The 72,089-nt window shown below is 47.0% G+C and overlaps 1 pseudogene; it reads left to right on the forward strand.

The window, feature by feature from the left end:
* Positions 1-4,895: 4,895 nt before the first annotated feature.
* On the forward strand, positions 4,896-24,074 carry LOC140605388 (ubiquitin carboxyl-terminal hydrolase 17-like protein 6; annotated as a pseudogene).
* The last annotated feature ends 48,015 nt before the right edge of the window (positions 24,075-72,089 follow it).

Below are 72,089 nucleotides of genomic sequence, written 5' to 3' on the forward strand. Positions count from 1 at the left end.
CCCCCGGGAGATCAGCTCCCAAGATGCCATGAACACCATGTGTATGGACATCAAAGGGCTGCGTATTCCAGGTGTGGGACAACACAGTATAGAGAATTTGACTGTTCATCTAATGATTCCTATATCTGCAGTTTAAAATTCCGTGATGCTTTTTTGTCTTTTTCCCCTTTTCCACTGGTTTCGTGTTTTCTCAACTCTTTGATTTTAAGACATTTGGTAACTTCAATTTTTTACACTCATATTTTATAGATACATTCTTTATGTTTGGTTCTTGTCACTGGAATGAATTTTATTGTTCTCCATATATAAGTTTTGCTTCTTGACAATTTGAGATTTAGTGTCTCAGGCTCATGGTATATCCATAACCTATGCCAGCTTGTCCAGATAACTCTGTCTTCCTCCATATCTGGATGAGAGTGGATTTTCCATTGGGAAGATAGATTTGGTCTGGTTTGCTTTGGTTTGGTGTTTTGATGGCAGGGAAGAAAAGACACGTGAGGTGACTAGAGGGGAGAGCACAGGCCTGCTCAGACCTTCTTCCGCTAGCCTTTCTCCCTGGTCTCCCTGGGCACATGGACCAAATCCCCTTCAAGCACATGAAGTGCCAGTTCTGCTGGAGAGCCCAGCCTGAAGGCCCTTTGCTCAAGCCTGCCTGCATCCTCACCCCTGTGCCCTATACACCTGCAGGTCCAAGGATCCTTAGGCTACTTCACTAGCTCCAATCCCGACATCCCCTGTGAGGATAGGCCTTCCTACCCTTGGACCCCTGGGATCCTCATAGGCTTCCAGAAAGTAGGGAATATTTCTGTTGTGGCATGCATCCCTTGAGTGCCCAGGAAGCTGCATTTTCCTCTGAAGCCATGAGGCAGCAATAGGGCAGCTTTCATGGAATGAGACAGGGGCCTGAGGCTCCAGGGACCAGAATCTGACCCGGGTCACATAATGATTGCATGAATGGGAGTTACTTAGGGCTTGAGGGTGGGAGAAGGATCCCACACCGTGGCTTCTCTACTGCCCTCTGACTTTTAAAAGCCTAGTGTGCACATCGAGGAGCTCCTCTACCCTCCATATGCACAGAGAGAGGGAACACCCTTGAACAGGAGCTCTGGAGTGAGGTAAGAGCAGTCAATGTTTTTCCTAAAAAAGAAATCCTCACGACACAACTATGGATGTGCTTTGGTTTGGTTTCGTTTGGGTTGGTTTGGTTTTGCTGAGTTTCATTTGGTTTGGTATCACATAGTGTTGTATTGTTTCCATTGGCCCACTTCAGAGATATGCCTGAGAACGAGGGACAGAGAGAGAAAGACAGACAGTCAGAGGGAACTACCCAGTCCTGGGTCCTGTGCTATTTGGACCATTACATGCCCACTAGTCAAACTTTGCCTTCTTAGGAAATCATCTGGAGAGAGATAAATCTCCATGCTCAGGCCTCTGAAAGGAAGCATCATTACCCAACATTGAAGTGGGTTTCAGGATATATAAAGAATGAAACTGTCAACTCATCCCATTACAGACCATGTGCGACCGCGGCCCCATGTGGAGCACATGGCACCCATACTGGATGCTCAGGGATCCACATTGCCTGGCTAGTACTTCACGCAGAACACTGGGTGTGCAGGAGACCCTCAATGTCTACGTATCCCCTGAACCTATCAAGGAGCATGAGAGGCAGCAGGCTGTGGACCCAGGATTCCCATGCAAAGGAGCTGAGCAAGTGCTGATTCCCCATATCAGTCCAGGAGGGGCCACGTCCTCAGGTCCGCAGTCACCCCCTCAGGGTGCTTGGGGTGGAGGATAATGTCCGAGGCCAGGAGCTGGCTCATTCGCTCTCAGTGTCTACTGAGGATGAGGACACCTGTAGGTCACCGTGGAGGACACTCCAGGGGCCACAGACACAGGCTCCATCCGACAGGTGGGGGGCAGGAGGGCCCTGAGCAGGGCCTGGCTTCTCGGGAGGAAGGAATGAGGGAGCTGCGAGGAACCGGGAGCTCCAGCAGCTTCTGTTCAATCTGGTGAAGACCATTCTCAGGGGCTGAGTGGGGGCCGGCGCAGAGGGCGGCCGTGGGGGCTCGGTGCACGGCTGCAGCGTTCCCAGGTGAGGTGTGGCAGGTGTGGGCTGGGGGCCCTTGCTTGGATGGAGGGCAGGTGTCTTCCTGGTCTGCGGGGGCCGGGCTGTGCATCCATGGGCACGTCTGCTTCCTGGAGGACACAGACTCCCCAATATCCCTAGAGGGGCTTCCTCAATGATCCTGCAGGTGTGCTGGGAGGGCCTCCATCCCGGTTTTTTTCGGGAGTTCTAGGACCTGTCCAGGGGCATCTGGGCACATTTCTTGCCTGGAGTCTGGAGGGGCATTTGGGAATTGTCTGCCAATGCGTTGCTGACAGCGGGACGGGTGTTCTCCTCAGGATACTTGGGTGGTGCCTGGGTGTGTCCCAGCCCATGGCCCTTGGAGCCAGCCTGGGGACCCTCAAGGGAGACTCTGCAGGGCCTCTTGGCTCTCTGCTGCACAACCAGGCTGTCAGCCCTGACACAGGGTTGGCGAGCCGGCAGAGGGGTGTCAGTGATCGGCACTTGCTGGGCACCTCGAGGTCCACCAGGTGGGCTGAGGCTAACTTTAGGGCTTCTGAGATGAGAGGTGGAATGGGACGGGAGTCTTATGTCAGGGGGCTGAGTACGTGGTTCCATCAGCAGGGCAGGCTCAGGGATAGAAGGCCTCCTGGTGGTGTAGACAGGCATCGGCATGTGTGGACACTGTGGGAAAAGAGAACACACAGGACTCCATGAGTTTGGCCCCGGCACCAAGGCAAAATGAACATTCAGGAAAGAAAGAAAGAAACCAACAAATGGCCAGGACCCTAGTAACCACCCCCTCCCCCGGAACAGGGAAAGAAAGAGTTGGGATCTGTTGACCTAGGAGTAGGAATCTGGCTGCAGGGCTCGTCCAGAACAAAGGCCTGACAGGATGCTGTTGATGCCCTTGAGACATGGGGGGGACACGCAAAGTCCTGCCTCACAGCGATGCTTCCTCCATTGGACCAGCGCTTCCATCCTCTCTGCTCATGAGGAGATAGGAGTCCTGCTGCTGGAGAGTCATGGTGGGAGCTCCTGAGTGGGGATGGGCAGTGTGGGATGATGTGTCACAAAGGACAGCGGCCTGTTCTTCTCTGAGGTTGGTATGTGCTCCAGGAGTGCCCGCCAATGACCTTCACACGTCAAACAGCCAGTGTTCGCCCAAATACCAGGCATAAGGCAACATCATGGGCACCAAGGGAAAACTGGGTGCAAATCCACCCTACTCAACTGCCACTGGTCAGAGAGGAAGTGGAGCCCCGCTTCCACCAGGAGGCCCATGGAGCCCAGGGAGTCCCCAAGGGCACAGCCCGGGAAGCAGCGCACACTCACCCTCACATAGTCACAAGATTCCGTGTCTTCCTTCCAGGTGCGCTTCTGCCCCTCCTGGGGTCTCCTGGGGAACCTGTGGAGCAGGGCCTTCCTCTGCTCGGCTTCTTGCCTGCACGAGAAATCAAAGCAGGGAAAGGAGTAGGAACTCCCTTCCCTGGCTTCCAGCCGGACACCTGCTTGGGGCTTGGGCCAACCTGGTCCTTTCCGTCCTCAGCCAATCTACGCCCACCTCTGCCCCTCGTCCTAACTACAGGGAGCTGAACAGGTCGTCCAGGCAGTTTCTTACATACAGAGTCTGAAAGGGTCTGCCTTGGCATGTGCCAAGCTCCATACATTCACTGGTGCAGGGACACTGCTCCAGCCACAAACCCCACACCAAATCAGCAGGGACAGCTCCATCACCCAAATGTGGACCCTCTTAGCCTGGGAGCTCCTCTGGCTGCCTCGCCCTGCCTGGCTCTGCCCGCAGCCGCCCTGCACACTGTGCATGCACACGGACTCGGGGTCTGTCGTATCAGCCCTGGCGTTTGGGTCACAAGCCCCATTCCTCACCTTCGTCTCCCTGCCTTCTCCCTCTCAGCCTGGTTCAGCAGCCCAGCCTGGTGCCGCTGGTCCCGCTGACTCCCCGGCTCCACATTCTCCTTCAGCCTCCTGGAGCCCAAGGCAAGGGGAAGGAAGGTTGCACCCCAGTGTGTTACCGGGCATCTGGTGCTTGGTGCCTTGTGTTCAAGGTCCCGCGGTCTTGTACAGGTAAAATGAGGCATATAAACACTGGATTTAGGATATAGACTCTTGTAGGAAAGGAAGTTTCAAAGGAATGTTTCCCAAAAACATTAAACCAGTGAGAGAATTCCTGTTGTGGTGGACCCGGGCCACACCAAGGCAGAAACTGGTATTCATCAAAACATTCACAATCTATGTAGATTGGAATCATAGTCCCGAGAGAGAGAAGTGGAGAAGCCAAGCAATGGATGCCATATTCCCAAATAATTGGTTTCAGCTACAAACATTCTGCTGGTGAGGAGAACGAGTTCCTATGTGATACCTGAGCTCCTTTGGGAGAGTGATCTTCCCTGTCCTAGAGCACTAACGTCTAACACTCCTTGGCTCCCTTGGGGTTACTCAAAGGAAAGGACATTCAAAAAGGTTTCCTCTGAACATAGAAACTCTGAACAAATTCTGTTGAGAAAGGTGCAGGGACAGTTGAGGTGGTTGAGAATAATCTGAAAGTTGCCTGTTGTGGGAGGCAAGAATAGGAGCTGGGCTGACCTGAATGGTCTCCGTCAGGGAGGGACCACACCCAAATCCCGTAATCCAATCAAGCAATTAGAGTGGATTAGAGGACTTTGTGCCTTATCCCAGGGCCCAAAAGCCATAAAGGTGGAGGTGAGGTTCACTATCTGCCATTTGAAAACGGCTCAGTGAGAGGAGCATCCCTTTGCGACCTGAAGCTCCTGGTTGAATGTATCTTGTGGACACTGTTTCTGCAGACATGGAGGCTGCCCACCTCCACCCCTCAGAGGAGCCTCAGTTCAGCGCCTCTCCCAAACCCCAGTCATACTGGTCAAGGAGAGGCGGTGCTGAAGTCCACGGAGGACCCACTGTGCCCGAGAGGACATCTCCTGCATCAAAGACGCTCTCCTCCCCGACTGACCCGTTGGCTCCCGCATCAGCAGGGCTGCCTCCCACCAAGACGCCTCTGAGTTGGAAGAGCCTTTCCCAGGTGGGAGCCGGGCTTCAGAACATGGGCAACACTTGCTATGTGAATGCGACCCTACAGTGTCTGACCTACACAGAGCCCCTCGCCAGCTACATGCTGTCCCAGCAGCACGGGACCACCTGTAGGAGGCAGACATCCTGCATGCTGTGTACCCTGCAGGCTCACCTGACGCGGGTTCTCTGCCATCCTGGACGTGTGCTCCGGCCCCTGCCACTCCTGCTCGCCGCCTTCCACAGACACAAGCAGGAAGATGCCCATGAGTATCTCATGTTCATTCTGGATGCAATGCAGCAAGCGTGCTTGCCTGAGGACAAGCTCTCAGACCCTGAGTGTCCTCAGGACAGCACCCTCATCCAGCAACTCTTTGGGGGGTACTGGAGGTCTCAAATCCAGTGTCTCCACTGCCAAGGCATTTCGAGCACTCTGGAACCTTACCTGGACATCAGCCTGGACATCGGGGATGCTCACAGTGTCAGCCAAGCTTTGGAGCAGTTGGTGAAGCCCGAACTGCTGGAAGGTGAAAATGCCTACCATTGTAGTAAGTGTCTGGAGAAGGTGCCTGCGTCCAAGGTGTTGACTTTGCACACTTCCCCGAAGGTCCTCATCCTGGTCTTGAGACGATTCTCAGACTTGACAGGCAACAAAATGACTAAGGAGGTGCAATATCCTCAGCGCCTTGACATGCAACACTACCTGTCTGAGCAGAGGGCAGGACCCTTGGTTTATGTGCTCTATGCCGTGCTGGTGCACGCTGGGAGGAGTTGCCACAGCGGACATTACTTCTGTTTCGTAAAGGCATGAAATGGCCAGTGGTATAAAATGGATGATGCTAAGGTCAGCGCCTGTGATGTGACTTGCGCGCTGCACCAACCTGCCTATGTCCTCTTTTATATGCAGAAGACTGATCTGGAGAGAGACCTTGGGAGGGAGTCAGTCAAAGAGGGAGGACTCGCATCTCCCGAGGCAGACCCCACAGTGGTGGGTGAGGCCTCAGGAGAGCCGGCAACGGATCCCTCCGTGAACCTTCCTGAGTTGGAGGAGCGTGGGGAAGAGACCTCAAGGCAACAAATGACATTAGACCAGTGGAGATGCCTCCAAGAATGCAACCGCCCTAAGCCTGAACTTAATGTCAGGAGAAGAGAAATTGCTCTTCCTGCGAACGCAGTCATCCTTCACCACTCCAAATACAGACCTGAGATGCCGAAGAATCATCCTCAGCAGACCGTCGACCTGCTCACCACTGCGGCTGGGATGCTCCCACCTCAGGTGGCTGGGGACGTGGCCAAAGTCCCGCGTGTGCCAGGGAGAGCCCGACCTACCAAGAGGACGAGCAAGAAGGGACAGAGTTCTGGGGAAGCAGTCCAGGGATGTGTCTCCTAACTTTGGTGCACCTGGGCGCACACACCCACACACACAGCGTCACTCACACACTCCAAACCCGAACACAGACCCATACTGGAAATATTTTGTGTTGTGTGAAGTGTGTGTTCTGTATGTATGGAAGAACCATCTATCTGGTGTGTTCATGGGATATGGCCTTCAACTGAAACTAGGAGACACTGATATTTAAACCTGGGTCTTTGTCATGATCTTATATTGGGATAGTGTGGATTTCATATGGGGTCAATCCAGGAACCTGCCTCTCCTTCAGCCTTGTGGAGAGTGGGGGCCACTTGCAGGTGAGAGGCAGTGAGCAGTCAGGGTTGAGAGTGGATATGATGCTGAGGACCTGGGGTTGAAGTCAGTATGTTTGACCCTCTCATCATGCTCCCCACTTCCCAATGCTTTTCTTCTATTTATATTGAAAGAATTTTGTCTGAACACATAAGTATGTATTGGGTCTTGCTAGCGATGTGTCTTGGTCAATGCTTGGAAATTGTAGGAAGGAAATTAAGTGCTTACTTTTGGGGCAATAACTGCATCCAGACCTGATTGAACCACAGTGATTTTATTATGTTCCCTTCACTCTCTCCCACATTAAGACTGAAGAGAAGCAAACTAACAAGGGCTCTTATTCCAAAGGGAAATGCCCAGCCTCCCACTGAACATAACTTTTTATGACTATTTTGCTACCATCTGCTCTGTGGCACCTCCTGACCCAGAAGCAGTGGACTCTGGATTTCAGACCAGTTCAAATTCAAATTTGGACCTGGGTTGATACCTCTGAAAAACAGTGCCAAGTTCATGAATCTAGCAAAAGCTTTTTGAGGTCAGGTTATAGGTGTTCTGTGTTATCATTTCATTTCTTACAGAGGAGTTTGACAAGTTCTTTGTAGAATGGAAATTATTGCATGACCAGCAAACGCCTCTGAGTGTGACCGTAGATGTGCAGTTGTAACATCACATCATAATGTTATTTTCACTCTGTATTCAAACTTGGACATGCACCCTTACTGGAGAGTAAGGGACAATAGGATCTGTGCAGAAGAAATCACGCTTTTTTTTAGATTTTCATGTAACAAAAACAGATTAGAGATATAAAGTGTCAGGGTTTCTTTCATGTCTGGAAATTGTGTTTCTTTTGACCAATACAGTTTACTGTGTCATAAAAAGTGAGGGAACCTGTGTGCATGTCTTGCCAAGAGTTCCGTAAGAGGACCTGCAGGTATCCCCGTCCTCTGAAGACTGTCATAGGGAATGAGACAGCTCATGGACTCGGGGACTTGTCCTCCACAGCAGAGGACCCTGAGGAGGTGTCTGTGGGAATGAGGATATGTCTCCACCTGGACTGTTGTGGTGAACCAGCAATTCCTCCGCTGAACTGGATGGAAACGGTCAAGTCCACAACGTGCTGGGTGTCCTGCTTTTGTGCGCCTACACATACACTCCCCCCACTACACAGATGCTACAGTTTTTCGTTAGGTAAATCTATAGGACTGTCAAAGCGTGCTTCCCAATCCGGAATGTCAAGTTTGTCTTAGTGAAATCCATTTTCTAACAAATGTAGGGAAATCATCCTGGCAATTTGTAACTTGGTTGTAAACAGAAATTAACAAGTTAATCTGAAATTGTTTTATAAATGTCTGAATTTCTGATTTAGAAACAGATCCCATCCAGAGTTCTGCAAATTACACCATGTTTTCTCCTAGAAGACATTTTCTGTACTTGTTGATATTATTTCTCTGAAATTGTTATGCAGAATATTGCATCTGCTTTGTTTGTTTTTGCTCTAAAATGTTATTACGAAGTTGTGTGGTTTTTTATTCTTAATAAAAAATTCCCACATATGATTTGGTGTGCAGGCTTTTGCTCCCCAGTAGTTCAGAACCTTGAAACAGTTGTTTTATTTCCAGGCTGGCTCCTCACAGAGGCTTCTTTGCCTGCTTCCCCTGAGTGGAATTCCACAGCCACCTCTAGGTCACCTGCAGCTCAAATTCATATCCTCCCCCCATGGGAATTTCTCACTCCTACTCACTGGCTCAATATAGGGGAAGCGCCAGCAGCCATTTAAGAAGAAATGCAATGGGACATAGGGACATTATTCTTCAGGATCTCTTCAATTATGAGAGCTCTGACCAGGAAGATGCTTGTATGAGAAATTAAGGGGGAGGAGTAGATTGAACCAGAAGCACACCATCTCTGCCCAAGGCTAGCAGAGACCCCTAGGAGGGATGACGGGAGATGGTTGGATAGCACACTGTGGGGACGGTGGAGGCTGGGCAGTCAGCAGATGGATTCTCTGGTTAGGTGTCTGGACGTCAATGCTCATCCTGTCCAGGTATCCATTAGTCAATCGAGGGGTGTCTCTCTATATCAAGATCTATTAGTCATGAGGACAGACCAAAGAATCTGCAGAGCGACCGACAGAACAGATTCACGAGTTCTTTTTTTTTAAAGATTTATTTATTCATTCATTCATTCATTCATTTATTTATGATAGACAGAGAGGGGGGCAGAGACACTGGAGGAGGGAGAAGCAGGCTCCGTGCCCGGAGCCTGACGTGGGACTCGATCCCGGGTTTCCAGGATCATGCCCTGGGCCAAAGGCAGGCGCCAAACCGCTGAGCCACCCAGAGATCCCCAGATTCATGAGTTCTTTCCTGGGAAACTGGAATTGCCAATCCTGGATGGAGTTCTAGGTGGACCTCATACCTGTTTCCAGGCTACAATGTGTTGAGTCCTGGCTCCATCAACCTGCGGCAAGATTTCAGGCTGGAATTGTTTTCACAATAGAAATCTGGGCTGAAACTGGGTTTTGGGGACAGCCCCAAGGCTAGATTCCATGGCAGTATATGGAGGTTTAATCTGGGAGGCCACATCCAATTAATGATCTGTGAGCTTGACAAGGAGGGTAGGTTCCTGGCCATGGTGGGTGAATGTAAGCAGAAGGATTACCTGACTCCCCTTCCTGAGCTTTTCTGTTGTCCAGCAGGAGAAAACAAAGTCAGGACTTTTCACAGGAGATATCCTAGGGCATGTGTCTCGTGGCAGGTTTGAGCTCAGGCAGGAGACAGGAAACAGCTTCTAGGGAGATTGTCTCCTCCTGTGAGGTGTGCATCATCCCATTACCAGCTGCTCCAATAGAAGACACCACAGATGGACCACATCTTAGCTCTGCCTCTCCACTTCATAGAAATCAAGCACAGTAAAGGCATGGAGATGAGAACAATCCATTCCACGGTGATATTATTAAAAGTGCTCATTTTAATGGGAAAAGAACCCCACCCCTGTGGTGATAAGGGGACATAAAATACATTAGCCTCCTGTTACCAGAGGGTCAGATGAGAAGGTTTCAATACAGTGTTTTAGTTTCATTAGAAGAAGCCATTGCATTCACTCTTCTGGCAGTGGACCGAGCTAATCCTGTCTTCAGAGTGTAGGGATAGAGGAACATTCCTCAGCATCTTAAAAGCCATCTACGGAAACAGCTCAGCAAACATCATTCTCAATGGGGAAACACTGGGAGCCTTTCCCCTAAGATCAGGAACAAGGCAGGGATGGCCACTCTCACCCCTGCTATTCAACATAAGATACCTAGGAATCAACCTACCCAAAGAGGTAAAGGATCTATACCCTAAAAAGTACAGAACACTTTTAAGGAAATGGAGGGAGACACAAAGAGATGGAAAAATATTCCAAGCTCAAGGATTGGAAGAAGTAATATTATGAAAATGTCAAGGGTACCCAGGGCGATTCACACATTTAATGCAATCCCTATCAAAACACTGAGGACTTTCTTTAGAGATTTGGAACAAATCATCTTAAGATTTGTGTGGAAATAGAAAAGACCCTGAATAGCCAGGGGAATATTAAAAAGAAAACCATAGCTGTCTTTAAAATTTTTAGTGATACTGTGTGTGATACACGATTTGGAATATATATGGAATCAATACATTTTGTTGCATTAGGGATTTTTCCATTTGGAGACATCTCAGTAAATCAGTTCCACGTGGTGGCTCTAGCATGTTGGGGCTCACATGTCAGCGATCACACAGAAGCAAAGAATTGAAGGACACATGGAACCTGAAGACTCCATAAGCAAGGGAGGGAACTCGGGGAGAGAATGGAATTTTAAGAAATCCCTCACGGAGGAAGAGCATGGAGTGAAGACACTCTGGGTGCACAGACGGGAGACGGTGGTGGATAAGGAAGAGCCCCGCCGTCAGGAGGGAATCCGATGCTGCCAATTCCTTCCAATGTGGCTGCTTTTGCCCTTGGAGTGTCCTAGATAATGTCTGCTTGAGGGCCTTGCTGTCTCATGCTTCTTACCTGGAAATGAAAAATAACGCCAGACATGTGGGTCTCAGGAATGTGGGAGGGAGCCCCGAATCCAGCAGCACGGCCACTGGGGAGTCTCCTTGAGAATCTCTCTCCCTCTCTTTGTCGGGCCCCCTCTCTCCCGCTACTCTGTGGTCTCTCTCTGGTCTCTCCCTGTCTCAAACAAATAAACAAATAAATCTTAAACAGAAACAAACAATGAAACGTGTTCATGTCTTGGCATCTATGTCCCCACATCCAAGTCGATTAGATCCAGGGAGCCCGGTGTTACTCAGTATTTCAGGGTGTGGGAAGCACTGAGTCCTTTGCACTTTGCTACACTGACCTCCTCTCTCGTGTCCGATCCACCTCCCAACTCAGAGACATTTTCAAGATTTTTCCAACAATGTGGTTTGGTTTTGGGGTCTGCCGTGCACAGTCTGGATCCCTGCTCAGTGAGAGGCTCCATCTCACTCTCCAACTGGCACAGATCTATCCGCTTAGCTCTCTATCTCAATCTGTCTGATGAATAAATAAAAATTTTAAAAACCCTGATATTTTCTCTACAAAATTCAAACTGTCACATTATTTTTCTAATAACTGTGATTCGTGAATGTTATAATTCATTCTTAAAGGAAATAATGGAAACATTAAATGCATGTATATGTCACCAAAGTTTAAAACAGCATGAGAATGGCCTCCCAAATCATAAGAATCTGTATAATCACGCATTAATTACCTTTCAACAATGCATTAGTCAATCTTGCCCCTAAGAAATATAATTGTTACATAGCACCCATTAGTTAACCTCAAAACCCACATTCATTCAGTGGAGAATGTCTTTCTGAGGTGTCACCCAAGGACCAAAATTGGAGTGGAAGTGATCTGAAATCCTGTGCCCACCTCTTCCTTGTCAGGAGATTGTTACACAGACGGATGACTGTCAAGTGTTCTGGACAGGTTAGAGTTGCTGGGATATGGAGCAATTCCCTGTGGGAGATGGGTCCTTGCCAGGCACCTTCTCTTCAGTCAAAGGTGGGGGTGGATTGTGAAGGGGCTGTGATTCAATCAACATGATCTAATCAGGCAGGATGCATTTAACTCCTGAAATATAAGCATTTCATTGCCTCTTTGCATTTCCAAATATTATCAAACGCCGGGTTTATAGGTTAACTTCTCAATATATATTTTGTGCCCATAATTTCCTGAAAAGAAGTCTGTCGCCATACAAGGCTGTAGGTCATTGACTTACACGGTAGTTTGTCATTTCTTTGTGTAGGTGCTCTGGGTTTTCAAATCGGTGCTGGTTGTATATGACCAAAAACATTGCTGCCAACACTCCACCCACCCTGGTTTGGACAAATGGTCTTTCAATATAAAGAGAAGATAAGCAATGGGATGAGGGATGCATGAGGACACGGTCAGACATGCTCACACTGACCCTAGGTCCTCAGCATCATTTCCACACTCAAAGCTGGCTGCTCACTGCTTCTAATCCTGCCACCTTCAAGTGGCCCCATTTTTCCCCAAGGCTGAAGGAGGGGAGGATTCACCCAATGTGCTTCCAACTGTGCTAAATCCATCTATTACTAATATCCATAACCTATACCAGCTTGCTCAGATAACTCTGTCGTCTTCCATATCTGGATGAGAGTGGATTTTGCTTTGGGAAGATAGGTTTGGCTCTGTTTGGTTGGGTTTGCTTTGGTTTGGTTTGGTGTTTTGATGGCAGGGAAGCAAAAGACATGTAAGGTGACTAGAGGGGGAGAACAGGCCTGCTCAGACCTTCTTCCGCTAGCCTTTCTCTCTGGACTCCCTGTGCACATGGAGGGAATCCTCTCAATTGCACATGAAGTCCCAATTCTGCTGGAGAGCCCAGCATTAAAGCCCTATGCTCAAGCCTGCCTGCATCCTCACCCTTGCGCCCTATATTCCTGCAAGTCCAAGAATTCTTAGGCTACTTTGCTAGTTCCAATCCCAGCATCCCCTCATGATGATAGGCCTTCGCACCCTTGGACCTCTGGGATCTTCTGAGGCTTCCAGAAAGTAGGGAACATTTCTATTACTGCACACATCCCATGAGTGCCCAGGAAGCTGCATTTTCCTCAGAAGCCATGAGATAGCAATAGGGCGGCATCCATGGGATGAGACATGGGCTTGAGGCTCAAGGGGCCAGACTCTGACCTGGGTCACATAATGATTGCCTGAATGGGAGTTACTTAGGGGTTGGGGGTGGGAGAAGGATCACACACTGTGGCTTTTCTACTGCATTCTGACTTTTTAAACCCTAGTGTGCTCATAGAGGAGCTCTTCTACCTCCACCTACAGGCATCTGCACAGACAGAGGGAACACCCTTAAACAGATGCTTTGGAGTGAGAAAAGAGCAGTCAGTTGTTTTTCCAAAAAAAAGAAATTCTCTAAATACAAGTATGGAGGTGCTTGGTGTGGTTTGGTTTCATTTGGCATGGTGTTGTATTGTTTTTTCCCATGGGCCCATATCAGAGATAACCCTGAGAAAGAGAGACAGAGAGAGAATGAGATAGATGATAGATAGATAGATAGATAGATAGATAGATAGATAGATAGAGACTGTGGCCTTGGTCTCGTGCTATTTGGACGACTTGTCAACCATTGCCTCCTTAGGAAATCATCAGGAGGGTAAAAAATCTCCTTGCCCAGGTCTCAGAAAGGAGGCATCATGATCCAACATTAAAGATGGATCCAGAATATGTATAGAGGGAAACCACCCACTCATCCCATTAAAGACCAACCTGTGACCCAGGGCCCATACAGTACACAGGGCTCCCTCACAGGGTGCACAGGGTCAATGTTCCCTATGCAGTACTTCACCAAGGAGACTGGGTGTGCAGGAGACCCTCAAAGTCTACATATCCCCCAAAACTATCACGCTGTTGTCTCCTCTCAGTTAATTAAGGCTGGAGGAATTAAATTAACTATAGAGAGTTTCAGAATTGCTGAGATTAAAAAAACCCAGAAACCAAATCAAATGAAACACATGCACGCTATTCATCAGTGGTAACATTTTATTAAGGGAAATAAAACACTACACACGATTCTAAATTATGGCTGAGAATAATCGAAATGCGCAGATGAAATATTGCCCATCACAGTGCCCACAAAGCTACCACCACAGTCTAGAAAACTCATCTCAGGAGAAAACACAGTGTCCATTTGCAGAGCCCACAGGGGCTGTTCACAGCTGAAAACCCAAATGCAGACATGTGTATGCCAATGAGAGCTTAAAGTCTGAGTTTCTATTTCCATTGGAGTGACAAGTGCTCATTCGAAATTCCCTCCACTTCTTGGAGAATCTATTTGCTGAAGAGAAAATTGACATTCCAGAGGGAAGAGTAGCCTTCTCCACAGCACACGGATTTCCCTAAAAAAAGGGCATTGTGTGCCTTTGGGGTTCAGTGTCTGTGCACGGCCCCAGGAGCATGAGAGGAAGCAGGCTGTGGACCCGGAAATTCCCATGCAAAGCAGCTGAGCAAGTGTTGATTCCCCACATGAGTCCAGGAGGGGCCACGTCCTCAGGTCTGCAGTCACCCCGTCAGGGTGCAGTGGGGTGGAGGACAATGTCCGAGGCTAGGAGCTGGCTCATTCGCTCTCAGTGTCTTCTGAGGATGAGGACACCTGTAGGTCACCGTGGAGGACACTCCAGGGGCCACAGACACAGGCTCCGTCCGACATGTGGGGGGCAGGGGGGCCCTGAGCAGGGCCTGGCTTCTCGGGAGGAAGGAATGAGGGAGCTGCGAGGAACCGGGAGCTCCAGCAACTTCTGTCCATCTGGTGAAGACCATTCTCAGGGGCTGAGTGGGGGCCCACGCAGAGGGCGGCCGTGGGGGCTCGGTGCACGGCTGCAGCATCTCCAGGTGAGGTGTGGCAGGTGTGGGCTGGGGGCCCTTGCTTGGATGGAGGGCAGGTGTCTTCCTGGGCTGCCGGGGCGCGGCTGTGCATCCACGGGCTCGTCTGCTTCCTGGAGGACACAGACTCCCGGAAATCCCCAAAGGGACTTCCTTTATGATCCCGGAGGTGTGCTGGCTGGGGCTCCATCACGGTTTCTTTCAGGGGTTCTGGGACCTGTCTAGGGGCATCTGGGCACATTTCTTGCCTGGAGTCTGGAGGGGCATTTGGGAATTGTCTGCCAATGCGTTGCTGACAGCGGGACGGGTGTTCTCCTCAGGATACTTGGGTGGTGCCTGGGTGTGTCCCAGCCCATGGCCCTGGGAGCCAGCCTGGGGACCCTCAAGGGAGACTCTGCAGGGCCTCTTGGTTCTCTGCTGCACAACCAGGCTGTCAGCCCTGACACAGGGTTGGCGACCCGGCAGAGGGGTGTCAGCGATCGGCACTTCCTGGGCACTAGGACGTCCACCAGGTGGGCTGAGGCTAACTTGAGGGCTTCTGAGACGAGAGGTGGAATGGGACCGGAGTCTTATGTCAGGGGGCTGAGTACGTGGTTCCATCGGCAGGGCAGGCTCAGGGATAGAAGGCCTCCTCTTGGTGTAGACGAGCATCGGCATGTGTGGACACTGTGGGAAAAGAAAACACACGGGACTCCATGAGTTTGGCCCCGACACCAAGGCAAAATGAACATTCAGGAAAGAAACCAACAAACGCCCACGACCTTAGTAACCACCCCCTCCCCCGGAACAGGGAAAGAAAGAGTTGGGATCTGTTGACCTAGGAGTAGGGAATCTGGCTGCAGGGCTCGTCCAAACAAAGGCCTGACAGGATGCTGTTGATGCCCTTGAGACATGGGGGGGACACGCAAAGTCCTGCCTCACAGCGATGCTTCCTCCATTGGACCAGCGCTTCCATCCTCTCTGCTCATGAGGAGATAGGAGTCCTGCTGCTGGAGAGTCATGGTGGGAGCTCCTGAGTGGGGATGGGCAGTGTGGGATGATGTGTCACAAAGGACAGCGGCCTGTTCTTCTCTGAGGTTGGTATGTGCTCCAGGAGTGCCCGCCAATGACCTTCACACGTCAAACAGCCAGTGTTCGCCCAAATACCAAGCATAAGGCAACATCATGGGCACCAAGGGAAAAAAGTGTGCAAATCCACGCTGCTCAACTGCCATTGGTCAGAGAGGAAGTGGAGCCCCACCTCCCCCAGGAGGCCCATGGAGCCCAGCGAGTCCAGAAGGGCACAGCCCGGGACGCAGTGCACACTCACCCTCACATAGTCACAAGATTCCGTGTCTTCCTTCCAGGTGCGCTTCTGCCCCTCCCGGGGTCTCCTGGGGAACCTGTGGAGCAGGGCCTTCCTCTGCTTGGCTTCCTGCCTGCACCAGAAATGAAGGCATAGAAAGGAGAAGGAACTCCCTTCCCTGGATTCCGGCCGGACACCTGCTCGGGGCTTGGGCCAACCTGGTCCTTTCCCTCCGCAGCCACTCTACGCCCACCTCTGCCCCTCATCCTAACTATCGGGAGCTGAACAGGTCGTCCAGGCAGTTTCTTACATTCAGAGTCTGAAAGGGTCTGCCTTGGCATGTGCCAAGCTCCATACATTCACTTGTGCAGGGACATTTGTCCAGCCGCAAACCCCACACCAAATCAGCAGGGACAGCTCCATCACCCAAATGTGGACCCTGTTAGTCTGGGAGCTCCTCTGCCTGCCTCGCCCAGCCTGGCTCTGCCCGCAGCCGCCCTGCACACTGTGCATGCACACGGACTCGGGGTCTGTCGTATCAGCCCTGGCATCGGGTCACAAGCCCCATTCCTCACCTTCGTCTCCCTGCCTTCTCCCTCTCAGCCTGGTTCAACAGCCCAGCCTGGTGTCTTGGGTCCCGATGACTCCCCGGCTCCACATTCTCCTTCAGCCTCCTGGAGCCCAAGGCCACGGGAACGAGGGTCGTGCTCAGTGTTTTATGGGGCATCTGGTGCTTGATGCCTTGTGTCCAATGGCGCCACAGTCCCTGCACTTCACCTGTGGGAGGAAGGGGCAACGGTCAGTGCATCCACTCAAATGCCAGTGAATCTGTCAAGCACACGAATGGGAGGCCATCCTCATGGAGTGGCACATGGGATGAGGACAGGGGACATCGTATCTGCTAGTGAGGTGTCAGTACAGTGAAGACCCCTGGATGCTTACTCCCCATCCCGTGGAAGGAAGGAAAGGGGAAGAGGGATTGGAGGTGTCAGGTTGAGGACAGGTGGAAACATCATTAAGACTCGGGACAAACACAAGGCTCGATCTGATCTTATGGTGCCCTGGGGCTGATGCTCAGAGCCTCTGAGTGTCCCAGTGTGTAGCCTGGGGGATTTCCTGCCCATGTCACGATGGACAACTGAGTCTGGGCCACGATCTTCTGGGAGCCTAGCCTGTCTCAAGACTCCTGGCAGAGCTCCTGCTTCAAAACCCATGCCAGCCTCCCCACTCACCCTGCGATCCTCCTCCTCTGGACTGGGAACTCTGAGGGCCAGTCCTGCTATCTGTGGCCTCTTGCCTTTCTGGGGTCTCAAGGGACTGTCGGGCCCAAGGTGGGCATGACCAGCCGCCATCAGTCCCACCTTCTGGAGGGACAAGTCAGTCTGCTTCAGGGATGGGTTTCGGGTAGCCTGAGGGAAAAGAAACAAGAGAGTCCTATTCACCTGACCTAGGCGTCCTCACTGTACCATCTTCCCAAGAGGCCTTAGTGAGCTTCAGGACAGTGGTGCCAAACACATTTCCCCCTGTCACTTCTCTTTCCTCCTTCCTGCCTACGCTCTCCTGGCCAAGCCACATCCCCGCTCTGAGGAAGGCCGCCCTTAAGGAAGGACTCTTGTTGACACTATCATTAAGTCTCTCCAAATCCCCTGTGGGAACAAAACCAGGGACGGGACCTCTCCCGATTGAGGTCCAGTGGGATGCACCATGGAACACGCAAAGGGCAAAAGCGTCAGGAAAGTGGGCTTCTCTCTCATATCTGAATGCCCCTTGTGACTCCAGAGGAAGCCATAGTTAAGTCCAAATTCATTGGGAAAACACATTCTTCTCTACTCGATGGGAAGCTGCCCATCTGAACACTTCCATTCCATGTGTTCGTGGCAGTGCCCCCAATTAACTGCCATTGAAGGTTTGGGAGGTGAATTTCTTTTCACCTTGGGAACCAGGTAATTCTTCTATTGAAAAAAAGGTCAATTATTTATGGGACAGTGAGTGTGTGTGTGTGTGTGTGTGTATGAGGGAGAGTGATCACCTGAGCTGTAGGAAGGACAGAGGGAGAAGCAGACACTCAGTTATCAGAAACCCAGTGAGGGCCTGGATCCATCTCCAGAGCCTGAGATCACAACCCGACCCAAGTCAGTCCCTGAAAAAACGGAGCTGCCCAGGCGCCCTGATCCTGTGTCTTCTCTAGGTCTGCAGGGCCCAGTGAGACATTTACAGGCCTTCTGTCCCTGCTCGTCCACCACCCCACACCAATGTGACACCTGAGGCCCCATTCCACTGGCATTGGAACCTCCGGGTGTCCAGGGCATTCACAGCCATGCCTTGGTTCAGTCTCTGTCCTCAGAACATGTTAGACCAGAAAGAGTCCTTAACCTGTGGAGGAAGGGCCAATCCCTCCATCATTTCCTCACTGTCCCATTGCTCGGTCAGGGAAGGTAGGACCAGTGGCCCGAAAACTCACCTGAAGTGCACTTGTGGTCCTCACGCCCATCAGGAGAGGCTGAGAAAGGTCCTGGACAGACTCCGCTGCAGGAGACTGGGTGTCCCGTGGGAGAGAGGGATGGTCAGGAATGGCCACTTCCGTTGCTCCCGGACTTTTATACTGCCCCAAGGTCACGTGACATTTCAGCCACTTGAAAGACATCCACCTAATCCTCTTAGCTGCTGCAGGGATTGAGCCAATCAGCAGCTTCAACAGGCTAATGATGTCCTCATGAGAGCGATTTCTATGACTCCGTGTGTGTGCCTGTGTGTGTGTCTCTGTGAATGGAGGTGTGAGTCCATGTGGATTTGGTGGAGATTGGAATTTCTGCAAGTGAAATTATATTGGTACATTTTAGCATGGGAATTAGCCTCAGGACTCATGTTTCCTGAACTATTGGTATTTTACCAACACTTCTGCTGAATTTAGACCTAATGGTATTAAAAATGGGGTCAGGGTTTGAGGTTATTCAAGATGTTATATCCATTTTGTCAACTAACTTTCAGTTAAAAACTGAAATATCATAAAGAGCAAGATCTTCCAATCGGGTATAATTGCTTGATTGGATTAAGGGATTTGGGTGTGGTCCCTTTCTCATAGAGACCTTTCAGGCCAGCCCAGGTCCTAATCTTGACTCTCTCATCAGACAGCACCTTCAGGTCTTTCTCAACCTCCCTAACTGCCCCTGCTCATTTCTGAACCGAATTTGATCAGTTTCTATGTTCAATGGATATCTCTATGAATGTCCTTTTTCTTCCTCAGTAACCTCAAGCGAGCCAAGGAGTGTTAGTCGTCAGTGCTCTAGGACAGGGAAGATCACTCTCCCAAAGGAGCGCAGGTATCACATAGGAACTCGTTCTCCTCAGCAGCCAGAATGTTTGTAGCTGTAACCAATCATTTGGGAATATGGCATCCATTGATTGGCTTCTACACTTCCATCTCTCTGGACTATGATCCCAATCTACAAAGATTGTGAAGGTTTTGATGAATACCAGTTTCTGTCTAGGTGTGGCCCGGGTCCACCACAAGAAAAATTCTCTGGCTGGTTTTATGCTTTTGGGAAACATTCCTTTGAAACTCCCTTTCCTACAAGAGTCTCTATCCTTAATCCAGTGTTTATATGCCTCATTTTAACTGTTCCTCAGGGAATTCCACCCCAATATCCTTTATATTCTCTTGATTCAGTTGGAATATGTTGTAGGCTTGTGCCTTTTTCCACATTGTGGGCTTGGCAGGTGTAGATGCAGGTAGGAGGGCACCTTGTTAGCTTGTGGTTTGAAAGTGTCATTATGGCTTCTTCCGCCCACAGAATTGGTAGTGTCTGCTGAAACATTTTTGAGTCGTCACGACAATTCATTCCTACTTGTGACCATGATCCTTTGCATTGGGAAAGGAGGCATCTTTGTGCAGGATAGAATAGTGAAGAATAATGAAGTATAGGAAATTGTATAAGTCTAGGAAAGGTTGAAACCTAAGTCTATTTGTCTTCTTTACTGACCAGAGGCCAAGAGAAACAGGAACATTTTGACAGGCCTTGGTCAGTGACTGGGCTTCACAAGCCCTGGGGCCCTGGTGAATTCTTGATGTTCACTTGTCATCCCTGGACACTAAGAGAATAAAAGTGTCATCTCTGAAGCCACCATGTTTTAGGATATTGATTCTGTACCCATGGAGTTCAATAAAAGCTTGTGTAGGATGTTCTATATGATATCTCCATTTTTACCTGAAAGTTTTAATCCCTGAGCCTAACCTGCCAATGAAGACACATACTGAGACCCCTGATGAGACTGTCCAGTCCCATTCCACATCTCCTCTGAGTAGCCCTAAAGTTAGCCTCAGCCCACCTGGTGGACCTCCTGGTGCCCAGGAAGTGCCGATCGCTGACACCCCACAGCCAGCTCGCCAACCCTGTGTCAGGGCTGACAGCCTGGGTGTGCAGCAGAGTCTCCCTCGAGGGGCTCCAGGCTGGCTCCCAGGGCCATGGGTTAGGACACACCCAGGCACCACCCAAGTATCCTGAGGAGAACACCCGTCCCGCTGTCAGGAACGAATTGGCAGACAATTCCCAAATGCCCCTCCATACTCCAGGCAAGAAATGTGCCCAGATGCCCCTAGACAGGACCCAGAACCCCCAAAAGAAAGCGCGGTGGAGCCCCAGCTAGCACACCTGCAGGAGCATCCAGGGAGCCCCTGTGGGGAATTCAGGGAATCTGTGTCCTCCAGGAAGCAGTCATGCCTGTGGATGCACAGCCGGGCCCCCGCAGCCCAGGAAGACACCTGCCCTCTGGCCAAGCAAGAGCCCCCAGCCCACACCTGCCACACGTCACCTGGAGATGCTGCAGCCATGCACCGAGCCCCCTCGGCCGCCCTCTGCGCGGGCCCCCACTCAGCCCCTGAGAATGGTCTTCACCAGATTGGACAGAAGCTGCTGGAGCTCCCGGTTCCTCGCAGCTCCCTCATCCTTCCTCCTGAGAAGCCAGGACCTGCTCAGGGCCCTCCTGCCACCCACCTGTTGGACAGAGCCTGTGTCTGTGGCCCCTGGAGTGTCCTCCACAGTGACCTACAGGTGTCCTCATCCTCAGAAGACACTGAGAGTGAATGAGGCAGCTCCTGGCCTCAGACATTGTCCTCCACCCCACTGCCACCTGACGGGGTGACTGAAGACCTCAGGACGTGGCCCCTCCTGGACTCATGTGGGGAATCAGCCATTGCTCAGCTGCATTGTGTGGAAATTCCCGGGTCTACAGTGTGCTGCCTCTCATGCTCCTGGAGCCATGCACCCACCCCCAAAACACACCTTGTACTTTCCTTAGGGAAATCCATGCACTATGACAAAGGCTACTCTTCCATTTAGAATGTCAATTTTATCTTCTGCAAATAGATTCTCAGGCCTCGCGGCGGCTCCCTGCAGGATGCATGTCCCCTCGTCCCACCTCAGGGTGCAGGGGCCTTGGCCGGGAATGGGCATCTGATCGCCCTGATGAAGTCCAACCGGACGGAGTTGCTGGAGCACAAAGTCCGACAACTGCTGCTCGCCTTGCAGCGCAGAGATGTCATCTCCATTTGCAGCTTCTTAGATGACTATCGTGGATTCGCCACCACGGACGAGGTGCTGGACCTGCTGTCCACTGAGTGAGCACCTGCCCCTCCGCAGCCCAGGGCTGGGCCACCTGCTGGTGGGGAGGCTGGGGATGGTGTGAGCTTCCCGGCCTCGGGCTGCTCCCCCACCTGGAGCAGGGTAACCCAGGGCCTAGCAGGTCCTGGAGGGCAGCCCTGGGGCCTGGCCTGTGGCGGGTCGGCCAGAGGGGCTGTGCCTGTGCTCAGCAGCCATCCTCCTCACTTGTGAGGAGACTTGTGCCTCCTCCACCCATCACCAGGGGCCTGAGCTGGCCTGTTTCCCCATTGAAAGGGAGGTTTGAGAGTCCATCGGGGGTCTGTGTCCTGGGGCAACCAGACCGGGGGACCCCGGGGTGCCTCAGGCCCACTAGGATATGGGCCATGGGCCTGGCTGGAGCCCTTTCATGCTCAAGCCTTCAGGAGTCCCCAGCAGGTGCGGGCGATTCTCTGGGAGCTGCCCGTGGCCCCACGCACAGAGGTGACGGCTCCCGGGGCTCCAGCCTAGTCGGGGTCAGAGGGTGACAGCCCCCATGATGAGAAGTCACGTCCCCAGCACAATTCATGGGATGCCCCCGCCCTCCTCTAGGTATGGGTGCATCGTAGATGCGTGGGGTAACAATGACATGGTCCTGCAGCGCTGGAAAATGTGAGTGACTCCGGCTCCTGCAGGAGGGCCTTCCCTCTCCAGGAGGGCAGCGAGGGGGCTGTGGGGTGGGGAGGCTGCACCCTCACCCCACACATCTGCAATTCCCGTGACAGGGTAAAGGTCTAAGGCCCCTTCTGGAAAAGAGCACAGGAGAGTGGTGGATGGGATGCGGGCTTGGTGGGAGGCATTGGGACCCCTAAGGAGTCCTTCTCCATGCCCCCCAACCCTCTCTCTGCCCCACACCTGGGGCCAGAGCAGAGGGGGTGGGAAGCATTGCACTCCCCAATCTGGTAGCACCTGGACCCGGGGGCACAGCAGGTGCTCAGGAGGGCTGGTGGGGGCTCCCGGACCAGGCGGCCCCCGCCCCGTGGGAGATGGGAGATTAGAGTCAGTGGAAGGACACCCCCAGGGCCCCCTCGGGAGTGAGGCAGCCCAGAGCCACAGGAGGGAAGGTGGCGGTCCTGGGCAGTTCCTGGCAAGCCCTGGCAGGACACAGAGCCCGAGCCCTCCTGGCTTGGACCTACCCAGAAGACAGTGTGTGCACTGAGGGCAATGACAGGCCAGATGCCCCCCGTCCCCGTACGCCTGCCGGTGGACTCAAGGGGCAGTTGGGCAGGGACCAGGCTGAGGAGGGACCCCCGCTTCCCCAGGAGAGATGGTGATGGTCACTCCACTGGCCGTGGGCTCCCCAGCACAGAGGCTGCGTGCCAGCCCCTCCTCGGGGAGCAGGCCTGTGGCAGGCAGGTCCGCCAGGTGGCAAGGGGACGAGGATCAGGACTTGCCTCCAACATCCTGCAAGGGATGCCGGGTCCCTGGGTCCTGCAGGGCTTCCTCAGGACACCTGTGAGTGATGGTGCCCTGTCTTCTGACACCTGTGCCCTCCTGTCCCTCCCCAGGACCATCTCCTGCATGCTGGAAATATGGCTGGATTATTTTCGGGATGAATTTTGTCAGCTCCCAGAATTTCCCTCCCTGAGGATGATTCTGGAATTCATGAGGCAGCGCATGCCAGGCTCGGACGTGGAACTCCATGCCCGGCGTTACCGCCAGCAATTCAGACGCCTCCAGCAGCGGAGCCAGAGGGGGTGGCCGAGCGGGGACAGGGGGTGCCCGGCGGATCCAGCCTCTATGCAGCTGGGCCGGGAGCAGGGGGTGGGCTCACACCCCACCCCACGGGCTGTGGGCTGGGAACACCTCCCAGGGCTCTTGCCCCCACACATGTGGAGCAGTGGGAAGAGTGGCCTTGATTTGGGAGGAACGTGGACAGTCTGCCCTGATGGTGATACTTTGTCTTCTTGGAGCTACAGCTTTGGACCGAGCAAAACACCCTGAACCCGCTCTGGAGTGTGCCCCAGCTCTGACCGTGGGGCCTACTGCCCCGTCGGGGCCTGAAGGGATCGAGGCCATCCTGGCTGCTGGGGCTGAGGGCTTGGCCTGCGCTGAGGCACCCACTGGGGAGGCAAAGTCGTCACTGGTCTAGTTCACTGCTCCGCCCTGCAGGAGCCCCCTGCACCCCTGCGAGCCTGGAGGAGGAGCAGGTGCCACCCCTGCTCTCGAGGTCATGGATGTGCCCGAGCAGCCTCCTAACTCGATGGAGCAACCAGCCATAGGACCGAAGCAACCCTGTGAACCACCTCGGGAGCCCGCCCCAGCTCCGACTGTGGGGCCTGCTGAAGCTTCAGGGTGATGGAGCTGGTCCTGGCTGCTGGAGCTGAGGACTTGGTCAAAGCCGAGATGCTGGCTCCTGAGTTTAAGGTAGTGCAGATGCTGGTCGAACCTATGGTTCCCTGCCCCGATGAGGAAGAGCCACCTGCACCCGTGGCCACCCCAGAGGAGTAGGCCCAGGAGCCTGCAATTGGGGTCCCCAGAGTGTCAGAGCCACCACCAGCCTCCGAAACAACCTGCTTCGACCCCTGAGCAGCCCCCTGGTCACCTCGGGAGCCCGCCCCAGCTCCTGCCGCGGGGCTCGTGGTGGCTATAGCCCAATGGAGCCTTCCCCTCCCTGTCATTGCATTGTTACTCTATTTTATGATTTTCGTAAACCTTTTGTAAGGGCTTATATATTTTATTTGTAATAAGGGATAAGTTAACCTGGTACAAAATTTACTCTGATGCTTCTGAATTTCACATCGTGGTACTTTAGGTCCATTCACAGTGTTGCAAGCCCCCTGGCCCAGGGCGCCGAGGGACACAGCCGAGGATCCGTTGCTCCCCCGGGACAGGCAGAGGCCGGGAGGACCCAGGACAGCCAGGTCACTCCTGCTGTCAGGCCCAGAGCTGTGCAGGTCAGCAGCCCCGCCCTGGAGCACCCAGGCCCTGCACACTGGGGGCTGTTGTAGTTACTGCGGGAGCTGACTCCAGGGCTGCACAGCTGGCTGCCTGCACTGTTGTTGTCCCTCCTGGTGTCACCCTGTACCTGGGACTGAGCAGGGGGCTCACAGGATAAACTCCCACTGAGCCGTACACCTGGCAGAAGGCGGGGCAGCTCCCCAGGTACACACACCTGAGAATCAGCACAGCAGGACCCTCCCCCAGAAGAATTGCTAGAAGGTAAGGGGAAAAGCCAGTTATTGACCAATCAGCACTGGAAAGTTCCAGGGGAAGTGGAGGGATTTACAGTATATAGAATCAAGATTTGTGGTTTCCTGCCTTGTTAATTTTCCCCATTCTCACTGGTGTGAGGTGGGATCTCATGGTGGTTTTGATTTGTATTTCCCTGATGGCAAGTGATGCGGAGCATTGTCTCATGTGCGTGTTGGCCATGTCTATGTCTTCCTCTGTGAGATTTCTCTTCATGTCTTTTGCCCATTTCATGATTGGATTGTTTGTTTCTTTGCTGTTGAGTTTAATAAGTTCTTTATAGATCTTGGAAACTAGCCCTTTATCTGATACGTCATTTGCAAATATCTTCTCCCATTCTGTAGGTTGTCTTTTAGTTTTGTCGACTGTTTCCTTTGCTGTGCAGAAGCTTCTTATCTCCATGAAGTCCCAATAGTTCATTTTTGCTTTTGTTTCTCTTGCCTTCATGGATGTATCTTGCAAGAATTTGCTTTGGCCAAGTTCAAAAAGGGTGTTGCCTGTGTTCTCCTCTAGGATTTTTGATGGAATCTTGTCTCACATTTAGATCTTTCATCCATTTTGAGTTTATCCTTGTGTATGGTGCAAGAGAGTGGTCTAGTTTCATTCTTCTGCATGTGGATGTCCAATTTTCCCAGCACCATTTATTGAAGAGACTGCCTTTTTTCCAGTGGATAGTCTTCCCTGCTTTGTCGAATATTAGTTTACCATAAAGTTGAGGGTCCACTTCTGGATTCTCTATTCTGTTCAGACTTTTTGGTAAAACTAGAATCTGCATTCACAGCTTTCATATTTGTATCTTTACCTAAATTCACTAGAGATGGGTTCCTTCTGCAAACACTTGCTTCTCCTATTATAAAAAGAAAGGGAAGTGTAGCAGCCTCGAGGGAAATGCTACTGTTAACCCATCACCAAAGAAGAGGATCTTTATCACATAAGCAAAATAGTAGCCCCAGAATGGCCTAGAACAAATCTATGCACAGAGGAAAATAAATTCTCAAATGGTAAGTCAGGAACGTTTGGGGGAACACTCATGGATGGGTCTTTTCTCCCCTCTTTTTTATAACCTTTGTCTAATGCATGCCTCAAGGATAGTCACTCTCGAAGATCAAATATTCCATTCACTTTCCAGGTGAAAGCCTTCATTCATTCAAATCTTTCAAAATAAATTGATTGCATATTTATTATGTACCAGGCACCGTTTAAGCAAACAAAACAGATAAGGGTCACAGCCTCATGGATCTCACATACTAGTCAGAGAGTCAGATAATAAGCAAATAAAATAAAGTTCAATTTTTACACCATCAAAAATGCCCTGAAGGGTCTCTCATTTTCCAATACACACAATCATTATAATTGACAAGCTGACTGCACGATATGTTGAATCTAACTGGGTAAGATAAGGAAATCATTATTCTCAGTATGAAACTAAAAAGATCTACTTTTTTTTTTATTACCATGGTGTGAATTAGTGACCCAATTAAACATCTAACTCCCAAAGCACACCTGTCATCACCAGTGCATTAAATAACAAGGACAAGAATCCATTTTAAGTGCAATTTCTTCCATGTCTGGAGCACTTTTTAGAATGCTTTCATAAAGCAGTGTCTTATTCTTCTGAAATAATTACATTCTCTCAGGCATTGGATTCATAATCTACTCGTAGCCTAAAAATCCACATTTGAATTTGATCATGGTTTTTTGAAGAAATTAAAAGACTTAGGCACTGCAAAGAATTTTACTTTAAGCAAACCAGGGGTTGGGTACCCTGACGTTGGCCACAGAACCTGACACAGGAAGAATACAAATGTATTTTTGTGCCCATCTCCCCACATGCGCCCAGCACTGTGCAATTTACAGGCATGATTGCATGAAATCTTGCAACAACGCTGTAAAGCAAGTGGTGATATCTCAATTTAATAGTTGAAGAGAAAGAGTCTACATGGCTTTCTCAAGACTGTGTTGCTAGTAAGTGATGTGGCTCGGGGCGCTTGAGGCAGAAATTCATGCTCCCTCTCTATATCCTTTTTTTTTCTTGGGCATATCACATCTGGGATTGGTATCTGTATCCCATGTGAGCACGAATTATCAACTTTAGTGTGTTCTTTTAAAAATATGGTAGTGTGTTTCATGAGTTGGTATTTGTTGAACCCAGGGAATGTTGTGCAGAACTACATGATCTACTGACAAAAAAAAATATATATATATATATATATATATATATATATATATATATATATATATATATATATATATTCCTTGACTTCTTCATATATAGCACTTTTCTGTGAATGCATTTCTCAAGGTTTAAATCTGGAAAATACAATTCCGAACAATTGGGCGTGTGTATCAGTGCTAAAGACTTGGCTGCTTGACAGTCCCCGTCGCATGACCATCAGCACCGGCGGGCTTCTGGACCTTGGCCCCTTCCCAGGCCCTGGGAACGCATGTTCCCACATGGCCCACCTGTATTCTTTCTGGGATTGTGTAATATTTACGTAACACTGTATGAAGATTTATAGAAGCAAGTAGACATGTGCCCACTTTTCACTCCCCTCCACTGAATGAAGGCAAGTTTCCAGGTCTTTTATTGTCCCTTGAGCAGCATCAAATATTTCTTGCCATGTTTCTTACCCGGTCATTAATACTCTTATTGCAAACATGCCTGGAGGCGATGTCGAATCCCCTTGCAATTGCATCTCTCTCTGTGAGAATTCTTTTGCTTGCACCTGCTTTGTTTTGACATGTACATTTTCCTTTGGGAGCCATATTCAAGAAAAACTAGAAAATCCTAGGTTTAAAAATATTGCCTCAAGTCCCCTGTACAATGCTGCCTGCCTTTCACTCTATATCCAAAGGTAGATCTATAATGTTCTTAATGCTTGTCACTGGCTCAGGGGCCTTTTTTTTTATTTTTTATTTTTTTTTATTTATTTATTTATGATAGTCACAGAGAGAGAAAGAGAGGCAGAGACACAGGCAGAGAGAAGCAGGCTCCATGCACCGGGAGCCCGACGTGGGAATCGATCCTGGGTCTCCAGGATCGCGCCCTAGGCCAAAGGCAGGCGCCAAACCGCTGCGCCACCCAGGGATCCCTCAGGGGTTCTTGTAAGAAAGCCCCGAGGCACACATCTAAAACTCTACGCTCTGTGTTTTTCTGTTTGTAAGTCACACATCACACTAAGGAGCTGGATGACCCAACCATTCCTCATCTGTTTCCAGTGAAATACTTGGGGGTGCCTGGCAAAATGGCAGGTGTCATTTCCCAGAAAACCTTACATTTCACAACATACATAACACTATTTTAATATTAATTCTTGATGATTTACCTCCTAAATTTTGAACAAAAGGAGTATTATTTTGGATGCTTTTATGTAAGCCATTTTTCCTAAATATCACGGAATTGTGACTTCATTTCTTAAAGTAGTTTTGTTTCTGGATCTATCCGAGGGAGAAAAAGAGCAGGAAGTGCTTTCTAGAGTAAATGCCAGTGCTCCCTGGAATCTGACGTTAAATAAGGCACTTTGGAAGGACAGCACACTTACGGCGGGTTGTGAGGTTTTGTGTTAAAACTCGTAAATTCTCTACCCACAAACGTAGGAGACAAAGGTTTTCAAGCTTTACAAGCTCATTTTGATTTTTGTAATGTAGTTTGAAGGAATCTTTTCTGGAACAGCATTCTACGCTCCCATCTTCCCAACACACACACAGTGCCTATCCAATAGGAATATATTTTACATCTCTGTTCTTTTCTTTGTTAGGGGACATAACTGCTAGTTTCTGGGGAAAAAATGATACACAAATGTTTGTGAACAGACCCCCTGTCATCTATCACAATGCTTGCTCTTCATCCCAGAGAAATTACCTGGAGAACTTGATGCCAATGAATTGCATATCTGAGGTATTATTCGTCCCATATCTTTGGGAAATTCAGAGAACTGAGACTTCACTTTTTTTTCTATCAAGAACAGATCTTGTCTTACATGAATGCTGTGATCTTAAATACTTCAACATTCCATGATGATGTGAAGCATCCATTTTATATATTTTCAGGGATATCGGTGTCTTTTGGGGGATCACCCAGTTAAATGCAACTCATAACAACTTAATTCTTGGGATATCACACTTTATCACATGCATTCTCTGCGATTTATATTAATCTAGCTACAAGAAAGGAGACAATAATCATCGGATTGCTTAGGGTTAGATTCATAAGAAATCTGCCCATTTTCTTGCTCTAATATTTTCTTTTACTTAATGATGAGACTGGGGCTTGGGTATACTGCAAATTTTCATAATTCGCTCACAGTACAAACACAGTCTAGAATTTGTATAGACAAAGTCACTGACACTAGGGAGGGGGTGTCCAATATTTGGTGTCTGGTTAGGGCAGTACATTGGTCTGTGCCAGCATCCATGTTCAGAGACTCGAAGCATCTTCATGCTCCCTGACTAACTTGGGAGCACACGGGGACCAGGTGACAAATGAATTTCTGACTAAATCTGTCTGTAACGGGCCCACTCAGTCCACAGACCCACCCCATGGCTATGTCTTCAGTTCTTTTTTTTTTAAACAAACACCCTTGTCTTATTCTTTTTTTTTTAATTTTTTATTTATTTATGATAGTCACAGAGAGAGAGGCGCAGAGACACAGGCAGAGGGAGAAGCAGGCTCCATGCACCGGGAGCCCGATGTGGGACTCGATCCCGGGTCTCCAGGATCACGCCCTGGGCCAAAGGCAGGCGCCAAACCACTGCGCCACCCAGGGATCCCCTGTCTTCAGTTCTTAAATGAGTAAGTAGAGTGGGCATGTCTGAATGTGTCACCGGTCCCATACCGGGGCCTCACCTAGTGGCTGAGAAGCTGTCGTATACACATGGTCACATGGAAGCCTCTGAAACTGCCCCCGTCCCCATGTGGCCAAGACCTCACATCAGCGGCAATACCCCATCTCTTGGGGATTAGGAGCCACCCTTACAAACATAAAGGGTCTGGAGGTGGTGCCCGTCATCTCAACATTTCAGTTGCCAGTCAGTGTCCTGCGAAGCCCATGTTGGCCATGGAGGGTGAAAAGAGGCTTCTCACCACTTCATCAGACATCAGTGTCCATGCCTGAGGCTGTGGCCTTAGCAGAGTGGGTAAACACTGGTTAGCTGGTGACAATCAGAAAAGGGATCAGAACAAGTTCATATCCACATGGATTAAACCCCCCCCACACACACACACAGAAAAAACAGGGTACATTTAGAGCTTGGCCCCAAGGCTGGGTTAAATATCCTACCCTCTGCCATAATATCCTCCAGAGAGGCCTGAATTATCTGAACATCCTGCTGATACCACGTTAATCCACTAAATCGGTGGCATCGTGCTAATGTATCATGTACCCGCGCAGAGACAGATGTGTTCCGTGTGATGGGGATGTCCTCCGTGCACGTTCAGAGTCCCACCATGTTATGTGAAATATTTAGATGCAGCTCGGGGGGTGCTGAAACACATTATCAAAATTAAGGGAGAAATCACTGATCACACAGCTCCCATCACAAAGAAGGCTCAACACTGTCTGGGACGGTCAATCCCATGTGCCAACCTGGGTAGGCTAGAGTGACCAGCTGACCGGTCAAACCCCAGGCCAGATGCTCTGACGAGGGTATATTTCAGATAAGATTAATGTTCAGAAACATTTGAACTCAAATGTTCAGTCAACTTTGAGGACCTTTCATACTATGGGTGAGCTCCGCCCAATCAGTCTAAGGTCTTACGAGTAAGATCTTTTTGGATTTCCCAAAGTAGCGGGAATTCTGTCCCAATTTCCATCCTTCTAAAGAATCCTGACTCATCCGGTGCCTCGTAGGCCAGGCTGTGGCCACAGTGTGCTCTACACCTGAGAATACCGCTTCAGTTCAGACAGCAGTTGACTCCCAAGGTGGTTGCTCTAAGGGGGCTCCAAACAGGAAGGATCCTGCTGTGGTCCCAGGTGAAGGTTTGAGCTACAGTGACACGTGGGCCATAGGACCCGGCACGTTCTAGTTCTGGAGATATCAGTGATGAATTAGTGTGAGCCCCATTGAGGAGCCCACAACGTGGATGCTTCGAGCTGTGGATCAAGCGCATGCTGTCCTCTATGAGCATGTACGTCTTTTGTAGAACAACTCCCGATGTGCTACTGAGTCTTGATAGGGACAGAGCACCTGTCCCACAGGCAAAAAGTAACCATATGGCCACTGTTACTCTCTGTGAACTAGGCTATCATGTACCCATTCAACCATCAGTGTGGGTGGTCCAGAAACAATCTATTGCAAGATGGAAGGTGAGCATTAAGCAAATCATAGGTTAAGTCTCACACATAGGTAACGAGTGGCCCCATGTCACCCATCACTAACTGCACTCGGCCTGCCAGTCAGCATACACACATATGGGTGATCCTTTGTGACGAGCTGACATGGGAGGAAAAAGCTTGAGCTTGGCTCATGATGGGCCAGCTCAGTATTTGGGTGTGAGTTAGAAATGAATGTCAGTTCACAAATGAATGACAGCCCAGCCCAGAGAAGGTACTACCAGAGAGTGGTAAGGCTACCTTGCTTCAAGCAGGGCGCCTGGTGGGCCACACATGTGGAAATAGAAGTAGCCTCAGGTTGGACTGTATAGAGAGATGTGATCTGCGTTGAAGGGCTTGGCTAACATATCCTGGGATGAGAAGGAGAACGGTCAGGAGGGTGGGAACAGGAAATCTTGGTGTAGACATGGTGGCGGTCATATGAGATAAACCTAGAAGGTAGAGATCTTTGCATTGCACGGCATGCCCCCCAGAAAACATCCACCCCAGCAGAAGCACTAGGCAACAAGGTGGACAAAATTACTTATGACAACATCTGGCCTTTATCACTGGCCACACAAGTGCTGGCATGAGGGTCACATGAGGTGAGCCTGCTGGCAAGAAAGGACACTGTGTGTGAGACTCACCTAGCAAAGGGCACGTAGCTGCTGAAACTATGGAATTCCCAGCTTGCCAGTGACAGAGTCGATCCTAAGAAGCATTTCTTTAGGAGACCACCCACCCGCTGGTGGTAAACTGATTAAATCAATCCCCTTTTACATCAGAAGGGAAAAGCAGTCCATCCTGATTAGAAATGATATGTATTGTGCATGTGAATTTACCTTTCTCACCTTCAGGGGCTTAGCCATCTCCACTCTGTGAGGGGCTTTGGAATATTTGTTCCTCCATTACAAGAATGGACTAACATTAATTCAATTAACTCAGTAACATTAACTCAGGGAGGACCCATTTTACAACAAGAGAGGGGAATGGGTCCTGCCCAGTACATCCACTGTTCTGATCACAAGCCATACCATCCCAGAAACAGCTGGCTTGTGGAAGCATCAGGAGGAGCTGGTAATGTGACAGGTGATACCATCCACCAGGAGCCTAAACTGTACAAAGAAGGGACACCAGGCTCCAGGACGAAGTGCACATTTTGGTGCCATGTCTCCAACAAGAACATGATAAGAGTCTTGGCCAAGGTGCAAATGGAGGGGTTCCTCGCTGTCACCCCCAGGGACCCACTTAGGGAGTCTGACCTCCTGTCCCTGAAACTCTGGGCTTTGTAGGTTTGGAGGTCTTCATTAAGAGAGAACACTTCACGCAGGGGCTCATGAGAAGAAAGTTCACCTTAGATTCTGTGCCAATGGAGCTGCGGACAAGCAGAATCTCTCTTCTAGCAGGTATAATAATGGCCTGAGACCAAGGGGAAGATAGGAGGATGTTGTCACCGAGTGGCATGCAGGTGACACACTTGGATGTGTCTAGGTGCCCATTGCCAACACTGGATGGTGAATGAACACGCACAGCAGCCTCGGCCTCAGCAGCACATACCCTCAGGGATGAGAGTCTGGCTCATGCTAACGAGCCAACAGGTGCCAGTTGAAGATGAGGAGCCTACAGTGGATGGTGGGAGTGGGAGATACCCAGAGTGGCTGCCAAATCAGCTTCTCTCTGGAGTTGGGGGGCTGCTCCTGTACCCTAGAACGCCCCCCGCCATGTTCCTCTTAGACAGGGCCTTTCACTGGGATCTTAGTGGGGCTTCTCTCAGGACAGGAAGGACTTTCTTCCAGGGGAACAAACCTTGTCATATGTGCCACTCATACCCTTGAGGATAAAGATGTATCTCCCCTTACTGGCAGTGCTTTCTAGCAGATGGCCCTGCAGGTATCACCTCACCCGAAACCACCACCTGTCCCAGACCGTGCCCCCACCTGAAGCAGCTATGTCCAGGAATGACCAGCAGGGATCTGAAGAAACTGGCTGAGATGACCCAGCCTGGGCCGCCACTGAAGGGGTGCTGTCCAGACCCCTAGGGCATTGTCAGCCCTCCACAGCCCCGACCTCTGCTGGCCCAGTTCTTGCACCGTCTCTGCCTCCAGATGTACTGACCTGAATGCACAGTAGGAAATGTTTGTACAGTAGTCCCTACATCAGAGGCTACGACTTCAAACTCCCATTTTCTTTTTTTTAATGTATGGGTTTTGTTTGTTTGTTTGTTGTTTGGTTTGCTCTTTAATACCTAGAGTAAATGATAAGTACCAAAATAAAGTAGAAAGAGTCTAGTAGAAAAAGAAAAAAAATAGTTTAATATCTTTTTCTTAATTCCACATTTTGGCCTATTCCAATCCATTCTTGCTCCAAGTAGGTTCGTGCAAGATCTTTACCAAGGTAGATCCTGAGTTTATCGATATTAAAAGTGATAATCTATTATTTTAAATTGTCACATCCTTCTTAAAATAAAAGCATCATCATTCATTCGTGTTCCGAATCACTTGTATGAGAACGAGGTAATTTTCGCTCTTCTATGCTAAGTCATTCCATGAAAAATCATGACAAAATCACTTGTCCAAGGAGTAACATATTCAGCAGTTTTAAATGATGATAAACTATGAAAAGGTAAAAACCAGATGCTCTATAATATGCATGTTTATAGGGATCCCTGGGTGGCGCAGCGGTTTGGCGCCTGCCTTTGGCCCAGGGCGCGATCCTGGAGACCCGGGATCGAATCCCACGTCGGGCTCCCGGTGCATGGAGCCTGCTTCTCCCTCTGCCTGTGTCTCTGCCTCTCTCTCTCTCTCTCTGTGACTATCATAAATAAATAAAATTAAAAAAAATTTAAAAAAAAATATGCATGTTTATACCCACAAATAAATCTAAATGCATGAGTAGACTCTCAGCCGCTTTCTGAAGAGCTGTCCTTAAAAGGCTGTTTTCTCATTAGATCTAAGATTTCTCTTGTGTTGAGTTAAGAGACATGGCTACTCATGACCAAATGTGCATGCCTAGGGTCCCTTTGCACTTTAATAAAATTGGCCATTTAAATGGAAATATATCAAAGGAGAACATTATAAAGGATTTCACTCACACTTTTTTTTTCAAATAATATCCCATTTACACCACCACATATCCAAAACCTTCTGTTAAAATTAGAAGTGTAATAGTTGAGTCCATTAATGAAGAGCTTTGTCTTCTGAGGGCTGTCAGGATAAGTAAAATAACAGTAGGCATAGAAGACATACAGGCTTGATGAAGTCTCCTTTATAATCCGTGAGCTACGGTCTTGCAACCTTTTGACAAAAAGTAATTACTTCCTTTATTTTGCCCAAGGGCTAAATTTCTAACAACAACAAAAACAGGAAATAAAAATTACGGAATGCATGTTGAGTTAAATGCATAAATGGAAAGGAAGGCATTACTACTAAACAGTCATATAAACTCAAACCGAGATTAATTGCTTACTTATATGCTAAAACGCAGAATAGGGATCCCTGGGTGGCGCAGCGGTTTGGCGCCTGCCTTTGGCCCAGGGCGCGATCCTGGAGACCCGGGATCGAATCCCACATCAGGCTCCCAGTGCATGGAGCCTGCTTCTCCCTCTGTCTGTGTCTCTGCCTCTCTCTCTCTCTCTGTGTGTGACTATCATAAATAAATAAAAATTATTTAAAAAAATGACCATAGAGTCCTGATCAGAATCTAAATATTCCATGAGTCAAAGAGGAAGTCTCACGGTCAGTTCAAAAATACATTGACTATGGGGCACCTGGGTGGCTCAGGCGGGTAAGCATCTGGTTCTTGATCTCAGCTCAGGTCTTGACCTGTAAGAGACAAAGAGACAACATCAATTCACTACACTTCATCAAAAGTAAACACTTTTATGCTTCAAGTGACTGTTGATAGGATAGAAAAACAGCTACAGAGTAAAGGAAATCCTTGTGAACCATATACCTGGCAAAGGATTAGTATCTAAAGCATGTGAAGAATCTCAAAGCTCAACAGTAAAACAAATTCCAAGTAGAAAATGGGTAAGAGGTATTTCACCCAAAGGGTACATGGAAGGCAAATGACACGAAAAAATGTTGGGCAGCCCTGGTGGCGCAGTGGTTTAGCGCCGCCTGCAGCCTGGGGCGTGATCTGGAGACCCTGGATCGAGTCCCGCATCGGGCTCTCTGCATGGGGCCTGCTTCTCCCTCTGCCTGTGTCTCTGCCTCTCTCTCTCTCTCTCTGCATCTCTATGAATAAATAAATAAAATCTTAAAAAAAAAAAGAAAAAATGTTCGACACCATCAGCCTTCAGGGAAATGCAGATTAAAGTAATCAGGAGCCAAAAAAAAAAAATAAATAAAAAAATAAAAAAAAAATAAAGTAATCAGGAGCCACCCCAGTGCACCAATGAGAATGGCTAACGTGACAAATAGTGATGGTTCCAAATGCCGGTGGGTATGCAGAGAAATGGGATCCCAGAAACGCTGTTTATCAGAAGTGGTACAGCCGCTCTGCAAAACAGCCAGGCAATTTAAAGCACAAGGCATGCCCCTACCCTAGGACCCAGTCCATCCAACCAGGGCTCTTGTTCCTCAAGAAACCAAGACATAGACCAGCAGAACTCTATGCAAGTATTTACGACAGCTTTGTTCACAGCAGCCCTAACTGGGAACAGCCCAGCTGCCTTTCAATGATGAGCAGGTAAACAGAAGGTCGTACATCAGCTCCGAGGGGCACTGCTTAGCAGCACGTAGGACTAAGCCAGTAATGCACGCCATGACGTGGATGGACCTTTAGAGACTTGCTCTGAGGGAAGGAAGGAAGGAAAGAAGGAAGGAAGGAAGGAAGGAAGGAAGGAAGGAAGGAAGGAAGGAAGGAAGGAGGGAGGGAGGGAGGGAGGGAGGGAGGGAGGGAGGGAGGGAAGGAAGGAAGGAAGGAAGGAAGGAAGGAAGGAAGGAAGGAAGGAAGAGGGAGGAAGGGAGGGAAGAAGGAAGGAAGGAGGGAAGGAAGGAGGGAAGGAAGGAAGGAAAGGGGAAAAATCCAACCCCAAAATGCCGCAGGTCTTCCCATCCCATTAAGGCTCCTGAGTGAGGAGACCATGGGAAAGGAGCCAGGATTCCGCGGCCCCAGGGGGTCAAGGAGCAGGGAGGGGAGGAAGACAGGTGCGTGGTGATAATGTCCTGCTTCTGGACTGCGTCAGTACCTACGGCCTCGTGGAGGTGTTGTGCAGGAGAGCCGCAGGAGGTCACGGGCGGGGAGATGGGGAGTGAGCACACGGAGCCTCCACGTAGTGTTTCTTACAACCGTATGTGCTTCTGTAATGCTCTCAAAATAGAGAGCTTAATTTAAAAAAAGTGCTGTCTCTTCCCAGGAGCAATTTAAACTCCCACTAGGAATATGATGAGCGCCTTTACTCCCACTGTCATCAGCAGCGGGTATTGCCAATCACGCCTTACTTTTTGTCAACCATCAATCTCTATTATTACATATTTATATTTCTCCTTCATTTGCTTGTTCTTGCTTTTGCCTTTTATTTAAAAAAATTTGAGAGATTTTTGTTTTATTTATTTGAGAGACAGAGAGAGAGACAGAGCACAAGTAGATGGAAGGAGAGAGGGAGAGGGAGAAGCGGGCTCCTCGCTGAGCAGGTGTCGGGCTCAATCCCAGGACCCTGTGATCGTGATCTGAGCCAAAGGCAGACGCTTAGGCGACTGAGTCACTCAGGCACCCAAAAACGTTCTTAATATCCAACATACTTATGCATCTGATTTTCTTTTTATGTAATAGATTTATAAAATGCTTTTCGTGGTAAGATTTGATTTCTTTTTTAAGATTTGATTTTTCAATCAAAATATTTTTGATCAAAATTACATGTGATAAATACACGCTTAGATACGTGGTGTCTGGCTCTTAGTCATGGTTGGGAAATAATGCCCTAGAAACATTAACAATCCCAATCTAGACACATTTTAAATTGTATTGCAGTGGCACCCCGGGGTCCCTCCCAACGAAAATGTGTGTCATCGGGAAAGCAGACACAGCCCTTGCCCGATACGCTGCATGTTTTTGGAAAATCATTTTATTTAAACTCTCAGTCTTAATGTCCACAAACCAAAACTGAAAATAAGGACGGCACCTGTTCCCTACGTCTGTGGGAGGAATCAATGCGAAAAGCCTTCCAAAATGCTTCAGATCCTGCTTCACGCTTGCAAAGCCCTAGGCAAGCATGTGCTGTGCCATCAAGACCCGACGGCCGAGCGAGGACCGTCCTGACTTCAGGTCGGGACCCCACGCAGCCTCGCCTGCACCCACGCTGGCGAGGTGCCCACGCTGATGCCCGCGGACTGCCGGCCCGTCCCAGGTCGACTGCGGCTCATCGCGGGGTCTCCCCGATTCCCTCTCCAGTCCGCTGACTGCGGGTTCAACTCCCGTCCTCTGCCGCCTGGGAACCTGTGTGTCCACCACCCGCACCCCAGGCCATGTCCTCCTCCGGGCCCGGCGGCCCACACCCGCCAGCCGGCCCTTCCCAGGCGGCCGCCTCCTGCACCTGTCCCTGCCCCGCCTGCTGCACAGGTGCCCGCGCCCAGCCAGGCTGCGGCAGGGGATGCTCCGGCCTGCGACCCCACCGGCTTCCCGGCTGCACCTGCCGAGCGCGGCCCGCTCCCTGCCCTCTGGGATCTGCGTGGAAGTCAGTGTCACGGGGCTCAGATGGCTCGCAGGCCCCTTCTGGTTCAGGACTTCCTTTCTAAGTATTTGTTGAATTCCATCTTCCCATCCCTAATTAGCGCCCCCCAATACTCTTTCCGCATCTGCAGAATTGTTTCCAGAATTGTTCTGTGGTTGAAGAGTTTTCCTATTGTCCTCCCTATTCAGTATACCGTAAATTCAGTGACTTCTTATACATAACCTTTAGGCGTTTCCCTTCCAGTTGTCTTATATCTTTCCTCTTCTTTCTTTTCCACCTTTTTGGCCAATTTGCATTAGCTAACCATTTAGAATTCTGTTTTATATCATCTTCATAGTACGATCCTTAAGCTCTGGTGTCATCAGTTGATTACTCTTCAAATGATCTTTTCCTGTTCTCCACTGTCTTACTTTTTAAATGTGATTGAAATATTGCTTAAATTTCTGTTTTATTTTTTTATTTTTTATTTTTATTTTTATTTTTTTTATTTATTTATGATAGTCACAGAGAGAGAGAGAGAGACAGAGACACAGGCAGAGGGAGAAGCAAGCTCCATGCACCGGGAGCCCGATGTGGATTCGATCCCGGGTCTCCAGGATCGCGCCCTGGGCCAAAGGCAGGCGCCAAACCGCTGCGCCACCCAGGGATCCCTAAATTTCTGTTTTAAAAGTCATTTCATATTCTGCTAATAGTAGCCTCAGAATTTCATAAACAATCTCTAAAAGGATTCTGATGCCTTTATTGGAATTAAATTTGAAAAATTCAATATCTAGTAGTTTAGAAATGAATGAGTTAGTTGATATTACTAGTACGTGGACACTCTTTTCTGCATTTTCAATTCTTTTGTTAATATTAACTGTGATCAGTGACATTAGATACACAAAAATGTCCATTAAATATAATTTTGAGAAGCAAGTGAAAATCTACATATAACTAACAGCTCAAAACCCTGGGTGCTTTCAAACCATGTATTTTATATGTATTATATTGTATTTTATATTTATATTAGAAAGGTGGAAACTCTTCGTATCATTAACAAATGGGTGTTTTACTTGTAAGAAATAAATTTAAAAATGACCAAGTACAATGTATTTTCTAAACAATGGCATCCAAAGGTAATTCTAGAAGCGTGAATCTGGAAGTGAGTTTGTAAAAAAAAGATCACAGGAAGTTCAAGATAGGCTTCCAAACAGCCTTTGTGGTGATTAGTCAGAGAAAACATAGTAGTTTATTTTTACGTAAGATCTTCCTCTATATTTTCTTCTTAGAGTCAGCTCTTGCAGTTAAGTCTTTGGTACATTTTGAGGTTATAAGTTAAGGGTCCATCTTCATTGTGGATATCCAGTTTTCGTATTTCTATTGGAAAGATTATTCTTGCCCCTTTGTATGGGCCTCGCATGTTTCAAAAATCACGTGGCCGTTTACGTGAGAGTTTATTCTGGGTTCAGCATTCATTGGTCTGTATGTCAATTTCTAGGCCAGTATCACACAGTTTTAATTGCTAAAGCTTTGTAATATGTCTTGAAATCAGGAAGTGTGAGACCTCCAACTTTTCCTTTCTCAAGATACTCAGGGTCTTTTGAGGTACCATGTACATTTTAGGGTGGATTGTTCTATTCTGGGGGGGGGAGCCATTGGAATTCTGATAGGGATTGCACTGAATCTATAAATTACTTTGGGTTGAATTGACATTTTGGCATCATTAAGTCTTCCAATCTAGGAACAGATCATTTCTTCCCATCTTTTGTGTCTTCTTTAATTTATTTTAGCAATATTGTAGTAGCTTCCAGCGCACAAATCCTTTACCATCTTTGTTAAATTTATTCCTAAATTTGTATTCTTTTAGGTGCTATTGTAAATAGGATGGTTTTCTTAACTTTCCTTCTGAACCGTCTATTGTTAGTGTACAGAAGCACAAGTGATTTCTGGGCATTGAGCTTGTACTGCAACTTTGCTGAATTTGTGTATTAGTTCCAACACTTTTTTTAATTTTTTTTTTATTCATTTATGATAGTCACACAGAGAGAGAGAGAGAGGCAGAGGCACAGGCAGAGGGAGAAGCAGGCTCCATGCACCAGGAGCCCGACGTGGGATTCGATCCCGGGTCCCCAGGATCGCACCCTGGGCCAAAGGCAGGCGCCAAACCGCTGCGCCACCCAGGGATCCCAGTTCCGACACTATTTAAAATGGAATTACCCCAGTTCTTAAGCAAGCCAAAACTTTCTATGGCCTCTAAACGCGGTAAAATCAGCATTTTACTCTATAGATGCTAGAGTGGCATCTGGCAACTGCCAGTTAAAGTTAGCCAATGTTATATTTAGGTTCAAATTAGTTGTATTTTAATATTATGTTTTCTACATGGTTTAGAGGAATATGTTGTGGGGAAAAGAATTCAAAAAAATTTTTTTTTCCTATACAGCTGGATGGAAACTATTTAGGAGTGTGAAACATCCACAGCAGTGAAATTTAGAACTTTTACCTAATTTTGTATTATTATTATTCTCATAAATCTTTTCTATGCCTGAGTAAGGGCAATGTAATCCCCATAAATCAAGAGTTAATGTGATGCTGAGAAAATGCTGTTTACCTTGAATTACGTAGGCTACAAGGGATAATATTCAAAATATTTAAAGACGCTGTGGCACAAGCTTCAAACCATTACTCCAGAAGGCTGGCTCAAACCTCTCTCCCAAGCACACTGACCTTAGGCAGGGAGATTTTTTTTCTCCACGCCCCCTTCCTGTGCTCCCAGGCTTCATCTGAAAGCAACTGACACATCTTCTCTGCGCTTGACCCCACTTTTCTGGAGGCTTCTTCCTGCCCAGCAAAGTGTCCCGCAGGAACAGGTAGGTTGCAGATCCCTGTCAAGTGCTTAGAGCACCTGAGCTGGAGAACATGAGAAAACGTGGATCGACCTTGACTCTTGTGATGTGACCCAGGAGCCTGTGATGAAGCTCAAGGTCCCAAATTTGCCTCATTATTTTCTGTGCTCTGAAGGCACGGTGGTTTTGGAATGCCTTAGCCTCAAAACCTATGTGAATGAAGAAAGGGTCATAGTAAATTTTTAAAAAGATGTAAAAATCATGTAAATTATTACCTTTTATATGTAAAATTATAGCGTGTTATTGATAGAGGACCTGGCTGCCTCTAGAATTATAAGAAACTCTCTTTTCTTTTTCATTCAACCTCTTGGTTCTTGACTCATGGTTGCTTGAGAAAGTCTAGCTGTTGTGTAATGCTGCCAGTTACCCACAACTGAGAAGAGCCCCCGAGTGACACACATACCCATATCAGCAGACATGTCTTTAAAACAACATGTCTTAAAAATAAATAAAAAATAAAAAATAAAAAATAAATAAATAATAAATAAATAAATAAATAAAACAACATGTCTTTAAAAAAAGAAAAAGAGAAAGAGAAAAGAGGAGAAGGACGAGGGGGGTGGGGAGAGGGGAAAAGATCCAAATGAAGAGCCCTAAACACAGGGCTCTCACGAGCTGTGTAAGGATAATGAAAAGGGCCCAGACAGGACCCCATGACCAAAGGTGGAAGTGGCTATTTGGGGCACCAAGGAGCAAAGCAATCAAGGTGAAGTAAGTGAGTGCAGACAGGAAGAAGCTCATGCAAGGGGCAACCACAAGGGTGCACACACTCCGCCTGTATACAGGTCTTAATGTTGTATTTGATCAACTTAATCAATTCGATGAGGAATGGGAGATGTAATAGAAGCACATACTTTTATTGTAGTCCTGAAGGATAAGACAGTGGAAAGACCTTCTAACGGAGTGAATAGCTGCCCGAGAAGCTTTGTGTAGTATTTTGTTTCCCTTCTCATTCAGGACATTGGTGATGGGGGGCAGGGACGATCTAACAGACAGAGACTGTCTTCTGAAGAGGCAATGATGCTGAAAGACCAACAAAATTCTGTTGTATTCTTCTTTCAAAAAAATTAAAAGAAATAAAAAGAACTTTGTCTATCTATTATATATATACACACATATATAATATATATGCATTACATTATACACAGTATATTTATTATTGTATATATGTCTATATTTTATATATAGTTCTCTTATGTTATATATAGTTTGTGTTATAGCACATGTAATATAATTATATAGTTTCTCAGTAAACAAATTTAGGCAGTTTCCAATGAGGAACTCCGTCCACAAGAACGCCATACCTTCTGCTGTTGCCCCCTTGGAGACAGAGAACTGGAGAGATGGTTGATTTGACCATAATCGTCACTCTTCGTTTTTGTCATTTATAAAAGCATTTCACAAAAGAGGTCTAACTTTAACTTAATCATTGGCAAAGTTGAGGGGATTTTTGCACTATTCCATAAGTTCTGATCCCGTGATATTGTTGCCGAGTCCTTCTACTGGTATTTTTCACGGAGACTGAGTGTACGTTGGCATGAAAGATGTCATATATTTAGAGCACTTTGGGCAGACCATAGGAACTCTGTGGCCTGTGGAACAAAGATGTTCCTAGAGATTGTCACCTACCAAGTAGAGTTTATGATTCTGTAGGATTGGCATTATTATCATATGGGAAGATGGCATTACATGTATATTCTCACTTAATTTTCAATATTTAATATGACCCTTATTTGAGTCCTACACTCAATTGTCCTATTATTTTTTAAAGAAAAATGTGTTGTTGCAATCTCAAAGTAACTTCATGCTGACGAGTAGAAGGTACTTCCAATAAAATGAAATATGGTGAAGACCACCTTGAATCAAAAATCACTAACAATGATTGAGTTTTATATGGCAGCTACTTCTCCATTTGTTACTTTTATTAACTCCTTTGACCTTCAAAACTATATAAACCAGTTTACTATCCATTTCCCCCATTTTATACTTGAAGAAGGTGAGACATAGAAGGATTACTTACTTGGTCCAACATTTCAGAGCTGGATTCTGAATCCTCGGTGGATTCTGGAGCCTATGATCCTAAATACTACTCTCTATTGCCTCCAAATTGAGTAGGATATTCTCCTTTTAACATGCTACTTCTTCCTGAACTCAGTGGTCTACAACACTCTATAGTAAATTATGGTCACATATATTGTATATTTACAGAACTCAGTTAATTTAGAATAATAATGAAATAAAGAACAGGGAATAGACATTAATGGAGTGAACTATTTTTCAGAAGTTGAACCTCAAAAAGAATATAAAGAAAAGCAATGTTAAAAGAAATATGTGAGATAAATAGATCATTTAAGAGCTTCTTCAAAGTATATTTTCAGCTCATCCATTTCCAGAAAATTAATTTTTCCCTAAATATAGTCATTTTATAAACATAAGAAAATATGCCACTATCTACAGTCATTGGTTAAAATAAATAGGGTAGACTTTTATATTCCTACATTTAGGATAAGTTATTTTTGCTTCAACCAAATCTATTCGGAGGGGTTTGTACTTTGTGGTTGTTCAAAAAATTTAGTTGTGACAGAAATGATATTGAAAAGGTTGATAAAGATCCATTTTGACTCAGAGAGTTTAAAACTACCATATATTTGTGTACGATAAAATGTATTGGCATTCAAAATAACTTGTCTGGGAGAAAAAAGATGGTTTCCCACAAAATCAATCTCTAGTGCAATAAATTTTTTTACTATTATGATTTATTGAAAGCCTAGTGTCCCAACTTCAATACCTACAGCAACTTAGATTCTTAGAAACTTATAAAAGAAATTCAGCTTAACTTAAATGAAAAAACCCAACTCTACTTATCACTAGATGCTTGCTCTGATAAGGGACACTGGAATGACCTAATGCAATTGAATATCAAGTAGGACAATTACACTATGGAGTGTGTGTTTGTGTGTGTGTGTGTGTGTGTGTGTGTGTGTGTTGTGTATAGAAATATATGTTTTCTTTCAATGCTATGTTATAATAAGTATGTAGTCTCATGATGCTAATAAATTATTTTAAGGAATAATTATTGTTTCTGGAAATGCCTTTGTGTTCACAGTTCATATCTTTGGTAGTTTTAAAGCTGATGATATAGAATTCCATTGTGTTTTTTTCCTTTTTTACTCTGGATATTATCTACCATGTGAGTGTTCTGTCTTTAGAGATTCTTATTCTCATCCACCGGGAGACTGTGGGTATCTTAAGAGAAAACATTTACTTCCTTCCTCTCTATATACCCTGAGCCTGTCACCATGGCTGGTTTATAGCAGCAATTCACTTACCTATTAACTAAGGCATTGACTCACACTTCCGTGTTATTTTTTATCTTAATTTTGGTTCTTTTTCATTAGTGGCATGACAATTACATTCTTTAAGTATAATCCAATCTTATCTTTCAAAGTGTTTTTAATGTTACGATGACTACTGTTATTCTTCCCTAAATCAAGAAAAGTCAGACACAGTGTTTATATTTTAACAGATGAGAGAACTATAATTCTAATTCAGGTAAAGAAGGGTGTAGGTCATGCATTCAGGCTTCTGATGGACCCGGGTCACATGGGGACCTGGGAAACTAGCCTGTGGTGGAGACCAGGAGTGTTTGTGGGCAGTTACCAAATCAATGTCCTGCATCAGTCTCAAAGTAACTCTATCTGAGGTTCCTCATCCATGTTATGAAACAGGAAGGTGAGCCAAGATGTGAAGCCTGCTGTGCTAGCGATCAGAGTAAATGGATGATTGGATTTGTAAAATTCTAAAATTCTAAACGGTGGCAAGAACAGGTCTCGGGGAATTCCTGAGCCAGAGCGCAGTAGCAGATGGAACTTGTGCCCAAGTCTTCTCAGCCTCCAATACTGCGTGTGTGTGTGGGGGGGGATCATGTGGTAGGGACAAGCATCCACCGTGGAGTTGGGAATGAAATGGACAAAATGTTTTCAGACTGACATGATGGAAATCCAGTGGCGTATCTAAAATCCCAGGAGACAAAGGTTCAGGAGAAGCCAGCGATTGAAAGGGCTAAGTGCATAGTCAGTCGTTTTTCAAGTTTCACTTGGATAGTTTGGAGAACAAACCAATTACATGTTTATGAAATCCACTGAAAAATGAACTCGACAACTGGGGACAGCATTTTATTTTATTGTTCTATATGATAAAAGAACATTGCGTGAGAGAGATCATCACTGAAGGGGTGAAGGCCATGAAGCCCTCACGAGGATCCTGAGACCCATGTCACATAATAGTCATGGATGAACACCCATAACTATTAAACAGCAGGGACCAGGCTCTCAACAGGAGATATTGTTCTGATGCCCTGAACACCAGAATAGGTTATGAGCTAAAAAGAGGATAATGTAATTTACTGGAACGATAGCTCCAAGTACCGACCACGACCACAAAAACGCTGAGCATATAAACCCTGGACAGGTCTCGAAACAAAGCAGCCCTGAGAATCCAGAGAGGAGTATGTAATGAACGTCCTCGTCAGACAGAACAGTGGAATAAATCGGGCACACGCAGTTTTAGTCGAGAATGACTCCATTCTGGAGTTCAATGTCAGGGGGAGATGGGCTGATCATTTGAGCCGGGGGCCAATCCCTTTCCAGGTAAAGGAGGGGTATCTGCAGTGGCTACTCCATCAGGATTGTGTGGCACGGGGTAGGGGTGACTCCCTCAAGGCAAACTAAATCACCAGAATAGAAGGAATGAGACCTGTATATGCCAGGAAATAAAAATGAAATGACAACCATTAAAATATTATTATTCCTAATGACTGGCACAGTCTTTCTCTAAAATTTGGAAAGTATCAAAGTCCCCATCAAAAACAAAACAAAAAAGCAACAGCCATTACTTTGCTAATTCTTGGCCTCATTTGGTCGCTCTGGAAATCTGCATTCAGATGATAAATCACATTAAATTGCAAAACACAGACAAGAATCTCCTAGAAGCAATCAGAGAAAAATAATTGAAGAAGACTTTTTTTAAGGAGATATGTACCACTGGTCTCACAGTAGGCAACAAGACGGAGTCAAGACAAATGCTCAGGGAACAGTATTTTGCAGAAAGCATTTTTTTTTTTTATCAAAAGCAGTAAAGGACTTGCAGATTCAGCTCATGCGTGTTAAGAGCTTGGAGGTTTGTCACCCACATCCTTGTAACAGGAAAAAAAAGGGTCAAACGAAGACTCAGTATCTTTCCTTACCCATCCGAGAACCGGGATGACAAAGGACAGTGGCACCCTGAATTCTGGAAAGACCGGCACAGCCAGGGTCTGCTTCTGTGGGACAGAAGCTGCAAGGCCGTCCACCCCTGGAACATGCAAGTGCAATGCAGCGTTCTGACCGAACAACGCAGAGGATTCCAGGCCTGCGCAGGCTCCCCGAACCGTGCTCGGCGTGGCTCCCCGCTCGCCTCTGGCTCCCACGTGGAGGTCAGTCTCCGAGGGAGCATCTTCACACTCAGCAAACACCCCGGGAGCCCCAGATGCAGATTGCTGGACCTTCCCGCCCCCTCACTCCGGAACTCCACGCTGCACCCTAACATCAGTTAGCCCGCTTTCCTCCGATGGTAGCCCGGAACGTGCCCCCGGAGAGCCGGGGGCCTGGGGGCTCCTATCCTTCTCGTCTCCTCTTCCAGGGACCGCCGAGCCGAGTTGTCTGTGGTCCATGGCTGGGAAAGGCCACCCCCACGTGTACCGCTCACCTTTCCAGTCGTTTATGGTGGTCCCTTTACCCCGATTAGCTGTAATCGGAAGTCTTCTGCTCTAGTATATTTCTTAAGGTGAGAATCATCTAAATATCAAGGTTTAAGGATATTTAATTTTTTTTTCCTTTAATCAATGGATCTTTGAGTCTTTTTTCCCCCAAAATTCATTGGGATATTTTTTCTTTTCTTTTTGTTTTTAATTCATTGGGATGGTATTGACATAGGACACTGTGTAAGTTTAAGGTGTGAGGTGGGGTGATTCGATCCACATCATCTGTGCTCTCTATTCATCCTTCCCTTTCCCCGGCTCCCCACAACCACGGATCCTTTTCCTGTCTCCATATTTTTGCTTTTTCCAGAATGCCATAGAAGTGGAATCATAAAGCATGTAGGCTTTTCAGATGGGCTTCTTTCACTTAGTGATGTGCATTTAACATTCTTCGTATCTCCTCATGGCTTCAGAGCCCATTTCTCTTCAGTGATGGGTCATATCCCCTTGTGCAGATGGACCACGGCTTATTTATCCATTTATCTCCTGATTGGCATCTTGGTTATTTGCAGATTTTGGCGATTGTGAATAAAGCTGCTAGAAACATCTTCGTGCAGGTTTTTGCATTGACAGCTTTTCATTCATTTCGGTAAATACTAATGAGCATGATTGTTGGATCATATTGTAAAAGGATGTTTAGTTTTCTCCTCAAGCTTCATAAAATCCTTTTTTTTAAAGTTCTTGTGGAACCATGATATGATTTTCTGGGGTTTTTTGAGGTTTCAGGGATCATATTTACTCACAATTCAGTTCAATAAATATGGCTTGTGGAAAGGGGTTGGAAGGCCAGGGAGGGTCGTCTGCATTGCTGCCATGCCCCTGGGGTCAGAGTGCCAGAGTTTCCAGCATTTAGGGAAAATTCTCAGAGGCAGACACCCCTTCCAAGTCCTAACCCCTTTTATGAACTATTGCAAATGTGGCCTGAAGAAACAGTACACCCCGCCTTCCAGGAATAACCCAACGTTTTGCCTCTTGATTGGGTGTCGCATACAGTTGATCATCTGTCTGGGCTGTGTTCTCGATGCACAGTGAGTTGCATCACCAGCACGGGTCTTGCACAGATCTGCAGGCAGCCAGGCTGCTGAGAAACAGAACACAGACTTTGAGTCAAATGCCCTAGGTTTTTAGTGTATCTCAGCCACCTTGTATCTCTATGATTTCATGCCAATTACTTGCCATTGGCAATTAGCTTCTTCATCTGTAAAATGGGGATCATGGTAACACAAGTCTCAAAGCAAAGAGTAGATGGGCTCCCACAGACGAGGTGCTGCCCTCATGCACCGCAACGGACCACTCAGGCTGGGTTTGTCAGCATCCATCCTGATTACACTACCTCTGTGGCTGCGCCAGTGCAGGGCTGGGAATACCTGGCCAGCTCCACAGGCGGGACGGTGGGGAGGATCTGAGGTCTCATGACATCACAGTCATATTTTTTTCCCTTTTCTTCAACTGTATCTCAGAATTGCTTGAGTTTAAATGAGTATGATGCAGCTACTAAGTGGGAAGAATTATCTTAACAAATCTTTGCTTTCCCTCATGCTGTATCTCTATAAACCAACTGTTGTCGCTCTTATTAACCAGACATCATGACAATTTTTTAATAAGTAGCCTTGCTCTGTGGGAAAGTAATGCAGCTTTTGCCTCTTAATCCAACCAAAAGTGCAGACAAATCAAAAGAGACATCCAAAGTAACATGTTTTCGTTTTTAATAATTTTCAATGCTCAACGATTATCGGTACTTATGTACTTAAGTTCTCAGGTCGGATAGTGTTGCGGCCATGTACTGAGACCAGAGATTTGACAAAAATAAGAAATTTTACTTGAATATTGTTAAAATAATTGGTAAGCCAACTTTCTGCCAGTTCCCATTACTATTTTTTGATGCAGCACTTTTAGATTGTGAGCTTGAGGTGTGTAGTAAAATACTAGCTTGCATGTAACATGATATGGGGCACACGTTCGTTTATGCTGAGAGGAGCAGCGCATAGCACTTCTGTTGCTATTGCTCAGACAGAACAGTGAGGGAAGGAGGAAAGCCAACAGCTGTGAGATGTAGGTGCCTTATTTCAAAGAAAGTGTGAGTGTGGGTGTTAAAGGAGCCATCAGCATCTGCAGCCCCTTTGTCTCCTCTAACCGCACGAATCAGACAGATAAGGCGTTATTAACTTCCATTTCCCTTCTAAAATCCACTGCAGGAGGCGCCTTCAGTAGGCGAAGCATCTGCCTTTGGTTCAGGTCATGATCTCAGGGTCCTGGGATCGGCCCCCACATTGGCCTCCCTGCTCAGCAAGGACTCTGCTTCTCCCTCTCCCTCTGCTGCTCCTCATGCTTTCTCTGTCTCTGAAATAAATAAATAAAATATTAAAAAAATTAAATCCACTACAGGATATGAAGAACACAGCTACTCATGTTCTAAGTTCCTTTAGATGAGTGATGGTGGAAGGGGTCTTCCAGAGATACGTCAGTTTGAGAATTAGATGTACCACCCCTGGGGACATCGCAGGCTGGCCAAGAACACCATGCTGCTTATTTGGGGAAAGATTTCAACCCCTTGAAATCCAGAGGTCAATTAAAATGCAGACTGTTGAGATGATTTTAATACTATCAAGATGACCAGGCTTTATTTGTTGCTGTGTCACTGATTGTAGAAGATGGCAGGAGATGAGTTACCGCCCACATGGAGAGCAGAGCTGCCCTACACAGCACATACGACACGTTACATACACATATAACATAGACCTGCTTCTCAGCTTACTTTAACTTAAATGTAATCCACCTGGGCATGATGTGGTTTCTTTTTATGTTTGTGAATTTAATTTGCTTTGCATTTTTGATTGAACATTTACAAAATTCATGTTATAGAGAAAGATGATAAAAGGGCTCCAAGCTCAGATTATGACCAATATGACAGCTCATTTAGTCAATTGATTCCACATTTAGTTATAGGTCTTAAAAAAGTAAATACAACTAAACCTAGAGGTAATAACGTTTTGTTTTCTATTACTCATAGTATGCCATTCCTTTAAATTAATAAAAAAAAAAACAAGACAGAGCTTACTGTGTGACGTTAGGATGAGATGTTGTATGTGCATATGCACCTGCACATATGTGTGACTAGGAGGACACACGGGTGAATGGCTTAAGGGTTCACAGAGTTCTGGAACTCATGGTGAGAGAATAAGATTCATACATAAACAAATACTTGTTAGAAACAACTATATGAAGGAATAAGTTAGGCTACAGTAGGAAAAAAACCCACAAGATTTGTGCACTTACGGAGCTCCTAGTATAGCGAGGGAGGTAGACAAGAGCTTCTAGTATAGTGAGGGAGGTAGACAAGAACCAAGTAAATGTGTTCATGATATATTATCTTCAAGTCTTTTATTTTTTAATTTTATTTTATTTTTTAAGATTTTTTAAAATTTATTCATAGAGACAGAGAGAGAGAGAGAGAGAGAGAGAGAGAGAGAGAGGCAGAGACACAGGCAGAGGGAGAAGCAGGCTCCATGCAGGGAGCCCGATGTGGGACTTGATCCGGGGTCTCCAGGATCATGCCCCGGGCTGGCGGTGCTAAACCGCTGTGCCACCGGGGCTGCCTTCTTCAAGTCTAATAAATTCTACGGACACATAGAATACAGCTGTAAGAGGTCATCACAGTGGGGGTAAATGAAGGCAAAGGGACTTGTGTGCCAATCAGGAAAAAAAATTTTTTAAGTAAGCCCCATGTACAGCATGGAGCCCAAAGTGGGACTTGAACTCACTACCCTGAGATCTAGACTTGAGCTGAGATCTAGAGTCAGTTAACTAGATCTAGACAGTTACCTAGATCTTAACTGACTGAGACACTCAGGTGCTCCCAGGAAAGATCTTTCTGTGGACAAAGCATTTAAGCTGAGCCCCCAGGAGGGAGTAGATGAAGGAAACACTGTGTTCAAGGAATGGGAGGAGAAATGTCTTGGCAAATGCAAGGGCCAAAGGCCTTCAGCAGTGGTAGCATGAGCCAGTGAAGACAGTAGAGGCATGGCACCCACAGAGCGGTTGCGGGGAACGGATATGGCAGGCCTTTGAGGATGCTTAAGACACATGCTGCCCGTCACTCTAGACTCAATCCCAGGACCCGGGGTCACGACCTGAGCCAAAGGCAGACGCTCCACCCCGAGCCCCCTGCTCCCCGGGGAAGTAGGCACTTCCTGTCGTTTCAAGCTGTTTCAGACCCCGAGCACCCACAAAGTAATCTCCATCCTTTGAGTTGTTTTCATATTTCAAAATCAAAGCATTCACTCCTCCTTCTAAGCTTAGATTTACGTTGTCTTTTCTAGGATCTCAGCCTCCATTTGACGTAGCATATGATTTTTGAAATGTCCCGTTTTCTCAATGTACGGTGACTTCGTTTGGAGGTTTCTGAAAGTATCGTCGTCTTGAAGAGACTCCCTGTTTCTCCTCCTCTCACAGGCTCTTGTGTTCAGCTCACCCCAGGGGAGGCCCGGAGGGGCGCCTGCCACGCTCTGTGCAAAGCAGCTCCCGGGACGTCGGCCCGTGGTCCCCGCCAAGCTGGTCACGGCCGTCAGCACGCGGAAGCCGCCCTGGTGCCCCCGACGGGCGAATGCACGAAGGATCCGGGCAGGGACGCCTGGTGGTCAGGCCCCGGGTGGGGCTGCGAGTGGCACCTGGACGTTGTCACCACCACAACCACGACAACGACAGCGAACCGCTATCTACGGGAGGTGGAGGCTGTGCTACGCAGTCTCTCAGGGCAAACACCCCCTTGTACACATATCTCGGACCTTTGCACCACCCACCGACCGAAACGTGCACATTCTATGTCAATCGTGTTGCGGTAAACCTGGAAAAATAATGCGCGTTTATTATGCGGTCTTCTAACGTTCTATAGTGCCATAATTTAGATAAAGCGTCTGAGACTTGATAAAAAAATGAATAAATTCTCTTTCAATTGCGTGGTGCACGCTGGACCAACGCTGGACACGAGCTGTATTTGGAGTCGCGGGCGGCAGCAGGTCAGAGAATTTGGCCGTCGGTCGCTGGCATCCAAGAAATTTTTTTTTTTTTAATTAGGAAACAATCAGGCAATAATGTGGGGTGTGACATACAAATGTCCCTCCCCACCCCCGGGAGCTGAAGAAGGAGCAGGAAGGGGCCCCCCCGCTGTGCCCCGCTTAGAGGCCTGCGCCCTTGCTCCTCTCTAGCACTGTCTGCGGGGCAGAAAGTTGGGGCGGGAGGAGCAGGACGGTGCTGCAGACGGGACATCCCACGCGGTGGCAGGACAGGCTGATGTGCGCTGAGGACACAACCCTGCGGCAAGGCTTTGGTGCTATCCGCGCAGTTAAAACTTGCTTGAAAGGAATAAAAAGCTTCTGGCTTCTTTTTTTTTTTTTTTTTTTTTTTTTTTTTTAAGATTTTATATATTTATTTGGCAGAGACCAAGCATGAGCAGGGGGCGGGGAGGGCAGAGGGAGAAGCAGACCTTCCGCTGCGCGGGACGCGGGGCTCGATTCCAGGACTCTGAGGTCACGGCCTGAGCCCAAGGCAGACGCTTCCCGCACTGAGCCCCTGGGCGCCCCAGCTCCTGGTGCTGAGGGGGCCCCACGTCCCGGGAAAGGCCCCGATGCAGCCACCGGCAGGTGCCCGCGGCTCATCATGGAAACTGCACGGTCTCCGCCTCCATGTCCTCGTCCCACAGCGGCCTTGAGCTGCGGCTCCATTTCAGGGCGGCGGGCGGCCGTGCTGGCCACAGGGTCACCCGGCATCGTGGGCCCCTGCAGGTGGAGCAGACCCTAGTGGACACACCTGCCGAGAGCAGCCTGATGCCTCCAGGAGGCCCGGGCCCACGTGCTCCTCTCCCGAGTGGCCCGGCATGACCCCGGGCTGAGCCCCGCCGGTGCCCGAGCTCGGGGGTGTGGGCCCCTCCTCGCCCCGGGGAGCTCCCACGCCTGCACCTCCCTGGGCCGCTGCCCCGGGTCCTCCGACCGACCCTGGAGATCGAAGGCTGGACCCACGTCACGCTCATTTCTCCTCTGCGGATTATCCATGGTTCTTTGCTGCGATGTCCTTAACCGAGGGATTTTAAAGGAAGGCCGTCTCGAAGGCCACTCGCCGGGATTGCCCCCGAGGACCAGGATGTGCTGGTTCTGCTGCCCCTCTGGCCCCCCTGGTTCTCAGAAGCGGGTTCAAGCCCCAGCGGCGCCCTGTGGGTCCACGCGGCCCCCGCAAGCTACCTCCCCACGACGGCGTCCCCGCCTCGGGCCTGGCCTGCGGTCCCCCACCCCCCAGCCTGTTGCAACCGCTCTGTGCGCCTCACCCCTTCTGCTTCTCTCCGTGTCACTTGTGGGGACCCTTGGTGCTCAGACCCGGGGGCCCCAGGAGCCTCCTAACCTAAGGAGCTCCTGCAGCACCTCGTCAGTGCTCTTCCCCCGGCGGACGGGATGCTCTGTGCTCTCGCTCTTCTCCCGGGCGAGCCCTTGAGGGTGACACCTTGTCCCCACATCCCCGTCCTCCCAGTGGCGGGCACAGCTCCTGCCCAGGCCGGTGGCTCCCTCCTCGGCTGAATGAAGGCACCACCAGCCCAGGCTGCTGCCTGGAAGAGCCTGTGCGGCTGCGCTAATTCCGCTGCATGTCCCCTTGCATGTGCCTAATGAGGCAGTGCTGATGTTTGGGCTCCTAAGGACTCAACATCCATTCTCGGGTGTCATTTAGCTTTTGATTTATTCTCTGTCTCTCTCTCTCGGAGTTTTCTTTTCTTGCCATTTCCTCCCTCTTGAAGGAATGGGAAGCCAAGTATTGTCTCCACCTGGAGCTCACCTGGGGAAGCGATCCCATCTTATCTGTTAAACATCTTCAGCCCCGAAGAGGTTGCAAATTGCCAACTGCCCTCTCCAGCTGCAGCGGAGCCGAGACACTTCCTTGCAACAGGGGACCGTCTTTCTATGATTCCATCGCATCCTATCATTACAAGCGCCGGTGCTGTGATTCAGTATCATTATGTCATTTGCAATGCGACGACATGATGAGAACCAGGTGAGAAAACACCACTTCCTGTCAAAACCGCAAATTGTAAACATGCATTTCTTTGGGTCTCAGAGATTCCGTGTATTTACCACCTGAACATCCATACTTTGAGAGCTCTTTCCCCATCTTGTTGGAAGGTTAGAGAATATAAGAATGTTGAAATGTTAGATTTAGTGATAGCACGTTTGATAAAATGCCCAATGTCCCCAATGGCTGGGTTCAGAGAAGAGCAAAACAAAAAACACAATGAAAGAAAACAGAAACACAAGACTTCTGGCAATTCTCACAGCTCAGTGTACATTTTCCACGACTGTGGGACCACAGCCGGGTCGTGAGTTTTGCCCTCTGAGCATTCATGGAGCTTGATGAGGGGTTCCATTTCCGGCGGTGGACGGACGGGGATGACAAATGGACAGTCGTGTCTTTAGCTGTAGGCATCTTGGCGTTCGGTACATCTGTTCCCAAGAGGACTGCAGGGCAAGAGGAAGCCCCCTCCCACGGGAGCCTCGGTGATGGGAGAACAGTGAACAGGAGGGCAGCAAGGGCTCGGCTGGGAAGTCTTCAGGAAAGAGAGGTGATGTTTCTACAAGACCCCGTTTTAATTCCCGTCCCGCCCGAGGAGTGTTCTCTGAACCCACTGATTTCTGGTGGTCTGATTGATTGTGTCAGAAGATGCCTCTGGAATCTCCAGCCCTGGCGAGACCTCCAAGTCTGACGCCGACTGAGGAGTTGTGGGGTACAGGAGGGGCCTCATGGAAGAAATGAACAAGCTGCTGGCCGAGAAGGGAAAAGCAGCCTCCCATGCAGACGAGCTGGCTGGTGGCAAGGAGGACGACAGCCCTGCGGAGGGCCGAGCAACCAGCACCCACCTACCTGCTCAGGGAGGCGGGAGCCCCGGAGCAGAGCCCCTCGTGGAGCAGACCATGTCCTCGCTGCTGTCCAGGCTCCATCTGTGGCCAGGAGCCCACAGCCAGGAGCCCTGCAGCAGCAGCCTCATCCTGGGAGGAGGCCGGGGGAGCGGGGGTGACGGGGCCTGGGGTGCCTTGGGCTTGGATCAGATGGAACAGGAGATACTCGAGGAGGAAGTCCGAGAGCTGCACAAAGTGGAGGAGGACATCATCGATGCCATCGGCAGGAGCTCAGGGGACCAGCACCTCGGGACGGCCTGGCCCCCCAGATGCAGGCCTGCGACCGGGACCGGAGGGACTTCGTGTCAAGGTCTGAGCCTGTGATGAAATATTAAAGTGAGGAAACAAGTTCAACTTCTGGATTGTTTTAGATTCTACCCGACACAGGTTCCAGGTCTACTCGCCTTTTTTGTGTTTTACATTTGCCTATTGAAGTGCACATTTCTTTTGGTTCATAGAAGACTCCCTGAATCACGCACTGCATTACACGGTTTCTGAGTTTTTTCCGAGGTGATGCTGTGAGCAGCCTGGCCGGGTGGGAGCCGTCCCCAGCGGTGTGCGCATCTGTCCATGCACTGCGCTGCCTGTGTCCACGGGCTGATAAACTTACTGTCCAAAAAAAAATGTTTTTTTTTAGCCTTCCCAAGATCTAGAAAGAACTTATTAAACTCAAAAGCAAAGAAACAAACCATCCAATCATGAAATGGGCAAAAGACATGAACAGAAATCTCACAGAGGAAGACATAGACATGGCCAACATGCACATGAAATCATGCTCTGCATCACTTGCCATCAGGGAAATACAAATCAAAACCATGATGAGATGCCACCTCACACCAGTGAGAATGGGGAAAATTGACAAGGCAGGAAACCACAAATGTAAGCAAAGATGTGGAGAAAGGGGAACCCTCCTGCACTGTGGGTGGGAATGTGACCTGGTGCAGCCACTCTGGAAAACTGTGTGGAGGTTCCTCAAATAGTTAAAAATAGGCCTTCCCTACGACCCAGCAATTGCACTGCTGGGGATTTACCCCAAAGATACAGGTGCAGGGAAACGGTGAGACACCTGCACCCCGATGTTTCTAGCAGCAATGTCCACAGTAGCCACACTGTGGAAGGAGCCTCGGTGTCCATTGACAGATGATGGATAAAGAAGCTGTGGTCTCTGTGTACAGTGGAATATTCCTCAGCCATTAGAAACGACAAACACCCACCATTTACTTTGACATGGATGAAACTGGAGGGTATTATGCTGAGTGAAATAAGTCAATCGGGGAAGGACAAACATTATATGGTCTCATTCATTTGGGGAATAAAAAAATAGTGAAAGGCAATAAAGGGGAAATGAGAAAAAATGAGTGAGAAATATCAGAAAGGGAGACAGAACATGAGAGACCCTTAACTCTGGGAAACAAACTAAGGGTGTTGGAAGGGGAGTAGGGTGGGGGTGGGGGTGAATGGGTGACGGGTACTGAGGGGGGCACTTGATGGGATGAGCACTGGGTGTTATTCTATATGTTAGTAAATTCAACACCAATAAAAATGAATTAAAAAAGAATTTATTAATAATCCAAAGAAAATGGAGAAAACAATCTTATATTTTATTTCTTGGTTAGTGGAGAAATGAAAACAGGATCAGATGATAAAATATGGTCAATAACTTTGTTTCCAGGCCATTCACAGTCAATATACACATTTGAGTGGAATTCTTAACACCTGTAGAGATAAGCTCCTCTGGCTTAAAATTCCTTAAAATTTCCAAGAGGAAATAATTACACCAGAGGATGTAGTAAGTATTCCATTGTATGTGATGTCATTTTATGTCTTTCTCCAAAAATGCTTGGCAGCCCTAGTAAGGCACGCATTGCAGTTCCTTCTATGCTCCTCAAGGAGTACTTCAGACCTTTGCCATTGTCATGCAGTCCCCGTGGACGCTACTTTCACCTTCATCAGATGGTGTATAAATTATTTCATAAATGAAGTAGATAATTTGGGATGTAGATGGTTTCAACCACTAGATTTGACATTTTTCACACTTTCAATCATCTCCCTCAGAACAGGAAAGGAATGACCTTTCATCTCAGGCAATTTATTTCTACATTTGTGTTGGGTTCCTCTTCTTTCTGTATCATGAATTTTAGATATATTTTCTGTATAATTATATATATATCTGTATAATTTAAAACATATACACTTTATTTGAAAGAACTCCTCCCTAATCTGATTCTGCCTCCTAATATTACAACACGTGATGGCATCACCCAGATTGAAATTTTCATTGAAAAACAAAAAGGCTTCAATCTCCATATATTTCCGCCTACTTCTCTCTTATTTTCTTTGCAATCCAAGAAGAGGTAAGGTCCCCTAATCAACTTTTCTCCTCAGCCCACACCCATCTGATTTTTTGGTCCCCATTAATTCATGGACCTCTTTCTTGCTCACAATTCAAATGCTCGAATCAACAAAACACTGTCACACGGAGCGTCATCAGTCTTTATGTTAGTTTCAGCCTCAGTAGACTTTGATTCCTCTTGTGTGCAAGCCCTCTCTTCCCTGGCATCTTTCCTCTGTTGTCCCCGACTGCAGAGGAGATGGAGTTCAGGGTGCTGGGTGTTTCCTAGGCAGTGATCTCAAGGCGAACATGGTTGGAAAGGGTGGGGAGGAAGAAACACAGGCAGAGGGAGATGTCTGACCACTGTGCACCCTCACGGCATCAGCCCACCACACAGGGTGCTGGAGAACTCGCAGGACCCATACCCTTGTCCTAAATTGAAGCTGAGTGGCCTCTGTGAATAATCATTGCCTGTCGGTCACTCTGGGGAGCAGTTGCCTTGAGGCAGGTGGCTCTTTGCAGCTGAGTCAAACTCTGCCTCTGTTGACAAAGTCCTCCAGGAAGCTTATGCATGGATCCTACCATTTCATGTCCCACCCTGCAGGTCAGAGAGGAATAAGTTCGGTAATAATTGGCCCATACAGGGACATCGAGATGTCTGAAGCTGATGGGCCTGGCAAAGAAAAAACAGGTGGCAGAGAGGCAGCTAGCATACAAAGGATAACAGAACACTAGGCGCTCAATGTTGGTTCTAGTGGGGCTTCTGTATACTGGGTGTGGATTGGGTCCCCTGTCTTTCCTTTTTTTTTAATAAGTTAATTTTTTATTGGTGTTCAATTTACCAACATACAGAATAACACCCAGTGCTCATCCCGTCAAGTGTCCCCCTCAGTGCCCTGTCTTTCCTTACATGGAGCCACACCCTGTCAACCAGCTGTCCTTGCTCCTAGAAGGTGGGAGGGCTCTTTCAGGGCCCCGGACCAAGGTCCTTCTACCTTTGCCCACAAGGCCCTTCTTCCATAGTTGGCACACTAGAACTAATGCCCACCACTGGGTTGGGCTTCTTTTTTTTCTTGCTAACAGGCTTTGCCCTCATGGAACATATTTCACTGTTGAATCTAGAACAGTGACCCCAACTACCCCATGAAAAATGATATTCCTGGGTAGCCCCGGTGGTGCAGCTGTTTAGCGCCACCTGCAGCCCAGGGCCTGATCCTGGAGTCCCGGGATTGAGTCCCACGTCGGGCTCCCTGCATGGAGCCTGTTTCTCCCTCTGCCTGTGTCTCTGCCTCTCTCTCTCTCTCTCTCTCTCTCTCTCTCTGGGTCTCTGTGAATAAATAAATTCCTTTAAAAAATAAAAAATAGGGATCCCTGGGTGGCGCAGCAGTTTGGCGCCTGCCTTTGGCCCAGGGCGCGATCCTGGAGACCCAGGATCGAATCCCACGTCAGGCTCCCGGTGCATGGAGCCTGCTTCTCCCTCTGCCTATGTCTCTGCCTCTCTCTCTCTGTGACTATCATAAATAATAAATAAAAAAAAAGTTAAAAAAAATAAAAAATAATAATAATAAAAGAAAAATGATATTCTTGTGCCCCTCACTTAGGGAAACCTGTCTTCTGATCTCCCATCTCCTTAGGTTATGATTATCATTAGCAATTACAGTTCCCTAACTATGATCATTTTTGTGATTGTTCTTGTTATTCATCATTATTTTCATTATTTTCTTGCCATGAATTGTTTCTGCAGTTGTTTGATATACAACCTTCAGTAGAGTTTGTCCACAGGAAAGCAATCCCTTCTGTACTACATGATATTTATTTTGCTCAGGAGCACCTTGAAATATTCCAAGTCAGCCTCCAGAAGCAGGACCAGCCCTCGATACCACAGGAGCCTCCTGAAGGACATCCTTTACACATATGCCTCTGTTAAAATTCAAAATTCCCTCTAGGCCCACTGGCTGCTTGTGCCAGCCTGGAAGTCCCGGAAAGTTGTCCTTGGATGAACAGAACTGCCACAACATGAGTCACATCAGGGGCCCCCATAGTCACTCTTGCCTTCTTGGAAAGGTGGGAGCTGGTGTCTCTGTCCATATGAACATCCACATGAGTTGATCTGATCTGGAATCCTAGAGCCACTGTAGCTAACAATGGAGGTACAGAAAAGGCTCCCTAGGCCAGCCTGAAACTCTGGAGATCTAAGTCCCCTCAGGTACACAGGAGAGGCTGCTGGTGCAGTACCAGAAGGCACAGAGATTGTGAACGCCCATCCTGCACATCCCACGACTTTTCTCCATCTTCCAAGGGAGCCTGGCAACCACTCGGAAGGCAATGTCCTCCCTGCTAGTATGGGAGTATCGTGGGTGACACCCTCCTACAGCCCAGGCCCATCTGACCCTCTGCAAATATTTTAAGTGACCTTGGAGATGTGAACTGAGAAGTCTGGAGCTTCAGGGTCTAAGTGGAAAAGAAACAGAAGGGATGTTGGGCAGAGAGGGTGGGAATAGAAATGGCAGCTTGAATGTCCACTTGACGCTGGGCTCTTCTGTGCAGGTGTGGACGTGGAGTCCTGCCTGGCCTGCAGACGGACCAAGCTCCTGAAATCGGGTGGCTGTCCTGCTGCACCCCCTCTGCCCCACGGGCTCTCCCTCAAGGGGTCTGCATGCAATTTCCCAAGTTGGCCTAGACCCTCCTTCTGGCTGGCTTTTTCCATCCTGTTATTCATCTCTGCCTCCTGTTACAGATGTCATGTGCACACGCAGAGCTTTAAACTCTCCACCCTGTAAGGCCCAGCACAGTCCCTTTATCATTCACTTAGAGGATTCTATACCCAACCTCCTGATTTATCATTATGTCCCATATTAATAGTAGTGGAATTAATATTATTCATGATGACAATTGTAATTCATTATTTTTATCAATAAATTTTTATCATGGATTATTTTTGTTGTTGATGCCATATAACATTGTGTAGCCTCTCTTTTCATGAAACAGGTCAGATTTTTTGGAAAATGATTATGGAGGGTTCTCCAACAGACCTACAATTCATAATTTACATGCTGCTTCAAGTCCCCAGTGTATGAGTTTGAGTGTATTACTCTGATGAGCCCCTTAAATATTGCATGTCCCCCTCTAGAGACAGTGACGGGGTCTGTGATGATAGGGGAACCCTGAGGAAGATTTCCTTTGCCAGCCTGATCCTCTAAAAAAATATCTGATTATGTTTTTTTGCTTTGTTTTGGTTTTGGTTTTGGTTTTACAAAGTGATATATTTCCATAGAGATGGTAGACTTATATCCTCCTCGCCTCTCCTGACCCCTCTCCATCTCACCAAGGTTAACAATTTGTCATCACTCACAGGGGTAGAACCAACTCATTCAGGAAACCTCCACACTTTTAGAAGCATCCATTCATATTATGTTTTTTTTTTCATATTATGTTTTTAAGTTAAAACCATAGGCTACAGATAAATTGATAAGCAAAATGAGATATATCCATATAATAGAGTATTACTCAGGCTTACAAAGGAAGGAGATTATGATGTACAGATTCTAGAACATCGATGAACCTGAAGGACATTATGATAAGTGTAATAAGCTGTTCAGAAAAAGAAAAATACTGTGTGATTATTCTTATACAAGTCAGATTCACAGTGACAGAATGATGTACGGTGGTCATCAGGGGATGGGGTGGAGAGAGGAAATGGGGTGTGTTCAATGGGGAGAGTTCTAGTTTAGCAAATGAAAAGAGTTCAGGAGTTGGATGGTGGTGATGCTTGCACAACAGGATGAATGTACTTAATACCACTGAACTCTACACCCCCAAATCGTTAAGATTCCTAATTTCATGATACATAATCTTATGAAAATAATGAAAAGAATCATAGGCTGAAATGCTCTTTGGGTCCTCTGCCTGTGACATAATTTTTTTTTTTTTTTTAGCATCAGTGATAGGGTTTTCTTTTATGTTGTTGTTTTTAAAAATTTTTGTATATTTTTTATTGGACTATGATTTGCCAATGTATAACACTCAGTGCTCATCCCGTCAAGTGCCCCCCTCAGTGCCCGTCACCCAGTCATCCCCACGCCCGCCCACCTGCCCTTCCACTACCCCTTGTTCATTTCCCAGCGTTAGGAGCTGAGACCTAACTCACTGAATTGATTGTCGCCATGCAAAATGACCCTCAAATTGTTACACCACCTGCTCTGCTTGGCTAACATGCTTGTACCCTTTCTCTGCCTCCTGCAGTGATGTCAACATGAATATGTTCCTTTACTTAATAAGAGGTTTGTTACTTTGAGGGAGAGTCTACAGACGGTGTTTCTAAACGGTGGGCTTGCTTGTATTTTCAACGTGAATAGGTTTCGCTGGTTGCAAAACCCAACATAGCACCCTCATGCTCCTACCTGCAGTGCAAGACACTGTCTCTTTTTTGTCCCCTTCGATTAAATAGGAGTTTTACTCTGGTTAACGCTGGCATGCCTGAGCTTCTGGGAAATATTATGAGTCACCTCTGGTTCCAGCAACCCTTTGTTACTGCCTGCAAGACCCAGGGAAGGCATCCATGGCCCACCAGGCTCAATAAAAATTGTTCTAAGACCCTAAGGACCCAGGAGTAGATGGAGCAAGCACAGGACGCCAGAGAGGAGGTTCTCACCTTCTGGAGCCTTTGCGGTATTTCTGGATATGCTCCAGAATCAGAAAACTTCTGCTCCCGCATTCTTATGTAGCCCCATACCAGACTGGAAGCACCATCCACGGCAAGGAGGAACCAATTCAGGTGCCAAATAACAGCCCCAGGCTCCAAAGTACAATCTCTTAAATCCTGAACTGAGGCATCCAAACATGCCTGCACATGACTCACCTGAACAATACCCAAGTCTCATAATCACCACAACGGGAAACACCCCTGCCTCAATCCCAGTGGGTCTCTGATGGGGCGTCAGGAAGGAGGTGGGTCATCAGCCCTAGACCAGGTAGGAGCAACCCCTGTTGTCTGAGAAACCACTGAGGCCTGGTGTATCCTGCCACCCCCATTCTCACCCTGGGTCATCCAAAAGACTTTTCAAGTTGAACTTGGAGATCCCAGGTCCCCTTGGCCCCTCCATCCGAACACCCCGATGACCAGTCCCTCTTTCCTTATGGTTCCTTTAATAAGGGGCACACATGTGAAGGAGTACATTCTTAAAAAAAAAACAAAACAAAAAAAAAAAGGAAGACGCTCCATACATAGTCAAGGGTGAGCCACCCCCCAAAATGAGGCAAGCACTTCCATTAAACTTGCACGGAGGCTGGAGGGAGAAGGGAGGTTTGGGATGCCAGATGTAGGACTTCGGTTTGGGTTTCTTTGGGAGAAGGGATCCCCGTGGCTCCTAGTCCTCTAAGAGGATGGCGAAGTTGACAGCGGTCCCCTGGAGTCAGGTTCCTGACCCTGTACAGCCCTAGCGCTGATTGGACCGTCCAGGGTGGGAGTGGATCAGTGATGAACCAGGGGGTTGCATGTGTCTGGGGCAGGAGGGGGTGACAGTTACATTTTTTATTGGGGAACATGATAAACCAAACCTCTGAGCACACTCACTGCAGCAGAGGAGGCTGCTCGGCCTCCGGGCTGATAGGTGCAGGAGCGCTTGGGCCCTCACCTGAGCGGGCACACAGGGGAGTGTCCCGCCACCCGCTCAACACTACGGGGCACAGGCCTGCATGTCGGTAGGGAATCGTCCTCATTCCTGTTAGTGCAGGAGATCCTACGAGGCCTCCATCTGTGATGCGCTATCCACGGCCCCTTGTTGCCTCTCCTCCCTGGGCTCTAGCCTCCCAGTTCCCCTGTGAGGACATCTGCCAGCATCGCACCAGGGACCCCACGACTCGGAGCCTGTTCCTACCAAGTTGCCCACCTACACCATGGCACGCTTATCCCAGGGAGGGGTTAATGGTATGCTAGGCCCTGAGACACCCCAACCCCATCTCTAGGTACATCTGCACTGAGTCCAAGCGAGCAGTCTGGTAGCCACTTTATATTCATTTCAGTGAGACCTTTTAGATATCCTATAAAGTACATACCTTTATTACATCCCCATTTAAAGATTTAGAAACAAGTTCAACAAACTAAACAACCGAGGTCACATACTTGCTAAACCAATCTGACTTTAGTCTATGTGGCTCAGTGCCCCCATCTTGCCTTCCCAAAATGAAGAGCAGATGCTTGAATAAGCAGAGGCAATAGGATGGGATTCATTTGAGGGTACCGGGATATGAATGTTAATTTTGATACCCAGGTTCTTGATGAATGAAAAGGATGTGGTAATAATGCCTTCGTGCTGCCAGGTGACAGTGGTACAGGCTCAGGGATGCAGAGCTCCTTTGGTGAAATGACTGCCACCCCTTTCCCTTTGCTCCTGGGGACATTCACAGGGAGCACAAAGGAAAGCCAGAGAAGGAAAGTGTCTGCTTCTGGGCTCTTCTTACAGGGCAATCCCTGTGTTCCAAGCATGTCCCAATCATCATCACTCGAACTGGACACAAACCTTAGGCTGACAGAAGGAACTGTGTTGTCTCTCAGTAACCATAGTTGCTCCTTATTCTTTGGGAGAGAAAACTGAATTGTGAGAGAGAAGGGGAGTAGCAGGCTCCTACTTGCTGGGCCAGGAGGATCAGTGGGAGGCGCCTGCTTTTCTAGCTCCTGCCTCGTGTTCCTTGCACTCCCCCAGCCAGAACTCTCCGAAGATAAGGCTTTATGGATACCATCACATGGGGCCTTGATCCTGGGAAATGGAGCATATAAATGTGCTTTCTTTACTGATTCACTTCACTGACCAAGAACATTCCCCATTTCTCGCAAATATAAGTGAGCCTTCTGTCCTCTCAGAGACCCCAAACCTCTGCTCTGAAGAGGCTTCTCTCAGAGATGATCCTGAGCAGAAAGATGTCTTGTTTCATCTTTGCCTTTCTCTTCGTTTTGGCTCAATTTCTATCAGGTAATCGCAAATGGATGGAATGGTGAAGAGGCAGATGGTCAAGCCGCCGGCTCTTCTGTGGACCATCCTAAGACTGACAGGAATGGTCGGCTCCCCATTGAGCTTCTCATGGGATTTTCTTAAATCTGCGGTGGCATTTTCTAAGCAAACTGCTATTCCCTCCCCCTTCCCTCTTTTGTAAACCTCCTCCTGGTTCCTGAGAGTGCTGGCCTTCAGAAATAGGATAAAGAAGCAGCCTCTGTGCTCTGCTGTCCCTCGACAGCAGATGGGGGGAGCTGGGAATACTGTTTTACACAGTGTTATTTCCTGCACTAATTTTAATATCCAAAATGTGAAGATTTAAATTTTGGGTGCCAAGCAGAACTTGAATATTCCCAGCCACTTCCAGGAGGTAACTTGAATCCCTCACCTATACTTTCTACCTTTAGGACCCCTAGCTGGTCAGCTTCCTCTGACCTCCAGAGACAAGGAGCGATGGAAATGACAGTGAGAATAGAGTTGCCTGAAATCCCAGATTTCTGCCTCTGCCTTCTCTTCCTCTTGTAGCCAGCATCATGCCTGCTTTGCCATTTCATAGAGAAATCTCTTTGTTACTGGAATGGAATTTTGTTCATAGAGATTTGGACCTGGTGGCTGGTCTCATTAGTTCAGGGTGCTAACTAAAGCAAGTTTAGAGGATCAAGCTTGTACCAGCCAATGAGCAATGTTTGGGGAACATGCTCATCCATCTCCTACCGGCTCTGCTCCCAAACCCAATAAAATGCATCCCAATCTCTGCTATTGGTCTAAGAAGGATCAAATAAAGGGAGATTTCATTACCATTATGGAATATCTGTCCACCAGGAAGAGACCCCAATCTCTCTGTGCTCTCGTCTCCTACGGGAAGAACATTAACAACAACAAAAATAACTAACGGGCTACATAGTGTTTGGTGAAATAGTCTCACCTAAATTACTCCATGTGACCACTAGAATAGTTTACAGTGTAGACAAGCATTTCTAGAATTTCTATATGACAAATGAGAAAGCAGAGATCGAGCAGTTTACTGAGGACACACCACCACTGCCAGGCCCAAACCAGAACTAAACCTAACTTCACCTCTACTATCAAGGATCTTTTAAAACCAAAACGTAGCCCTTCCACTTTCATCTTGTAACATTTGCAGAACTATCAGGTGTGTATTTTTATGGTTCTGTTGTATACATGACACCTCATCCCCCTGTGCTTACTTTTGACCCATGCAAGGGCCTTAAACACGTGGAGAACAGAGATGGGGCTTATCCCTCCTTCAACGATACCTCTTCCCAAACTCCATCCTGAAAAAAAGCAAAGCTCTTTGAAAATCTGGGGCTGGTTCTTAAAAACACTCTTTACAATTGTACAAACCACCCCCACCCTCATTCTTTTGTACTGTTAACCTTCTCCTCATTTTCAGGGAGTCCCTGGAAAGGTGTATAAGCTACTATTTCTTGAACTGGGTGATTTTGCAGTTTGTGAGCCGTGCTGGCTTGGCCGGGGCAAATGCAGGAGGATATGCACCGAGGATGAGAAGGTTGTTGGAAATTGCAAGATGAACATTTTCTGTTGCCAACAGAGGATCGGGTGAACCAGACCAGCCCTCCCCTGGCCTTCAAAGTGGGACTTGGTATTCAAGGGAGGACAAGAGAAGTCGTGTGCCTTACCCAGGTCACACTGTGAGTGAGTCTCAGAATCATTCTCCTGTCTTTTTCCCTTGGTTTTGTTTCTTTGCTTATTTTTTAAGATAATCCTTAAAAAAATCTAGGTCCAAGTGGGCATATAATAGCCCAATCAGATACTACTACTATGTATTTGTAGAGTCTCTTGTAATTTATAAATCTTTCCTCCATTCTTTCCTCATATGACTCAAGATCGACTTATGATTTCATTATCTCCATTTATATTTGAAGAAACTGAGACCCAGAGAAGCTTTCATTTCTTCAAGGTCATAGCCTGGAAGCTGGAAATGGATGTGCACACCCCTGTCCTGTTCTGTGTATCTATCTTTGTATAATAATTTAAACCAAATAGATAAACAGAAATGACATCTGCATCTCTGTTAATGGAATTACAATTCTATAGCATACAAGAAATTATTCATGTTATTTCTGGGTATATCAATAAGCGATCAGTCATTGATTCTAATATTTACACTGTGTTTTTAAGCAACTCATACCTACTCAGTTAATGCCCATGGCCCCAACTTTGCACTTCTTTTCTTGCCAATAAATTACAATGTTAGAGGTTGACTTAAAATGCTCAGCATGGATTGTGCATGTATGATTGACTATCTATAGCTTTTGTGTATGAAATAAAATTTGTAGCTTCATATAACAAGTGTGAAAATTATTCATCTTACAGCAGCTACTCCAATTTGATCACTCAGTTTTACATATGATTTTAATTCCACATAATGATTTTGCTTTACATTTGAGCTACCATTGTACCATTTTGCACAGATACATTCCCTGTCTTTTCTCTGCTTTGCTCTGTGTAATGGCAAATTATATTCCTTTTTCTTTCCTTTTTTTGCAAACTATGTTCTTCAAGCGTCCTGGCTTATGGTTGATTTCAGTTGATGCAAGTGTGTGGTGGCAAAGGTTAGATGGGAAGAAGGGAGAGCCGCAGATTTCTCTCCCACACTCTCTGCTCCAGCAGTGGCTTATAACCCACAGCAAAGCCCCTGCTTCTATGTCCTTGCTTCTCCCTCAGCCCTGATGCTGCAGGCACAGCTCCTGCCAGCCAGTCCTAGTCTCTGGGCTCACACTACAGACTCCTGCTTTTCCTGCTGCCATTGGGCAGTGGGGACCTCCAGCTAGGACTAGCATGGGGGCCGCCTCACTGCTCCCTTTTTGCATGTTCAGCTTTGCCAACACTTTATCACTTCCTCTGCATTTAAATCTTCTCCATCAAACTACCTGATGTGGGAGCTGTTTTCATGCTTGGAGTCTGACTGATAGAGCTTTTCCCTTGGTCTTACTGTCAGATCTATTTATATTTGCTCAATTGTTCTCCAAAAGGATGTGAGTCATCACCTCTGCCAACTGGACTGCTTCCTTCATTTTTGCAGGAATTAACCCAGGGAAGTGGGCAATGAGGCAACATAAGAATCTACAGTTGAGTGATCGTCTGTCGGTGGGTACTCCTCCCCAGGTCTTCACAGCAAGAGCACTGTGGATGGTTTAGAGAGGACCATGACACTAGATATTCCCTACTCATTCCAAACACTGCACTCCTTGATCACCCAAATTGAAAACACTTTGGACTCTAACTGGTGTCTCTTTTATGGAAGGATTCATGCGTATGTCACAGTCATACAGAGAGGTGGACCAGTGGCTGGGCCCTGATATTCCCTTACTAATAACATCCCATAGATGTATAGCATCTATGTATAGCATCCCATAGATGCTCACCTACTCATCAATCACCCCTCTCTATTTCTCTTGCTCTCCCCTCTTTTCTTCACTTGGCTTCTTTCTAGGACTTTTTTTTTATCCATCCCCCTTCTTCCTGAGACAAGCAATCCTCCTTATAAAATAATAAAATCTCAACCCATAGCAATTTCTTATTAAAATCAGCACTTTCTGGGGTCAAGTGGCTGCCCGTGGCTTCCTCAGATAAATTTCTGTTAATTTCCATAGTAATTCGTGGAGATCTCTGGATGTCAGTCTTCTGCATTTTTTGAAGAAGAAAGTCTTCTATATGGTGGATGGGTCAGAGGGAAATGGTCAGGAAGAGACACTGGTTTTCCCCTGAAGTATCTCCACTCTAGTCTACATAATGCTCCTGCTTAGCATGACTTTACCTCCATTAAGTTTGAAATTGTGGCTCTGGTCTTACTATGCTAACCATGTATTGTCCCTTCTTGATGCGGGGTCCATTTCAAAACCCCCTCACAATAATGGAAAGGGAATGGCAGAGTCTGTAGAACAAGATTGATCAGTTTGTTCTGAATTCCCAAATGTTAGAGGACAAAACATTAAGAATCATCTTCTCTCATATTCCCAACTGAAGTACTGAACCCCAGGGATAGGAATAGCAAAGAAGCTGACCACAAAATGTGCTCTGAAACACTTAGCCTTGTGTCTATGCCTTGAGAGTATAAAAGAAAGCTAGAGAAGGCAGAGGACAAAAGGACAAAATTCCTCTGGAAAAATGTGTTAGTGGGCTGGGATTGGGACCTCACTGTGGCTCTCAAGGGGGACGTGTGAGGAAGACAGCACTTTTATACACAATCCACACAACCCACTCAGGATTGAGGTGAGCTTCAAGAGGCTACTTGGGAAATCAACATGCCACCCTGTGGTTCGCCTGAACGTGTTGACAGGCGAAGAACTCTGGCTAGAGTTGTCCACGGTGACAGGACAGAAAGATCAGCCATGGGGTCACTTATAACTTATGATATTAGGTAGGGCAAAAGGGGCATGGCTCCCATGGACCAAGTGAATACCATGCAAGGTCACTGGGCTGGGTGGTCGGGTGGCTCAGCAGTTTGGTGCAGCCTTCGGCCCAGGGCATGATCCTAGAGATTTGGGATCGAGTCCCACGTCGGGCTCCCTGCATGGAGCCTGCTTCAGCCTCTGCCTGTTTCCTCTGCCTCTCTCTCTCTCTGTCTCTCATGATTGAAAACAAAAAATTAAAAAAAATAAAAGACCGCAGGGCTGAAACCATCCTAAAGGGAGTATTCCCAAATAATGTGACCTGCTCAATCAAAGAGACTCAGTAGTAAGTCATTTTTGGATACATTGCTTGGGTGGAGGGAAATTCATAAGATCAACTAGAAAGAACATCAACCATTCACGAAACTGTGCAATGCCACGAACCAACAGAAACCTTGCAAGAACACATAAATGTGCTCCCCCAAAGAGATCTACCTTGGAAGACTGCTGGACTCATTTATTTCAGTGTGTCACAAAGTACCACAAAAGTTAGCTGCTTAAAGCAGCACACCCTCTCTCGCAGTTCTGTGGGTCCAAAGTCCAGGCATGGTGTATCTGGCCCCCCTGCTCAGGGTTTCAGGAGACTGACAGCATGGGGTCAGCTGGGACTTTTATCTAATCTGAGGCAAGAGATCCCCCTGCATCCCCCTGGGGCTGTAGGGAAAAATTGTGTCACTTGTGGTTGTTGGCCTGCAGTGGGTTGCTGTCTTCTTGAAGGATGTTGGCCAGGTATTATGCTGAGCACACAGAAGCTGCCTGGCATTCCTGACCTGTGGCTCTTTCCATAAAATGGCAGCTTTCTCCTTCAAGGTCACCCAGAATGTCTCTTGTACTTCAAAACTCCTACTTCTGTCTAACAGCAGAAAAGAAAGAGGAGAAAACCAAGCTATACATAATAATGCTTTTGTTCACCATTGGAATCTAGTTGTTTAAAATTAATTGCAAATTCATTTACAACATAAACATACATAGTGCCATAATTAATTAAACAAGGGAAATATCAGTAGAGAACAGAAAATAGAAAGAAATATTGATATTGAAAGTTATACCTGAAAAAGATTCACTGAATAGATGTGAGAGTATAGAAAATATGACAGGATCAAGAGTCACTGATATTTGACAAGGAAATTCAAATGGTACCTCAGGAAATATCTGTTTAACACAAAAGAAGTCAGTAATGCAGGAAAGGTGGGTGGAGGAGAAATTTAGGAAACAAATAGCAGGGGCACCTGGTGGCTTAGCTGGTTAAGCTTCTGACTCTTGATTTTGGCTCAGGTCATGATCTCAGGATTGTGAATCTGAGCCCAACACAGAGCCTTATTGGAATTCTCTCTCTCCCACTGTCCCTCCCCACCCTCCACTTAAGCTCTCTCTCTCTCTCCCATCCCCCCCATAGATAAATAAATGCATAATAATAAAAAAGAAAACTATAATAGCAAATGGCAGATGTAAATCCTACCTCATCAATTATGTTATTAAATGCAAATGAATTAAATACTCCAGGTAGAGTCTAGCAGAATGGTTTTTAAAAAATTTTTTAAAGATCCAACTATATGCTGTGTGCCTGTGTGAAAGGGACACGCTGGATTCAATGAAATGAAGAGGTCAAAAGTAGAAGGATGGAAAAAGATGGAGCGAGAGACAAGAGAACCCCGTATAGTGGTAGACACGTCAACCCCTTAAGAACACATGACCATTATAAGCGTGTACAAACCTAACAAGAGCCACGAAATACATGAAGTGGGAACTGACACACCAAAGAGAGAAATCAATAGTTCAACAAAAGTATATGTGTTTTATAGCCCAGCATTTGATCTGTGTTGATGAATGTGTCATATGTACTTGAAAAAGGTGTGTATGTGTGTTTTGCAGTCATTTTGGGTTGTATTCCATAAATACCAATTCACTCAACGTGGTGGTAGTGTTGTTTACATCAAACCTGTGTTTGTTAATTTTGGTTCTAGCCTTTGCTGGAAAGAATGACATCAAAATCTTCTGCTCTCATTGTAGAACTGTGTTTCCCCATTTTAATCCATCCAGTTATTGTGTAAAAGTGTTACACAGCATCCCACTCTCCATTTGATAATATTCTTTTTTATCTGAAATGAATATTGGCACTCCAGCCTCCTTACTCTAGATATTTTCATAGTTTATGTTTTTCCATTCATGTGTTTTCAGCCTTTCTTTGTCTTTTTATATTTAATGCTTTCCGTATAATTTGTGATCTGAGGTTACTCTGCCACTTTATTTCCTAGCTTTGACAATTCACAATTATGGACAATGTCCCCATTGCAGTAGGCTGGGTGATGGGTGCCTAAGAACTCTCTGTACCATTTTTGGAACTTATTGTGAGTCTATAATTATCTCAAAGGAAAAAAAAATGTTTGGAGAGAAGATTCCTTTATGGATAACATGTAGTTTTGTCTTCCTATTTAATCCATATGATTATCTCTGCTGTTTAAGGAGAATATTCAGTCCCTTAACATTTTTACGTAATTAATGATAGATTAGTAGGATGTTGGTCTATCAATTGACTATTTTTGACATCTTTGTTCTACTTGATTTTGTTCCTCTGTTCTCTCTCTTATCTTCTTCAGATTACTGTGATATTTGTGTCAAAATTTGCATTAAATATATGTATTATAATTAATGGTTTCACTGGTATTATCAATACACATCCAACTTAGGGTTGATGTTAATCCATTGTTCTTAAAATTTGGAAGGCTTGTAATCATATAGGTAGACCTATTTCTTCCTATTCTCATAGTCTTTCTGCTATATTTTTTGTATGTATCACATCCACATACAGTATAAACCCACAAGGCAATGTTACAGATTTTGCTTTAAGAAGTCACATAAATTTCAAATAAATTAAAAGACAATGTATTTTTTAAGTACTTACACTGATATTTATCTTTTCTGATGTTTTTCATTTTCCTTGAAAACCACATTTCCTTCTGGTATTTCCCTTCAGCCTGAAGAATTTCCTTTTATAGTTACTGTAGGGAATCTCTCCTAGAGAAAAATACTTTCAATTTTCTTTGCCCTGAATATATGTTTATTCTATCTTCCCTTTTTAAAGGAATCTTTCCTGCAGATGGAGTTTGGGGCTGTGGCAGTGTTGTGCTTGTCTTCCTTCAGCTGCTGCAAGATGTGTGCACAGTCACCTGACCTCTTTCAATTCTGAGGAGAAGCCAATTGCTATTTCCCTGAACTGGACGTGTTTTTTTTTTCTTTGTGTACTTTCACAATTTTCTCCCTTTTCTAGACTTTAGAAGTTTGACTGTGATGTGCCTGAGCATAGTATTTATATTCTTTGTGATTCAAGGAGCTTCCTGGTTTTGTCAGTTTGTGCTTCTCACCAAATTTGAGAGTTTTCAGCCATTATTTCCTCGAACTACTTTTTAATGCATTCGGTTTCTCTCCTCATTCTCAGACTCCAATGACCTGTCTGCTCTAGCTTTTGATATTATCCCTCAGACCCTCAAAGGTCTATTTTTCTCAATCTTTTTTCTCTCTGATCTATAGGTTGCATAATTTTTATTGATTCAGTGACTCTTGATCCTGTCATATGTGCTATGCTATCAAATTTATTCAGTTAATCTTTTTCAAATTTATTCAGTTAATTTATTCAGTGACTCTTGATCCTGTCATATGTGCTATGCTATCAAATTTATTCAGTTAATCTTTTTCCTGTCATATGTGCTATGCTATCAAATTTATTCAGTTAATCTTTTTCAGTATCAATATTTCTTTATATTTTCTGTTCTCTAATGACATTTCCCATGTTTAATACTCATTGCAAGTATATTTTCTTTACTATTGGAGCAGATTAAAGTGAATATATTAAAGTCATTTGTCTGATTATTTCAACATCATTGAAGTCCTGGACACAGAGAATGTTGTGTGAAAGAGGATATGAA

Source organism: Canis lupus, chromosome 15 (genome assembly GCF_048164855.1).
Source record: "Canis lupus baileyi chromosome 15, mCanLup2.hap1, whole genome shotgun sequence".
Taxonomy (NCBI): Eukaryota; Metazoa; Chordata; class Mammalia; order Carnivora; family Canidae; genus Canis; species Canis lupus.